The following is a 72089-nucleotide window of genomic DNA, read 5'->3' as shown; positions in this document are numbered from 1 at the left end:
ATATTTGGGAGACAAATAAGGTAAAAACATATAAATAGGGAAAATTCCTCCATATTGGGCCCCAGAATTTGAGAGACATTTTCCTGTGGACCCGTGCGTAATAAAGTGTAACTCCAAACTCTCCGAGCATTGCTTGATTTATTCTGGTTCTCTGTAACAATGATAGAAGTGAGAATTAGCTGAAATGGCCATTAAGGAAATTTGGGGGGGTGATGGAAATGTTGTAAAACTAGATTGTGTTGCTGATGGCACAACTCCAAATTTTATATAACTCCATCAAAGTGTACACATGAAATCAGTAGATTTTGTGGCAAATTACATATGTATAGAGTTTTTAAAAAATCTAGGCTTCTTCTATTGTCCTGCTACTACCTCATATATTGCTTGACTTTATTCATGATCAGAGTAGAACATTTTTCATATAGTGATCTTCTACTGAAAACTCACCCAAGTGTAACAGCTCTTTATATCCCCCTCCTTTTGTCTCCCTGGCTGCTCATTGACCCAGTCATTCAATTATTTAACAAAACTATATTGAACATCTACCAAGTGTCAAACCCTTCTAGGTGCTGAAAATGCAAGATGAATAAGTCATCTCCTAACGTTCTTTTTTTCTTCTCATTATAAATTTGATCTTCATTTTATTGCCATGCTTACCCTATTTTTCCTATTTTTACTTACTATCTTATTTAGGTTAGTGATTTTTAAGTTGGTTCAAGGCTTTACAGAAGTGCTATCTTGAAGTGTCAATCTTTTATATTTAACTAGAAGCCCAGTGCACGAAATTCGTGCACGGCAGGGGGTTGTCCCTCAGCCCAGCCTGTACCCTCTCCAATCTGGGACTCCTGGAGGGATGTCCGACTGCCCGTTTAGGCCCGATCCTCGTGGGATCGGGCCTAAACGGGCAGTCGGACATCCCTCTCACAATCCAGGACTGCTGGCTCCCAACTGCTTGCCTGCCTGCCTTCCTGATTGCCCCTAACCGCTTCTGCCTGCCAGCCTGATCACCCCCTAACCACTCTGCTGCCAGCCTGGTTGATGCTTAACTGCTCCCCTGCCAGCATGTTTGCCCCCAACTTCCCTCCTCTGCCAGCCTGGTCACCCCTAACTGCCCTCTCCGGCAGGGTTGATCACCTCCAACTGCCCTCCCTTGCAAGCCTGGTCCCTCGCAACTGCCCTCCCTTGCAAGCCTGGTCCCTCGCAACTGCCCTCCCTTGCAAGCCTGGTCCCTCACAACTGTCCTCCCTTGCAGGCCGGGTGCCTCCCAACTGCCCTCTCCTGCTGGCCATCTTGTGGTGGCCATCTTGTGTCCACATGGGGGCAGGATCTTTGACCACATGGGGGCAGCTATATTGTGTGTTGCAGTGATGATCAATCTGTATATTATTCTTTTACTAGAGGCCCAGCGCACGATTAAATCGTGCACGTGTAGGGTCCCCTAGGCCTAGCCTGCCATCAGGGCGTCTGCCACCCTGTGACGCCTTGCACGCTCCGTGAACGCTGCCATGCCCGGTGATGCTCCCAGCTCGCGCCCTTCCCCCACACGCCGCCTCCCCCTGCTGCCGGCCATGTGCACCCCACCCCTCCCCCCACCGCAAGAGCACCTTGGCTCGACACCTGGGGACCCACGCCAGGCTCCCCACCCCTGCCTGCCCTGCGCCCATCCCTGCGCCACGCCCTCTTCGCCTCACGCAGCTCCCCCGCCCCTCACCCCCCCCCCCTTCCGCACCAGCCCCGCGGGAGCCCCTCCTCGTCACGCGAGCCGTGAGTCCTGGCCTGCAAGAGGTGCTCCATGCACCTCCTGGTGACCGGTTGATTGGTCGTGTTCGTCACGACCACAGGCCTTTTATGATATAGATTAGATAGGATAGAGGCCTGGTGCACGGGTGGGGGCCAGCTGGTTTGCCCTGAAGGGTGTCACAGGTAAGGGTGGGGGTTCCCTTGGGGTGTGGGGCGGCCTGAGCGAGGGGCCTGTGGTGGTTTGCAGGCCGGCCACGCCCCCTGGCAACCCAAAGGGAGGCCCTGGTATCTGGAATTTATTTTCCTTCTACAATTGAAACTTTGTAGCCTGGAGCGGAGCCAAGCCTGGGGCTCCAGCAGCCATTTCTGTGGCAGTTAATTCACCTTCTACAATTGAAACTTTGTTGCTTTAAGCGGGTGGGCCCGGCCAGGGTGTGCAGAAAGCTTTGCTTCCCCTGTTGCCGCCGGCAACCCGGGCCTGCTCTCTCAAGCTCCATTCTGCCGCCATTTGTTTGAATTTGTTTACCTTCTATAATTGAAACTTTGTAGCTTGAGTGGAGGCTTAGGCCTGCAACGGCTATGGAAAGCTTGGCTTCCTCTGTTACCTGGGAAACCTTGTTCTCTGTGGCTGTAGCCATCTTGGATTGGGGTTAATTTGCATACTCACCCTGATTGGCTGGTGGGCGTGGCTTATGTAGCGGAGTGATGGTTAATTTGCATATTACCATTTTATAGAGAGGATGATTATACCTTTAAAACACTTAACCAATTCAAAACTTAGTAATCTATAAAAGTATTTCATCAATAGATTCTTCCAAAAAAAAAAAAAAAAACACCAAGAAACACTACTGGTTTAGGACAAAGACTTCTACTTTACTCAGCAATACCAACTTTATTGCCCCCATCATTCACAGCTAAGGCAATTCTGGGTTTGTGTGAAGGTTGCACTCCACTCTGAAAAACTGACTCCCAAGCCTGATTTGGAGATGTCCCTAAATCTAACCCTGGCATTTGGAATAGAATCTAATTTCCAAATTAAATACAGTGAACTTAAGCCGCATCCAGAAACTATTTATGATTAATTATATTTCCTAGATTTATTGATTCACTTTTCTACAAAAATTTGTTCCTAATAACTCTTGTGCGTTAAACATCAAGCTATACACTGGTGTGCACAATAAGTCTAGAGTTCACCCTCAAAGTGTTTACAAAGTAAAATGACAAAAGCAAGACAATAAAAGCATATACAGAGAATAAAAACTATATACATAGTATTACATACATAGAACTTTCTCTGAAATTGAGCTGATTTTCAAAAACCAGGTAGGATAGTCTTGCCAAGTAGCTCAGGTGGTTAGAGTGTCATTCCTGTAAACCAAGGTTGTAGGTTTGATGTCTGGTCAGGGCACATATAGGGGTCAACCAATGAATGAAAAAAATAAGTGAAACAACAAAGCGATGTTTCTGTCTCTCTCTCTCTCTCTTTCTCCTCCTTCTCCTCCTCCTCCTCTCCCCTCTCTCACTCTCCCTTTCTTTCTCTTTAAAATCAATAAATAAAAATTAAAATAAAAAAAAAACAGGTAGGAGTCTGGCACACATACAAAGAGTAAGATGGCAAGGCACCCCAGCTAAGAAAACAATGTACATGAAAGTCATGTTCAGGCAATTATATACAACACACAGAGAGTTGCAATGATTGTGTAAGTGTGCAAGTAACTTGACAAATCCAAACATTTATTTCTTCAAGAGTTTAATAATGAAAGAACTAGTCAAGATTACAGTTTATCTGGTAGATAATGAGTATCCACTGAAGGGTTTTAAGTAGGCAAGTAACATGAAATAGACCAATTTTATGGTAGTGTGCAGGATGGGTGATGACTGGTTTGGATATTTTAGGTGGTGAAGAAGAAATCTGGCAATTTCCTGGCTTTTCTAGAAGTGATAAAGACTTAGTTGGTAAGAAATAATTCTCCTACCACTTACACTAGGAAAGTAACTGTCATTCAGATTTTCATTATATAAAGCCTGGAAACCTCTGATAAATACTGGTATCCACCATAGCTGGTTTGGCTCAGTGTTGGGAAAGTAGGTCCACAGACTGAAGAGTCATGGGTTTGATTTCAGTCAAGGGCGTGTGCTTCGGTTGCAGGGTTGATCCCTGGCCCCGGTCGGAGCACCCAAGGGAGGTAACCAATTGATTTGTCTCTCTCACATTGATGTTTCTCTCTTTCTTCCCCTCCCTTCCACTCTCTGTAAAAAAAAAATCAATGGAGAAAATATCATCTGGTCAGGGTTAATAACAAAAAACAATATTGGTATGCCATCCTTAGGAGTCCAGATTATCAATTCAAATTTATTCCTTTATGCATATTTAGGTGATGTTTATCCATTTCTGATTTTATGCATGCTTATCAAGGCTGTGTCTTTCGTCAGTCTTCTATAGTATCATTTGCTGAAGGAATCACTTGATGACTAACCCTGCTATCAATATAAGCACAAGGATTAGATAGCTCTATTAATAAAAATAGTTCTCTCCCCCAATGTTCAATCAATGTTTTTCAATACTCTGATCCTTTTCATATAAAAAATATCTTAATTTAATAAAATTTAAAGTTTTTAAAAAATAAATTTTCATTAAATGCCTGATTGACGTGGCTCAATGGTTGAGCATCGACCTATGAACCAGGAGGTTACAGTTTGATTCCAAGTCAGGGCACAGGCCCAGGTTGTGGACTTGATCCCCATTGGGGAGCTTGCAGGAGGCAGCCAATTAATGATTCTCTCTCAGCATTGATGTTTCCATCTCTCTCCCCCTTTCCCTTCCTCTCTCTGAAATAAATAAATAAATAAATATATTTTAAAAATAAGTGAATAAATTTTCATTTATGCAGAGACTATGAACTTTGCTTCCTCTCCATCAATCCCAGCATTCTGAAGAACGAAGAAGAAACCTATGAGCAAAGGATGCATACTCCAAAAATTGGCACTTGAGAAGGATTCCCTGATGCATGCAACATGGTGCTTCCCATGTGAAAAGTAGGTTTTACGTGGACCATTTTTAATGCTTGTCCAACACTGTTTTTCAATGATGAAAGTGGAAATTGTGTTGATTTGAGAATAGTATAGCATCTAAAATTAATTCTCTTATAGTCATTTATAATAAATATTTTATCCTGTTATTGTTTAAAGACTTTTTGTTTCCCTGAAACTGCTCCTCACTCATCTCTTAGTATTATTCCTCTTTAGTGAGCAGTTTGACTTCTGACAGAGCTCATGCTATGTGTACATGGATGGTTTCATTTCATGTGGTACTCAGCCTTTGACCCTATCTTCAAACCTGGTCCAAAGCATGAATGCTAAGCTCTAGCTGGTTTGGCTCAGTGGATAGAGTATCAGCTCGTGGACTTAAGAGTCCTGGGTTCGATTCTGGTCAAGGGCTGCAGGCTCAATCCCTGACCCTGGTTGGGGTGCATTCGGGAGGCAACCAATCAACATTTTTCTCTCTGTGTCTCTTCCCCTCCTTTCCACTCTCTCTAAAAATCAATGGAAAAATAACCTCAGGTGAAGATTAACAACAACAACAACAAAAAAAAAAACAACAACAACCAAACAAAAAAACACCAAAGCAGGATTCTTATTCAGGGCTATTGGCGAAAGTAAAAGTCCTATATAAATCAGACTTACAGAAATAAAATAAAAAAGAGAGAAACTGTGAAATTTGGTGTCATCTGTGAAATTGTCTGTTTGGTTTGAATTTGTATGGAAATATCTTAAATTCAAGTTCTAGAATGATGTTTTGCTTCCATCAGCTTTAAAGCACCTGAAGCTACGGACCCTCAGAAAGATATCCATTAATAGGAAGGCTTCAGTGTCTGTTGCTGTGACCAAATATTTCATTTAAAAACAGTTCAAACATGTTATGTTCGAAATATATCTAAATGTAAGAAGAGCCCTAGCCAGATTGGCTCAGTGGATAGAGGGTCAACCTATGGAATGAAGGGTCCCAGGTTTGATTCTGGTCAAGGGCACGTGCCTGGGTTGTGGGCTTGATCCCCATGGGGGTCGTGCAAGAGGCAGCCAGTCAATGATTCTCTCTCATCATTAATGTTTCAATCTCTCTCTCCCTCTTCCTTTCTCTCTGAAATCAATAAAAATATATTAAAAAATAAATAAATGTAAGGAGAAACAATTTGGTTGTGCAAAGAACTCAGGTTTAAAAATAGGAGTGGGGTGAATAAAACCAGGCTTCTCTAAAAACATACAAGAAATACAATATCTAAGTTATTTTTTCTAAGCAATACTAATTAGTAGTTATTAACAAGGAAAAAAAGAAATGACATAAGTTATTAAAAATATATACTAGGAATTTCCCTCTTCATCAGCAATAACGTTGTGAAAATGGCCATCTTTTATTTATTTATTTAAAATATATTTTATTGATTTTTCACAGAGAGGAAGGGAGAGGGACAGAGAGCTAGAAACATCGATGAGAGAGAGACATCGACCAGCTGCCTCCTGCACCCCCCCACCCACCGGGGGATGTGCCCGCAACCAATGTACATGCCCTTGACCGGAATCGAACCTGGGACCTTCCAGTCCGCAGACTGACGCTCTCTCCACTGAGCCAAACCGGTTTTGGCGAAAATGGCCATCTTTTAAATGGGGGTAAGTTATCGCTGATAACTAGGGAAGAAAGAGCAGAAAGATGGTGCTTTGTCTATATTTCTATTCTGAGAAGGGAATGGGAAAGATAAGAATATAAGGTGATGTGGAAACACAGCAGGCACACGGAGCCTCGAGCTGAGCTGCCCTTTCCCAAGTACTAACTGGGTAGGAGACCAGGTAAGAGGTGTGTGGCTTTCCTCTAAAAAGGAGCTGAAAATAATAATGAGGTGATGCCTGAAGCAGAAGCTGCAGGAGCCAGGCTCTCCAGGTCACAGAAGTATTAGCATTTGTGAGCAGAGCAGCAAATAGGTTCAATGTAATGCAAAGAAGGACAATAGATCAATATTTCAGGTTTGACTGAAACAGACATTAAAAAATAGATCTAAAACATACTTGTATATAGGTATTGGTATTTCTTTCAATCTTGCCTCCAAAATCTAAGATATAAACTCTTATATGTAATTTGCAAAGTAGAAATTACATCCATGTTATCTAAATCAAAATTAAAATATTAGTGAAAGGTGACATTAAATATATATTTCTCATATATAAATATACATCTGTGTGTGTGTTTACAAAACTCATAATCTAGAATAGAAATGTAAATTTTTTTTATTCACACTAAAAAAACAATTCATTCAATCTGAGTTCTACAATCGATAATCTGTCTATTTAAGTTCAGCTTCCTACACTGCAGAAATTGTGCCTAGAAGAAATTGATCAGCCTTCATTGAAAACACCCTCATTTTTGTAATGACATTTATAAAATTACTGTCATTTTTGGAACTTAGAAGTAGGTTTTAAAAGTTTTAACATTTGTACACAAGGATTTTTTTTAAAAGGCCGTTTTAGCATAAGGCGGTGGGGAAAGTCTCTGTTAACAAGGGGGAAAGTCATTCAATAAATGTTCTTAATGTGAGTTTTCAAATTGGAAGTAACCCCCAGCCATACCACATGCTGTGAGAGGCAGCGAGACTTAGTCCAGATCTTCCTGGTACCCTTTGGTAACAGGCTCTGTTCAGAGGGATTGCCTCCCCTCCAGCTGCCTTAATTCACAACTACTCCCCAAAGTCCACATTTGACCTAGAGGCTTTTGGAACACATGTGGTTAGTAAGTTAAGTACATCATTCAAGCTGAGCAGCCCTTCCTGTCTATGATAGAATTTAACATATTACTTCTGGCTAAAAGAAGCATTTCTAGTAGACTACCTCTTCTCTCTCCACACTCTCTTCCCATATGCATTGGACTTTACTCTGCTCTTTATGCCTCTCCTTCTGGTACCATAAGCTCTAGCATAACCCCCTAATGCATGTGCTGGCAACACAACCTGAAACGCTGAGGGACTAAATGCTCTATGGAACACAATTTGAACAGTAAACAGAGGATCCAGGACATAAATTTATCTTTCACCTTCTCCATTTGCAGACAGTACAAGAAGCCAAGGTTCCATATGGTTCCTCAGGGCCATCTCACAACAAGAAGTAAATGTCTGTGTTTTCTTTGGATGCTGTGGCCATTTCAATAACACATCACAATATATTGGCTTTCCCTTTGTCCCTCACTTCTCTTTTTCCTTCATTCTTGCTGCCCCTCAATTGTACTCTAAAATAAATCATTAGCATATACATTTGCCTCAAGTTCATTCTGTTTTCAAAAGCTAGGTGATGATGTTTGGTAAATTTCATTATTTTAATTGAATGGCATCATGAGCAAAAATTATGTCCTCATGATAATATCCAATCAAAAGTCTGTAATCCATTTAAGATATTCCAGAACAAATGTATCCCTAACCTTTTTAGAAACAGAAAAAGGAAAGACGCACAAGCATACCATTTTCAGTGGGAGAGTTACAGATGGTACAGATGCTCTACTTTATCTTTAGGAAAGAACAAGAAGATTTTGACATATCTTGATCTGGGAAAACAGTCACTGCCCATTAATCCTATCTGTTTATGTGAGAAGGAAAAAAGTCATTACTTTGAGGTTCAGTAATATTAGGTTCCATAAGAGATTTCCCCAAAGGTCTCCTTTAATACTCCTACACATACATTTTGGATTTATCAAAGTTCTCCAAACACAGTACTAAAAAGCTCTCGGACTTCCATGTCTATGACAGGCTATTCATTTTGCCTGAATATCTCTCTTTCTCTCTCTCTCTCTCTCTCTCTCTCTCTCTCTCTCTCTCTCTCTTCTCTCTCTCTCTCTCTCTCTCTCTCTCTCTCTCTCTCTCTCTCTCTCTCACAGACACACTCACACACTCTTCACCTTGAATATTCATGATTCAGATAAAGGACTTCTTGTAAGCTTCCCTCCTTCTCATTGCAAAATTGCATTCCTGTCTTCACTTTTATAATCTCCAATTTATATTTCTATCTTTACATCTAGGTTTAGATAGCACCTATCTATCTTTCTATTTTTTAACTATATTGGGAATTCCCTAAATTTTAAAATTGCATTGCTTTTATTTTTATATTATCAATATGTCTTATGATCCCTGAGACATGATAAGGACTCAGTGAAAAGGAACAAAGGGAAAGAAGAGGTGACAAAAAACAAAGAGGAGAAGGAAAGAAGAACATGAGAATGTACATGATCCGGTCTCCTTCCCTTCTTTCTTTCTCCCCAAATTGTGTTTTTGAAGAAAAGAGTCCAAAGTTAAGAATGATGCTACATATTATTAAAAGTCCTAAAAATCATCCCAGTACTTCAATGCTCTATACCACAAAATATTTTAAGTCAAACTTCTGAAGATTTTGTTTTTCTGATTAAAATATTGCTTCAATGGTACCATAAAAAATCAATAAAGAAAAGTTTTGTTTTCCAGAAATTTGTTTTGAGGGAAATTGTCCTGAAACACTTTAAATATATAAACTAAGAGACATTTGTGTTTAAATCCTGAAATTTGAATGGGGAAAAGGTACTGTATGAATTAGAGTGGATCATTGGATAACTAATAATAAGCCTACTTATTCCAAAAGAGAGGTAGAAACTTGTAAATATAGTGTTTTCAACAACAAATTTAAGCACTAACAGACAAATCTCCTCCTGATCTTGAACCTCTAGGAAGGTGGACCCAGGTGCATTGAAATCCTTCCTAAGACAAATAGCTGTGCTACACCCGTGGCCTCAAACACCGTGGGATGAGCAGTTTTCTCCAGAATGGGGTTGTGGTACCCTGACATAGTCAAAAGCCTGAAGAGGCAATTCCTACTTTTTATTGTGTTCACCTGCCTATAATTATGTAATTTAGTAATTACCTACTAAAATTTAGGCAGAGCATTGCAAATCTAAATCATTAACTTTAACAATTGACAAGCTGCTTTGATTAGTATTTTCATAGTGTAAGATATACTTCCGTCAGCTTTCACATGATGAGGTATGACTGGGAATTTGTTTATACAAAGTGTTTCCATTGCCTGTTTGGAGAAACAGAGACGGAGATGAGGGCAGGGGAATCATGTGCGTCCCATGTGGTTGAAGTCAGGAATGTCAGTGATGAGAAAATACTAAGAGAGTACTCATTATCACTCCCCAAACGGCATATAATTTTAGTGTCAGGTTAGAAAGGTATCTAGAAAATGTGACTTGGGAGAATTGGGCTCTCGTTTTGCAAATTAGACTAACGAGGATGTGAGTGTACGTGGCATCAACCCAGACTGTCATGCACAACTCCAGACTTGACCAGGCAGTCCCTCTAATGGTATTGATCAGTGCAGCTGCTCTTCTATGAAAAACACATGTCAATATATCTGTTATTTACTTTCAGCGGAAACCCGGCAGCTGCAGCAATTTTTGAGAGAATTCTATGACACATCTCATTTCCTATCCGTCTTAGGTGCTATGACTGTACACACACATTCGTATTAGGCTAAGATCTCTGACTGCAGCTAGCTATTGGAATAGAAAATCCTTTATTTTCTTGGCCATGACAGTGCTGTATGATGCCAAATTTCAACTCCCCGAGCAAATTGCCTGGGTCCATTTGTTTGAAGTAAGCGATTACAAAAAGTGACTTAGAGAAATTTTTAAGTAAAATTAAAAATAAAGAGACTCCACTGGCTATAATGCATGTTCAGTTTTTTCCTCCTGAGGGAAAGTGTTTGCAGTGGAGATAAGAGTAATCAAAATGGGCTAACATAGGTGAGAGGTTCTAATTTGGAATGGGAAAAAGGTGTATGATCTGAGATCAGAAGGTGAGACCATCTTTCCAAAAGAATTTGTAGAGCAACATGGACCTTTAGCTCTCATTATTCTTGTCTTTATCTCTGCATTTTCATGATATCTTATAGTTAAAATCCCTAAAAAGGAATAGTTTCATACTACTGTCATTTATTGTCTCCCTATCTAAAAGAGAAACAACATGCTAAGTGTAGTTTATTTTTCAAGAGGAGAAGAGAATGCTCTACCAAATGAAACATTTTTTTCAGTTATCAGATTAGGAATGTCAGACTCCACAATCATAAAGTATTGATCTCTCAAAATCAGACATCTCAGTCGCGGTGTCTCACAGGCACGAACATCTGCTCCATCTTTCGCAATATGACTCTTCCCCACAATCAGACACGCAAGCTTAATTATACTCTTTTTAAAACTTCGTGACTGAGCACACATGTCCCAATACCACTCCCTCACTGAGACTTTAATCTTGTTTTTCCATGTCTCTGTAATTTAAATGTAAACTTTTAAAAATTGTATTTTATTGAATTTCTTGAGGTGACATTGGTTAATAAAATTATATAGGTTTCAGTTATACAATTCTACAATACACCCTATGTATATTGTATTGTGTGTTTACCAACCCATGTCAAGTCTCCTTCAACTTTTAACAATTTTAAATCACCAATCAGTCTTATCATTTTTATTCTATTTTTCACTAAGTCTACCTTTTTTTAAATTTCTTTATTGATTACGGTGTTACATATGTGTCCTTATTCCCTCATTACAACCCGCTACCCCCGCCATGCCCTCACCCCCCTGTTGTCTGTGTCCATTGGTTAGGCTTATATACATGCATACAAGTCTTTTGGTTGATCTCTCCCCATTTCCCCCACCCTCCCCTACCTTCCCTCTGAGGTTTAATGATCTGATCGATATTTCTCTGTCTCTGGATCTATTTTTGTTCATCAGTTTACGTTGTTCATTATATTCCATAAATGAGTGAGATCATGTGATATCTATCTTTCTCTGCCTGGCTTATTTCACTTAGCATAATGCTCTCTAGTTCCATCCATGCTGTTGCAAATGGTAAGAACTCCTTCTTTTTTACTGCAGCATAGTATTCCATTGTGTAGATGTACCACAGTTTTTTAATCCACTCATCTGCTATTGGGCACTTACGCTGTTTCCAAATCTTAGCTGTTGTAAATTGTGCTGCTATGAACGTAGGGGTGCATATGTCCTTTCTAATTGGTGTTTCTAGTTTCTTGAGATATATTCCTAGAAGTGGGATCACTGGGTCAAATGGGAGTTCCATTTTTAGTTTTTTGAGGAATCTCCATACTGTTCTCCACAGTGGCTGCACCAGTCTGCAGTCCCACCAGCAGTGCACAAGGGTTCCTTTTTCTCCGCATCCTCGCCAGCACTTGTCGTTTGTTGATTTGGTGATGATAGCTATTCTGACAGGTGTGAGATGATACCTCATTGTCATTTTGACTTGCAGCTCTCGGATAATTAGTGACTTGGAGCATGTTTTCATATGCCTCTTGGCCTTCCTTCTATGCTCAATTAATATTTGACAAAGGAGGCATGAACATACAATGGAGTCAAGACAGTCTCTTCAATAAATGGTGTTGGGAAAATTGGACAGATACATGCAAAAAAATGAAACTAGACCACCAACTTACACCATACACAAAAATAAACTCAAAATGGATAAAGGACTTAAACATAAGACAGGAAACCATAAAAATACTAGAGGAATCCACAGGCAGCAAAATCTCAGACATATGCCGAAGCAATTTTTTCACTGATACTCCTCCTAGGGCAATGGAAACTAAAGAGAAAATTAAAAAATGGGACTATATCAAAATAAAAAGCTTTTGCACAGCAAAAGAAACCATCAACAGAACAACAAGAAAGCCCACTGCATGGGAGAACATATTTGCCAATGTTATCACCGATAAGGGCTTAATCTCCAACATTTACAGGGAACTCATACAACTTAACAAAAGAAAGATAAACAACCCAATCAAAAAATGGGCAACAGACCTAAATAGATACTTTTTGAAAGTCTACCTCTTTTGACCATATCTCTAATAATTCTAACCAATTTCAGAAATATTTACCTTTCAGAAAATATGGAGACTGACTCCTACTCTACTTCTCTTCTTTGATAACATTATAAGCTATCTACTCTATTATTTTTTTTAAAAAAAGAATGTTGTGTGCTGCTTTACCATATTGTTTTACTTTCCAAATAAAACAATAACTCACAATTTTTATTAATTTTTATATATCCTTTTCATAGATATAAGTGCTTGCAGCAAATTTGGGGGCAGCAATGTGCATTACCTGTCAGAGGAGCCTATCCTATAATACAAAATGCCATGAAATAAAAGGAGTCAGAAGTCACCTGGGTATTGTAGGGAGAATGTGTTAAGGAATCCTCCTGCATGGGAACCTCATATTCAACGAGGCCATTTTATAGTCTAAAGAACCATTTGTTTTTTGTTTTTTAAACTATGACATATTTGAGTCCAATTCATCAGTTGAAATTCAAGTATGATATGATGCTTAGGATGGTGACAGGATGGGTTATGATGGGCATTTAGACTGGAGAGAGATTGGGAATATTATGAGGAATGATGTGAGGCTCGGCAAAGAAGAGAGCAATTGGGTAAACTCTAGGATGGTATACTAAGGAATGTCTTTGCACTATATATAAGCTGTAGTTATATTGTAACATGGCTGCTTGGGACATTAAGAAGATTGTGTTAAAACAAGTCAAATCAATAACCCAAGCTTTCTTTGTTGTGGATGGCGGTCCTGTGCAGTGTAAGATGTTTAGCAGCACCCATAACTTCTACCCACCAGACATCAGTAGCCTTTCACCAAGTTGTGACAACCAAAAAGTCTTCAGGCACAGCCAAATGTCCCCTACTGGGAAACAAAACTCCCACTTGAAAACCACTGCTCTAAACATCTTAAAATGCCTCACTTTATTCTTTTGACTTCACAAGCATCTTTAATATCGCCTGTTATATATTTTTCAGGATCCTTAGAGTTCAAACACTTCATATCTATAACCCATTAGTAGTGGTTAACTTGTGCTTAGTTAGCCACATGATAAGAAAAGGAGGTTGATGACCCAACCCTATCACAGATTTTTAAAGACCCAGTCACAGCTCTGTTCTCTACAATAGAATCTAGACTGTAAGCAAGCAAAGCAGGCCCAGTGTCTTCACATCTTCCTTTCAGGGCACTCTTACCACATGCACATGATACTCTTTACCTACAGGGTCATTTCTTTGTGCACTAACACTCCATTGACAAAAATATCAAGGATGGTTGATGTTGGAACCCTGAAAATGGAAGCCAGTCTTTTAAGATACACTCTTAGAGCCTGCTAATTTTTCTTACAGGACAACAAAGTAGACTTTGGTCTCTGGAAGAAAATAATATTATTTCCATTTTAGCTAATTCAAAGGTCCATGATAAGTTTCATCTTAATGTAAAACTTCCCACCATGAGCTCCTTCAGATTTCCACAATTTTTAATAGTATGGTTTTTGTTTAAAGGGTCCAAGCAAAATTGTATAAAGGTAGCAAAATCTAATAGAATTCTATTATAGTTTTACAGGCAGTAGACTTGTTTTAAATTTGGTATATGACTAAGTACCTTGTAGAAACAGTGATACCTTTTCTATAATTTTACATTTCCAAGGATTTCATGCCTTTCTCTTCCTGATCTCATAAACTTTTCTAAATTTCTTGGGAAATGAAAGATTCTAAAAATCATAAAAGTTCCTGTTATTTCCTAAACAGCATGCAAAGCTGTTGCATAATCTCAGAAAAGATAGACAGGACAGACCTTACAAATATATTTTAACGCTCTGAAATGTAGACAAGAATATGTAAATTGAAAGTAAATTTATTTTAGTGAACTGGCAAGAAGGAAAAAATATAAGGCCATATGTTACCATCAGTTTTGCTATGCATATTGGGGGGGGGAGAAGGGGATTCTTAAGCCAGGCATTTCAGTCCATAAAATGCCTTCCATAGGTAATCACAAGTTGGCAAAAGTAGTAGACAGTGTTGAAAGTTAGAAATGAGGACAATGTTTTGTTAGTGGCTAAGTAGAATTGGGAACATGGTCTAAGAGGGATGGAGATGAGGGTATAACAATTTTACTTAAGTAAAAATGGTATCATTGAATAAAAAAATTCTTACCTGGAAGCAGAGATTCTTTGTTTAATTATCTTTCTTCCTGTTGGTCTCCCTACTCAGAGGAGCAATTTTAAAAATAACCTACAATGTAAAGAATGCATATTGCAGCTCACCTAGATGTTCTAGGCATTAAATAATTTCTTTTCATGGTTTGTTTCAATAAAAAATATTATAGTATGTAGGAAATCAGTCTGCATTTTAGCAATGGGCACAAATAATAAATTATGTGGATTTTAATATAAGTAATATGCTACATGAAAACAAGGTTTTATCTGCTCTGACAATAATCTACAGTAACAAGGCCTGGCATGCAATAATGCTCAATAATTTTTAAATAAATGAATATTGTTAACAGTTATTTTATACATGACACCAGAAGCTTATATACTTAACATGAATAATTATTCTCCTATGTGTGTGTGTGAGAGAGAGAAAATATTTGGACTTTGTATATTTTCTTTTAAAATATATATATTTTTTTGATTTCAGAGAGGAAGAGAGAGGTAGAGAAAGATAGAAGCATCAATGATGAAAGAGAATCATTGATCAGCTGCCTCCTGCACACCCCACAACCCAGGCATGTACCCTGACTAGGAATTGAACCGTGACCTCCTGGTTCACAGGTCAATGCTCAACCATTGAACTACACCGGCCAGGCAGGACTTTGTACATTTTCTCAAAAGATTAAAGATTGCTCAATAATGACAAGATTTTATAAGTATGTACTCTTTTAGCATTTAATAAGCATTTTCCCATGGCTTGTAATAAATGAATTCAGAAGACAGAATTCCAACTACTTCAAAAGACAGAATTCTAGTTTCTAACTGAGACCATAGGCAGACTGAATCTCTAAATTTATATCTCTTAATCTATAAAGTCACAAGAAAACAGCTCTCATAGTGTTCCTGTGAGAATTAAACGGATTAATGTGCACAACATTCCTTGGAAGAATATAAAGTACTGGATAAATATAAGCATTACTGAAGCTATTCTCAGAGAACAAAGAACATGGGTGAATGTAAAGATCTTCACATATTAGCAATTATATGACCCCCCAGGACTCCAAGAGGTTGAAGTTTCATGACACCAAAGGAAGGTAAACAAGAGCCCTGGGTTCCAAGTCTAATTGTAATACTGACTTGCTGTGAAATTTGCTAGAATTCTTGAGCCTTTTGTGCCTCAGTAACATCATCTGCATAATGGGGCCCTCATAAAACTTGCTGAGGTTCCATTCTGCTATAATGATTTTGGTTAATTGACTGAAAAATATTAATGATACACCTAGAGCAGAATCAAAATGCAAAACTGGGTTTGAGGGAAATTTTAGGAAAAAAGAGGGGGACACATTGGTCACTTCTTTTGCCCAACCTACACCTTCTTGGCCCAGCTTTCATTGCTGTCATTACTGCAGCAACCAGCTTGCTTCAGTTGTTATCTCTCTCCACAATGTGGACTTCTCAGGAAACCCATCAGGCATTCACACATGTGCAGCCTGGGGATACAAGGAAGTTAAAGCCCAATGAGAAAAACTCCCATCCATGGAGGACAATATACAGGGGATCACCTCCCCTCTTCTTTCCCTCAAGCAGACAATTCTGAAGCAAGTCTACAAGGTTTCTCAGAGGGTCCTGGTAGGACAAAACCCTGGCTACCCTCAATGTGACCAATTTAAGTGTGGGAATCCCTTGTCACGTCCCGCGTGTTTCAGAGATCCCGTTCAGGTCCGGTTTCTGGAGAAGGCCGCAATCAAAATGAAGAGAAGCTAGAAAAGAATCAATTTGGGAAAATGGGGGCCAGGCAGGAGTCCACCTCTAGGGGGAGGATTGCCACAGCTCTGGCGTTGCCATCCCTTTTATTTGGGTTCTGAATTACATCCACATCCTTTAGGCAGGAAATTACAACAAAAGACAATCAGCAAAAATTTTACATATGATTAACAGGTGAGAGTTTCTTTAACTACCAATGTCTCAACTAAACTATGAGTGAATGGCTCTGACCATTGAGAGCTATTAAGGTTGACCAGCCTTCCGGATTCCCTTTTCACATTTAACTACAAAGTGTCAATGTTCGGTTTCCGGCATCTCCCCCCAATTCCTTCCTTTAAAAAATCATACATTTAAAGACCAGAAATAAACATATAAGAACAAAATATGTTTGAGTCCCAATTTCAATGTCCAAAAGTTCTGAGTCCAAAGTTTAAATGTCCAAAAGTTCTGAGTCCAAAGTATAAATGTCCAAAAGTTCCTCAGGTGTACATGTCAGCAACGATATCTGGATGGTGGACAAATGGTGGCGATGCAGGTCTGACCTCTGGTTTGGTCCTGGGCAACCTGCAGCGATGCACATCTGCTGACTGCTAGCATGGCAAGGCGTCGTCAGCGTCCTCCATCTCAGGACTATTTCTCCTCTTGTCTTCATGGCTGGATCATTCCTGTTAATTCCTCTCTATTACAGGAATCCACATGGTCTTGGAGTTGTTTTCTGAAAATATACAAACATATTCTCGACCAAAAGTTAATAAAGGAATCTTTTCTATAAATTTTTCTTGGGATCCTATTATTTTTTGCCCAAACAATTTTCCTTTGGCTTATTTTGACACCATGTATGTTTTTCATGGGTGTCCTGCTGTATGAAAATTAATTTTCAAAGTAAAATTTTTCAAGAAGTAATTTACTTACAGGATATTTTTTCCTTACATGGTACTTTTCCACTATCCCCCCTTCTTTTTTATTTAATTTTTTAGGAGGCTTTAGGAAAATTTTTATAATGCAGTCTTGATAACTTTACATTTTTGCACAAAAATATGACTGCTTTATGTTCATTGCATGTTAAGTAATTTTACCATGAAATGAACTACCAATAGAAATTTTGGTTAAGATTACATCATTTATTGGCTTCCTCTCTCCCCTGTTTCATGCTCCCTAATCCAGCACTCCTATTGCTTGGGATGACTTCCCAAAACGAACAACCTGAGCACAAGCACTTGTCTCAAACTATATATTTTTGGTAGATCAGACTAAAAAACAAGTGGTAAGCAGACCCTCAGAATGAGGTTTTGGAACTGGATTATTCACCAAACACACTGAGATAAAGACCCCACCATTGCAGTAGCAGATACCTGCTGGCAGGCTATATCATTACAATTATTGAGGCTAGCACCAGAGTTTTGTTGGGAGGCTATAAAAATCATAAGAATCCTAAGGAAGCATTCAGATAGGCTCTTGTCTCCTGCATCTGCTGAAATATAAGCCTGGGATTTCATTGTAAGGGCAGAATTATAAAAAAGATTGAACGCATGGGTTAAATAGCTTATCTAAACCAATGTCAAAGACATGATAGAAAAATCAATGGTATTCCAAGGCTGGAAAATAAAGGTTGCATATAGTATCAGGAATTGTGTCTAATACATAGTCATGTTATTAATAAATATAAATTTAAGTTATATAATAAATATACTCAATTGATCTATAATGGATAAAAGTACATCTTGTTGACTGAGCAAAATAGCAGGATCTGGTTCAAAATTGAGTTCCTGTCACAATAGTCCTGCCATTGACTCTGGAAACCTAGGCAGAATAGGGAAATCCATAATGGTAGTATTACATCAAATGCTTAAGACTTGTTTCAAAAGGGTATAAGTGTTCTAGAAACTTCTCCATGTGGCAGGAAATAAAGTTAAATACACTATGTAAGCCCAGGTGGACAGAGCAGTGAGGGAATCAACACCAACAAATGCTTTCAAAGTTTTAGAAAAAAATGATTGTAGAATCAGAAAGTTGGGCTGTGGAAACATCAATATTTCTCACTTTTTTTATTTTCTGCAATTTTGTGGGGATTTTTTGTTCACCTTTATTTCTTGAAGGTTCTGTTTTGTTAACCTTTGAAAAAATAGTATCATCATTTGAGCTGAAGTATAAATAAGACAGCAAATTACCCCCACCTCCAAGAACCAACTGGTGAAGGCAGCTCATCAAGGTGAGGCACCCCCAAAAGGAAGGTCAGTTTCAGGGTACACAGTGAGTACAGGTGCTGCTGCTATGTGTCTTGTATAAGGCCACACAGAGACCTCCCCAGAGAGATCTTAAGGCTTGGAGATTTCTGTGAGAGTTTATATGAAGGATGCCAATGTCTTTTTTGTTATTTTAATTTTTATTTTTTAAATAAAAATTATTTATTTATTTGTTTGTTTACTTATTTATTTATTTACTTATTTATTTTAAGGCCTTACGATGGTTCGGCATACATATACATAGTGAAATGATCCTTACATTCAATCCAGTTAACATATCTTCTCCTTACAGTGTTACCATTTTTGTGGGTGATAAGAGCACTTGAAATCTATTCTCTTAGCAAATGTCCAGCTTTTGATATAGTATTACCTATAGTCACCATGCTGTGCCTTAGATCTCTGGGCTTTCATCCTACGTAACTGAACTTTGTACACGTTAATCACTGTCTCTCCTTTTTCCCCCACCACCCTGCCCCTGATAACTACTGGTCTACTCTCTGCTTCTTCGTATTTGGCTCTTTTAGATTCCACATACCAGTGAGATAATGAAAAAGAAAAAACTTTTTCTGTCTGGCTAATTTCATTTGCATAACGTCCTCAAGGTTCATCCACATTATTGCAAATGGCAGGATCCAAAAGGAGATCAACTTAAAAAAAAAAAAGGCATCAGAATCAGGCATCTGTCATAGCTGTCATTTCTAACTGCCAAGGCCAAATATGAGTTAACACTTCCAAAATACATCAGAAATGTAAGGCTCCATGTCTACTCTATATTATCCCCAAAATGGCAGGGTATTTCATGCAAGAATCATCTCTAATATTCATCTTTTCATTCATCTTTGCATAAGTACTAACATTGGTATTAGCCTATGTCAGTGATGTGAAAAAAAAAATGAAGAGAAAGTATAAAAATGAAGTCAATCTTAAATTATCCTCCACAAATATTACCAGTTCTTTTAAGCAGTTTCTTGCTCTATATTTGTCCTTGACCTCACAGGAAACTCTCCCTAAGGTCCCTTTACTTATTCCTTATGGGCACCCTCATGTCTTTTCCTCCTTTACTATTAAGCTTATACTTCTTATTTCATCATTTAAACTTATATTGTCAAAATCTGCCAGTCCCTTTCTCCATTTCCTTCCAAGAGAGTAACAGCTAACAAAACCCTGGGCTCAGACAAATCCCACTGTCCATCTTTTCCAGTTCTATATGAGGACTGCTGAGCGCCACGGGGGTCACTCAACTCTGCAAGCTGCCCTTATGACAAACTTGAGGTCTCCAGTCTCTGCTGAGTCCTCAACGCTGCCTTTCCACCAAGTACATCAGGGGTTCACAAGCCTAGCTACAATTAGAATCCTGGGGAGCTTTCTAAAAACCCTGATACCTGGGTCCCATCCCAGACCAACAAAATTAAATTCTCTGGTGGGGGGATCTAGACATCTAGTACTTTTCAAAACTCTCCTGAATAACTCTAATGCACAGCCAGGGTTTAGGGCAGTGTTCTCAATCTTGGTAGCAAATAATAATCACCTGGAGCCCAGCCAGTATGGGTCAGTGGTTGAGCATCAACCTATGAACCAGGATGTCACTTTTCAATTACTAGTCAAAGCACATGCCCAGGTTTCAAGCTTGATCCCTACTAAGGGGTATGCAGGAGGCAGCCGATCAATGATTCTCTCTCATCATTGACATTTCTATCTCTCTTTCCCTTTCCCTTTCTCTCTGAAGTCAATAAAATATATATTTTAAACAAATAATAATAATCACCTGAAGACTTATTCAAAGTTCAGTTGGTCCTGGAACAGTGCCGGGGTTAGGGCTCCAAACTCCCATGCAGTCAAAAATCCACATGTAACTTTTGATTCTCCAAAAATGTAACTACTAATAGCCTATTGTTGACTGGAAGCCTTACTGATAAAATAAAGCCCACACTTAATTTGTATGTATGTATTGGGTAATGAAGTCTTACAAAAAGTAAGCCTGAGAAAAGAAGACTTTATTTAAAAAAATCACAAGGAGAGAAAATATCAATTCCATAATTTTATGTTGTCTGTTTACAATCTGAATCATCTGTCAGTACCTACATCAATATTATCTTATATGATACAAAACACTGTAGATGTTATGTGTGTTACTAACACTAGACATCCTAATATATAAAAACCCAGGGTCCGTAATGACCGAAGGCTCGACCAACTGGAAGTCAGTCCTCTAGTCGCAACCCAGCACTGACTGCCACTGCTGCAGGCGCAGCGACACAACACTGACTGCCGAGGGGGTTGAGGATCAGGCCCAGAGAGAGGCCTGGAGAAAGAAGCAGGGTCTGATTCGTAGCCTCCGTGGCAGCTGTTGATCAGCCCTTGCCTCTCTCTTTCTCTCTGAACCTGACCAGCAGCAGTGCCTCTTTTTCTCAAGTCCTCTGCAGGGGCTGCTGATCAGCCCCACCTCTCTGATCAGGCCTGGAGATAGCCCCAGAGATGCTGACTGGCATAGAAATAGACCAATCAGAACCAAATCTGGGTGAACTGTGAGGAGCCTATGGCTGCCTAGGAGGTGGAGCTTTTGACACTGACTGGCATAGAAACCAAACAATCAGAACCTAATCTGAGTGAACTGTGAAGGTAGAACCTAAGGTGGGGTTTTAAGGGCAATAGCTATTTGGTGTAAGGTGTAAGAAAGCGGTTCAATTTTTTAATGACCAGTTTGGCAGTATAGTGCATATGGCTGGCTATCAGTCCAGATATAGAGGTTATGTATTTTTTGTCTGCCAAGAGCATTTCCTCCTGATGAAAATGCCCCCCCCCCCATTTAAGCAATCCTATCCTATATAATCTATACTAATAAAAAGGTAATATGCTCATTAGACAGGATCGACTGGCCATCTTCCGGACATCCGACTTCCTTCCGGACAAAGCCATGGTGGTGGGGGCCAAGGCAGAGAGGGCAGTTGGGGGTGAGATTAAGCCAGCAGGGGAGGGCCATTGGGGGCAAGATCAGGCCTGCAGGGGAGGGAAGTTGGGGACGAGATCAGACCGGCAGGAGAGGGCAATTGGGGGTAACCAGGCAGGCAGGGGAGGGCAGTTAAGGGTGAGATCAGGCCAGCAGGGGAGGGCAGTCAGGGATGATCAGGCAGACAGGCAGAGGCAGTTAGGGGCGATCAGGCAGGCAGGCAGGTGAGCAGTTAGGAGTCAGCAGTCCCAGATTGCGAGAGGGATATCTGACAGCCAGTTTTGGCCGAATCCCTGTGGGATTGGGCCTAAACTGGCAGTTGGACATCCCCCCAGTGGTCCCCAATTGGAGAGGGTGCAGGCTGGGCTGAGGGAACACCCCCACCCCTGTGCACAAATTTCATGCACTGGGCCACTAGTAAAAAAGAAAAGATAATGTGAAAACAAAATTTATATGTATTTACTTTTATAATGAAGAAGCAGCAATATGATTGCCTTATGGTAGCCGAGTATAATCGATACACTAGAGGGGACTACAAAATTATTACAGTAGGACAGTATGTACTACAGTTAATTTTATGCAGTTATGACTTAATACTGTATCTTTGTTTACATTTCTTTTAACTGCACGGCATCGTATAAGGTCAGTAAGTGTTTGTGTGCATGAGTTTTGATAAACTAAATTTTTATAATAGATTTATGTATATTTTATTATAGTAAATAGTCAATGATAAAATAGACTAGTATCTATATATATCCTATACATTCATGACATACATAACTTTTTCTTGATTTTTTTATATTTTTAGGTTATGTAGCTCATCTGCAAGATTTTTAAATTGCTGCAAATCTCCAAAAATTGTTTCAATATATTTATTGGAAAAAAAATTCATGTGTAGGTGGACCCACACAGTTCTAATCCGTGTTGTTCAAGAGTCAAATACTGGTACATTGATTCTGGGCTCTGCCCTCACCTACTCTGATTAAATTTGCCTGAAACTTTTGCCAAATCTCCAGGTGATTCCAATGTGCAGTCAAGGTAAAACCCACTAGTTAGAGCCACTGTTCTTTCTGCAGGCATCTGACCTTCCCCTCCCAACTCACAGCAAATGGTGGCCTTGCCTCCTTCTTCACAGAGAAAATAGAGTCTATCAGAAAAGACTCTCTTCTTCCTTTCTGTCACCAAAGTTATAGACAGACCTTCTCCTACCTATATTCGTCTCTTCACTTCTTTTCTGGCCACATTCCCACATTCTCTGTGATTTTACTCCACCAATTACTCCCATCCTTTCCCTCTGTCTGTTTCCATCTATAAGGTGTCCCAAAAAATGTATACACACTTTAACCGCTGATAGCTCAATTTTGAAAATGAAATGTATTTTAATAAACACTGCCTTTATAATTATTCAAAGTGTATGTATACATTTTTGGGGACACCCTATGTACTTAACACGCTCCACTCTCACTCATTCCAAAGGAAACCTTTCCTTCTCCCCTCATCTGCTTCCAATTACCTTCCTATCTCTGTCACCTGTTCAGGAGCAAACATCTTGAAACTGTTGTGCACCCCAGCTGTCACCTCTTCTTCACTAACTTGTCACTCCTTTATATGTGCCATCTCTTCATTCCCCCAAAACTTCAAAGAAACCAGTGACCTTGTCACTAAGTCCAGCATGCAGTCCTCAACCTTTATCTTTATTAACTTCTCAGAAATGTTTGATCTGGTTGACCTCACCCCAATTTCTTGATATCCTCTGCCCGTCCTTGGTTTATATAACCCCTTACTTTTGAGGTGTTCCCCTTAGCTCAATGGGTGCTCTTCCAGCTGCTCTGCTTCCTCTGTCCTTTTAAATGCTGGTGTCTCCCAGGCTTCCATCATTGGCATCCACGATTTCTCACGTCACAAGTTCACTGGCTCTGACGGCTTCCGCTTCACATTATTTACTATCACTCTTTAGTGGGTATGAAACTCAGTTCACAAATGCAGATAGTTAAGAACTGGGACTCATTTCAAACTCTGTCTCAGAGATGTTATTCTATAGACTGATAGAAGCAAACTTTAATCCTTCTAGCAATCCCCGGGAGTAATGCCACTGCCCTGGAGGGACAGATATTAGGGCTGGGATGGGGAGCTAAGTAGCACATCCTGTATCTCAAAGGTTTCTAAAACAATCTCCCGATGCCTAGCCTATGTTTTATGTTCAGAGTCCATAGCTTGTTTGCGGTTTCTGTATTACACTCAGGGCACAAGGACTGGGGTCCTCCTACACAGGGTACACACTTCCACTAGCGCACCTCTCTTCCTCTCCTTTGCCCCACCTGTTTCTCTGCCACCTTTGATTCCATTTCTCACCTAGCTGATTTCTCATTGTGTTCCTGTAGGAAATTTTTCTAACCCCCTTCAAATGTTTCTTCAAGTTAAGTCACTATATTACAGCTAATAATGATGCAATTAGGGAAATTATCCCTTATAATAAACTTTGACTCTAACTTTAATAAAACCATACATTGAATTAGTCAATAATATTTGTAAAGAATGTATCACAGTGATAAACTTATAAGAAGCACTTAATAAATGATAGCTATTCATATTTCACTGTTTAAAATAATTGGAGATACCATATTAAAAATAAATGATTTAAAAGAAAGTTTTGAAGCAAATACTAAAATGTGAATGCCAAGTAGTGGGTTTTATTATTTAATGTTTGGCATAAGGATTTCATGCCTAATAACAGTTCAAATGGACCAAAGATTCAGACAGGAAAATCATTCAACTTCTATCAGTGTTTTGTAATAAAAGAGAACATTAGTGAGAGAGTCAGGTGATTTTGTGTGACTACATGAAAAGCACTTAGAAATTCTGAGCCTGGTGTGTTCGTGAATAAAATGAGAAACCAGGTTTGTTTATTTCAAAGGTCCTTTCCATCTCTAAAAGCATTTGATTTCTATGTTACAAAATCTGCCCACTCATGAAACCTATATGTTCATGTTGACCAATGTCAGTCCAACCAATTTAATAAATAAAATTTAAAAAATAATTTTAAAAAATTTTGATGCTACAATCATAATTTCAAATTGCCACCACCCAGCTTAAGACAGAGAACATTACTAATAACACTGAACCTCTGCCATGTGCCTCATAGACTACACTTCCCTCCCTTCCACACAGAGGTATACTCAGTTCTAAATGTTTCCATGTTCCTAAGCGTAGATTGTTGACTGGTCTGTGTTTTGAACTTACTAAAATTATATCAAGATGTGTAATATTGCTGAGTTCCTTTTTTAGTTATGCTTATGAGATTCATATGTTTAGATATATACTAGTGATGGGAATTTAATATCTATATTCATGAGTGAGATAGGTCTATATTTTCTATATATTTTTTTACCTGGTTTGGGTACTAAAGCTTATACTATGTATATACAAATATATATATTTACATATATATATGACATACATTTATCATTTTTTATGTGTTTATATAGAATAAGATGGCAAGTGTTTGTCATTTGATATTTCCTAAAAACCTTTTTATGTATTTGGCATAATTATATCTCTAAATACTTGGCAGAAATCACCTAAAAATCAGTTTGACTTGTTGTTTGCTTGGTAGAAAGATTTTAAAAACCTGATTTAATTTTTAGACTACTTAGAGTTATTTGGTATTACTGTTCATGAGTCACATTTAGTATGTTATATTTTTCTAGTTATTTTTATCTAAGTTTTCTTATTTATTATCATTCACATTGTTCATCTTGTTCCTTTATCATTTATTAATTTATTATTTTAACTGTAACTACAATTAAGTTCCTTTTTATGCTTAACATATTATGCCTTCTTTTTTTTCTTGATCCATTTTGCCAATGGTTTGTATATATTACTAAATTTTTTAACAAGTTACTTTTAACATGTAGTATTCCATGTGTATTCCTTCTTCTATTTTCTTTCGGTTTATTCTATTGACTTTCTTCTAATTTATGGTGAATACAGAGCTCATTACCTTTAAGCTTTTATTCTAAGGTAAGTACTTATTCCCACACATTTTCCTCAAAATATTATTACTTTATTCCAGAAAGGTTGGTGTGTATGTTTTATACTATCTTGGCCATGGAGGTGCACTACTCTGATCTCCTTAAAAAAAATGAGCTGTGGGGACATAATTGACTGACAGGTCCACTGTGGCATTCTCCAAAACCACACTTCCCCAGGCTGCTCAGAGCCAGTGACTGAGCACAGCAAGTGTGCCAGGGCAGGGCAATTTTGCTGGATGTGGAACTCCTCTAATGGACAGCCCAGGACTGTGCAATTGTCTGAAGTTCTTCCTCTGAAATCCTCCTTCCATTTTTTTTTTTCCTTTTTTCACAGATGTCAGCTTTGCATCAGAGTCTGAAGGTTCCATGGCCTACTCCTGCTCCCTCCCTCTTTATCCTTCAAAGACATTTCCCCAGAGTAGCTCCTGTACATCTAATTCTGCATTAGTGTCTACTTCTTAGGGGATGCAAACTGACAAACTCACACAAGTACTTTTGTTATTATCCAGTTCTAAGTATTTTCAAATTTATATTAAGATCCCTTCTTTGACTTACGTGCTATATATAAGTAGTTTTTTTCTCTAAATATTTGGGAGGTCTTTTACTTTCTAACTTAAATTTGTTGTCTTGTGTCCATAAATTGTATTCTTTGAAATCTGTATTTTCACTTGAAGAAGAATGTCTGTTCTATAATTATTGAGTGCGGAGTTCTTTGTAAGTTCACTAAAATAATTTGTTGAGTGTGTTATTCAGATTAAATATTATCACATAATGTGATAAATGTTTAAATATCTCATTCTAATAGTGGATTTGTTCCTTTCTCCTTATAGTTCTATCAAGTTTTGCCTTATAGATTCAAGGTTATTTCATCAGGTATATACAGATTTAGAAACTGTATACAATTTCTATATAGTTATCCTGTATAGAATAACAGGATAACTATACAAAGTGTGAGTTAAGATTAATTTCAAACTCTGTCTCAGAGATGTTATTCTATAGACTGATAGAATCAAACTTTAATCCTTCTAGCAATCCCTGGGAGTAATGCCACTGCCCTGGGGTGACAGATATTAGGGCTGTGAAGTGAATTTGCATCATTGTCTATGGAGTTTCCTCCTTCTTGACATTGCTTTTGACCTAAGTCTAAAAATACTATTCTTATCTACATTTTTAGGCTAGTATTTGCCTTTTTCCCCATCTTTTATACTAAAACTAGAGGCCCAGTGCACAAATTCATGCACAGGTGGGGTCCGGCCGGCCCAGCCCCAATTGGGATGGATCAGGGCTGGGCCTGTTGGGAGGAGGAGATAGTGGGAGGTTGGTTGGCTGGCCCATCCCAATCGGGGCCTGATCAGGGCCTGGCCAGCTGGGGGAAGGGGCCATGGGCAATTGGCTGGTGGGCCCCACCCCGATTGGGGTTGGGGGCCCGATTTGGGGTGGGGCCAGGTGGGGGAGGGGCTGCAAGAGGTTGGCGGGCTGGACTCACCCCCTATTGGGGTGGGAGGGTGATCAGGGGTGGGGCCAGCTAGGGGGAGGGGCTGTGGGCCGATCAGGGTGGTGGGGGCCAATCAGGGATGTGTCCAGCTGGGGGAAAGGGCTGCAGGAGGTTGCCGGGCTGGCCTCACCCCCTATTGGGATAGGGGGGTGATCAGGGACGTGTCCAGCTGGGGGGAGGGGCTGCAGGAAGTTGGCCAGCCAGCCCCGCCCCCTATTGGAGTGGGGGGGTGCGATCATGGGTGGGCCTGCCGGGGGAGGGGATGCGGGGCTATTGTGGTGGGGCAGGCTGATCAGGGGTGGGGCTGACTGGGGGAAAAGGAGGGGGCATTTGGCCAGTAGCCCATTCTTGATCAGGATGGGAGAGTCCGATCAGGGTCAGGCTAGCAGCGGGGAGGGGCCACGAGGTTGGCCGGCTGGCCCCACCCCCTGATCAGGCAGTTCGCTGGCCACAGTGAGCATCATAGCAACCAGTCATTATGGTCATTATGGCCTTTAGGGTCGCTGGTTTTTATATACAGTATATAGATATTTGTTTGCCTTTACATTTTAGGTGGTGTGTCCTTGGCAAACAGCTTTTGTTGGATGTGGACATTTTATGCATTTTAGAAATATCAGTATTTTAATTGGTGAGTTTAATAGTTTGTTCACTTACATTTATTGTGACTGCTAATACATTTTTTTCTACTTCCTTATTTTGTATTTTCTATCTGTCCTACTTCTTATGCTACCTTTTTTCTCATTTCTTCTTTCTTCTGTGTTGATTGCATTGATTTTTTTAGAATCTCATTTCACCATTTGGCTCTATATATCAGTAATATATTTTTGGTGGTTAGTTTTAAAAATTCACCTTGCATTCTTAATATTTTTAAAAATCCCTTTATTATTCCCCCTGCTAAACAATATAAAGATCTTAGAATATTTCAACTTTAAAACTTTAACTCTAAATATCTCCATCCAAAATTACTTTATATTATTGTCTATTATTTTAGTTTTCTCTTGCTTTCTATTTAATATTAACTCAACTTTGCATAGTGTCATTACTTTTTATACAGTGTGTGTCTATATTTGTTGACATGCTTAACAGTATATTTGCACACCATTATTTATTGCACTTCAAACCTATGAAATTTGTCTTTATCATATATACATATACAAACACATAAGGTATCCCAAAAAATGTATACACGCTTTAACAGCCAATAAGCAGATAGCTCAAATATTGAAAATGAAATGTATTTTAATAAATACTGCCTTTATAATTTTTCAAAGTGTGTATATACATTTTAGGGGAATATATATATATATATGTATATGCTTTAGAAGTTCTTTTAAAATTTAGAACGAAGTTTCTCATTACTAGTATACTGTCCACATATTTTAAATATATTTTCTAGATTTAAAATTTTTAAGAAGGATAATTCCTGAAGGTTTAAAAATTTTTCTGTGAGTTCATCAATACATTTAAAAGTATGCTTATTTAACATCTAAATTGATTTACATTGAAAGGCTTTTAGAATAATCTAGTCTGCTACAATCTGGAAGTAGCCATCTAATTCTATCATTTTACCAATACTAGTAAACGTAATTCATTGCATGAATGCTAAGGTCACAAGCCATTTTTAGAACATGAGGTCCTGAAGAAAGAGAAGTATCTGCCTACCCTAGATAGGAGCTGATAAGATGCCTCCATGCATGCATTTGTTGTTTAAAATATCTATAATAATAAAAATGTAATATGCTAATTAGACCAGATAGCCGAACAACCTTCTGTACATCATTCTGGGTGTCCTTGCTAATGAAGCTGTGGCAGTGGGGACAGAGGCAGAGGGGTAAGGGGTAATCAGGCAGGCAGGCAAGTGGTTAGGGGCAATCAGGCAGGCAGGCAGAGTGATTAGGGGCTATCAGGCAGGCAGGCAAGTGGTTAGGGGTGATGAGGCAGGCAGAGTGATTAGGGGTGATTAGGCAGGCAGACAGGCAAATGGTTAGGTGCCAGTGTTCCAGGATTATGAGAGGGATGTCTGACTGCTGACTTAAAACAGCAGTAGGACATCACCCAAGGGGTCCAAGATTGTGAGAGGGTGTAGGCCAGGCTGAGGGAGCCCCCTCCCCTGTGCACAAATGTTGTGCACTGGGCCTCTAGTCTATAATAATAAAAGGGTAATATGCTAATTAGACCAGACGTCTTCCAGACTTTCTTCCTGATGAAGCCAGTGATGGAGGAAAGCCAGCCCGGGTCCCAGGTGCCTGTGGGTGGAGGGCGGAGGGAAACCCAGGTCCTGGGTGCCTGCCAGCAGCTGGAGGAGGGAAGCCCGGGTCCCGGGTGCCGGAGGAAAGCTGGTGCTGGCAGCCCAGGGGAAGGAAGGCCTACTCTTGCATGAATTTTTGTGCAGTGGGCCTCTAGTCTATATAATAAAAGCCTAAGTGACCATTATAGCATAACGACCAGTCACTATGATGTGCACTGACCACTAGGGCGCAGATGCTCAATGCAGGAGCTGCCCTCCGGTGGTCAGTGTGCTCCCACAGGAGGAGTGCCGCTCATCCAGAAGCCAGGCAGCCAGAAGCCGGGCTCATGGATGGCAAGCGCAGCGGCAGTGGTGGGAGCCTCTCCTGATTCTGCAGCAGCACTATGGAGCAGCAATCCAAGCAGTAAGGAGCAGCGAGCAGGCAGGTGATAAGGAGTGAGGGATCCCGGACTGCAAGAGGGCGTAGGCTGGGCTGAGGGACCTCCCCCCCAGTGCATGAATTTCATGCACCGGGCCTTTAGTTGATATATATATTACAGTCAAATAGGTCAATTAACCCTTTGAACTCACTTGCTTTTTTCTCGATTCCTTTATTCTACTCGGGATTTAATTTTTTAAATACCCCAGATTTTACAAAGCACGGCAGTAGAATAAAAAACTGGAGTTTCTTGTCATACAAACTTATTTATTTGGATTTTTTTATATTTCAAATTATTGATACATTCAAAGAGTAATTTTAATCTCGACATCCGAGTGCAAAAGGTTAAGTCACTTCAGAGAAGAGGAACCAAGATGGCGGCATAGGTAAACACCTGAACTTGCTGCCTTGCACAACCACATCAAAACTACAACTAAAAGACATAATGGATATTATCCAGAACCACAGGAAAGCTGGCTGAGTGGAAGTGATACAACTAGAAGGAAAGAGAAAAGTGCACTGAGACTGGGAGGAGGTGTGGAGGAGCAGAAGTATGGAGGTACAGAGGTGCATGTGGAAATGGGCAGGCAACTGGGTATGCTGTTGTCTTTTTCAATCAGGAGGAAGATACAAGCTCCCGAGTGCTCTGAACTTCAGTCCTGGGTGAGACTTTGGGGACCCAGACTCATACAGGGAGAAACTGGACTCTCTAACATCGGGCCGAAACACAAGGGCGACTTTCTCTCAGAGGTGCTTGCAATGATCATTGTTCCTGCACGGTGCTGCGGGACACAGAGACCCGGGGACCTCTTAGGGTAGGGCTGATGAGCAGCCATTGCTGTTTGCTCTGCCCTGATGATTCCCTGAGACCCCACCCCACCCAATTTACAACCCCACCCAAGCTGTGCGCAGAGACTTTTGCATATGAATGGCCTGGCCTTTTGCAATCTAAAATCTAACAAGCTGCAGCTGGGCCAGAGAGCCCCAGAGCTTCCAAAAGAAGGCCCAAGGCTCCACAGCAGCTTGCATTGCTTGAGAACTGGGCCTCCATCTGGGCACCTCCAAACCCCAAACAAAGAAGAGGAATCTGCAGATCTCTCTGTAGTTCCTGCTGGCAGTGGCTGACTTTGCACCTCCTTGGAGATCCAAGAGCCAGTGTACCCAGTGGTCAGAGTGAGACCATCCAGATTACAACTCTTCACATCCATAAGAGACACATTCAGAGGGCAGACTCAGTGAGTGCCAAAGCCCCACTGAAGCAAGTCCTGCCCCAGAAGGGTGTCTCCAGCACAGAAGTTCTCCCATTGTAGACACAACTGATGCTCATAGCCAATTGGCCTGGAGGTCAATTCCTCTCTGTGATACCAACAGCAATCAAGGCTTAACTACAACAAGACTGTGCACACAACCCACAAAGGGGTGCACCAAGAGTGTCTACCTCCGGTAATTAGGGAGGCTGAGCCATTGGGCCCTATAGGATAGCTAGCACACAAAGCCACGCTAACAACAAAGAGAAGCAGCCAAAATGCGGAGACAAAGAAACAGGTCACAAATGAAAGAAATGGAAGAAAGCAAACCACTGGATATAGAGTTCAAAACCACAATTATAAGGTTACTCAAGAATCTTCTAGAAACCTCCAAGAAATTTAGAAAGATCCTCAAGGATATGAAAAAGGACCAATTAGAAATTAAGCATACACTGACTGAAATAAAGAATAATATACAGAGATCCAATAGCAGACTAGAAGATCCCAAGAATCAAGTCAAAGATTTGAAATATGAAGAAGCAAAAAACACCCAACCGGAAATGCAAAAAGAAAAAAGAATCCAAAGATATGAAGATAGTGTAAGGAGCCTCTGGGACAACTTCAAGCATACCAACATCCGAATTATGGGGGTGTCAGAAGAAGAGAGAGAGCAAGATATTGAAAACCTATTTGAAGAAAAATTGACAGAAAACTTCCCCTACCTGGTGAAAGAAATAGACTTACAAGTCCAGGAAGTGCACATAACCGCAAACAAAAGGAATCCAAAGAGGACCACCCCAATACACATCATAATTAAAATGCCAAGGGCAAAAGACAAAGAGAGAATCTTAAAAGCAGCAAGAGAAAAACAGTTAGTTACCTACAAGAGAGTACTCATATGACTGTCAGCTGATTTCTCAACAGAAACTATGCAGGCCAGAAGGGAGTGGCACGAAATATTCAAAGTGATGAATAGCAAGAACCTACAACCAAGATTACTCTACCCAGCAAAGCTATCATTTAGAATTGAAGGTCAGATAAAGAGCTTCACAGATAAGAAAAAGCTAAAGGAGTTCATCACCGCCAAACCAATATTATATAAAATGCTGAAGGGTATTCTTAAGAAGAGGAAGAAGAAGAAAAGGTAAAGATAAAAATTATGAACAACCAAGTGACAACAAATACATATCTATCAACAAGTGAATCTAAAAATCAAGTGAACAAAAAATCTGACAAACAGAATAAACAGGTGAATATAATAAAATCAGGGGCATAGAAGGGAGTGGACTGACAATTTTTGGGGTGAAGGGGTTGTGGGGCGTGCGGGAAGAGACTGGACAAAAATTGTACAGCTATGGATGAGGACAATGGGGGGAGGTAAAGGCAGGGAGTGGGGTGGGAACTGGGTGGAGGGGAGCTATGGGGGGGGAAAGAGGAACAACTCTAATAATCTGAACAATAAAGAATTATTTTTAAAAAAAAAAGTCATTTCAGAGATTGTATTATCTAGTTCTAATGAAGCAAACCTCAGACAAGAAACCAAAACTTTAAAAAGGTATCTGTAAAAAATATATAAAAAATAAAAATTAAAAGGTGTCTGTAGAAAAATTACAGGTGGATAGGATAGTAACACAAACAATAGTAGCATAGAAAAAAATCTAAAGGAGCACAGCTAACAACTCTCCTGTTTCTAGTTCAAGTGCTTCATTGCCCCCGGTACGAGGTAAAAATAATGACAGTTTAATCAGATGTGACAAGACGTCAGCCAAGAACCTTAACATTATTGAGCAGATGATTTGATATAAAGAGTAACAATTATCATTGTTAAATATAAAACTGGCCTGATTAATTATTGTGGTTTTCATTAATAAGCAAAGGATATATGAAGCAATGAGCAAAATATTTTAAAAGTAAGATTTCTTTCACTTTTGTCTCATCCACTTAAATTTATTGCATTTCTTTTGAATTGGTATATTTTTACATCTATATCAATTACTGTACTTTTACTAGGTCAAAATATTTTTTCCAACAAGGATATGCAATTTGAAATCATTGGGGGCACCAATTTAACAGCAAGTAAGCAACTTGAGGGCCTGAGCCATTTGGGATTTATCTTTTCCTTCCTGGAGACTAACTTTAAATTTTATATATTGTAGAAAACTAATAACTATTTGTAGAATTAGTATTATGTTCCTCTCACACATTTTAAAAGCTTCTCTTCCCATCATGTCTATCTTTGTACATGGTAGGGATTTTGAAAAGCATTCCCTCTTGAATTATCTAATCCATACCCAGAATGTTGGTAGAATTGATTTTTATTATTCCTAACTTGTTCCTGATGGGTGAGTGTCAAGTGTTACTTTGAATATTATTAGCAAAGGTGAATTCATTATTTCTCTTGACAATTTGCACAGTCGCTTAATTGTTCTCATAGTTAAAAAGTTTTCTTATATTTAACTTAAATTTCCCAGCTGCAGTTTAAGCCCATTATCTCCTGTTCTGTTTTCACTGACTAATAAGAATTGGTCCATATCTTCCTGGTATTATTCTTTAACATATCTTCAGAAGCTACCATGTCTCCCTTTGGCCTTCTATTCTCCAAATTGGAAAATTCCCAGCTCTACTCACCTTTTATCATATACCCTTTCTTTCCTGAATTCCTCATATTTTGTAGTTTTCCTCTGAACTGTATCAATTTGTCTATAAAGAGAAAAATGCATTCAAAATTTGGTAATTTCCTTAAAATGAGAAAAAAATAAATAGTGTTATGTACAATTTACCTAGTTTGTTAGAAAGCAAGCACAAACTTCTTTGGGGGAATTAGGTTTGCTTAAAGTTAATTCTTATTCACAGTTTCATAAAAGACCATGTAAGATTATTCTTTTGTTTCTGCCTTTATTGGAGAAAGAGATTTCAAGGGTCTGAAATTTTATGCAAGCTTGTAAATGTGCACCCATATGCATAAGATTACAGCTGCAAAGTGCATTTTTCTGGAAAAAGCATTAATAGCTTTCATAATGGAGCTCTGCCTCCCCCAAAAGGGTAAAATCTGACTGGATTCTATTCCTGGGGATAAAACTAAAGTAAATAGAAAACTAAATTATCTTTAACTTTTCCATTACTCAATTTTCCTTTCTGAAAATGAGGTAATCATATACAATATACTTTAAATAAATTGATATCTATATCTGAGTGTTTTAAAAGGAATTTGAAATAAATATTGACCCATGAACCAGGATTTGTTTCATAGCATTATTTTCAGCATATTTTTATCCTCCTCAAAAAATTCTGCATATCTTCACAGGGGCGCTGACTCCAAGCATCTTATTTCTGTCCGTTATAATGGTGGCAGCTACACTACTAGCTGCTCCTGCCACTCCCAAGTGTGTCATATACAGCCCTCACATTCATGAATGAGCCTTGTAACAAGGCAGAAATTCTCCATAAAGATTACTCCCAAGAAAGCAATCAAAGGAGAGAAGAATTGTACTTGCAAGCATTCCTTACATTCTTTCCTCTACAGGTATGGACCACACGCCTCTCCATCCATCTTAGAATGTTCTCCAGGCATCAGTCTTTGTTAGCGGAAATCCCATCAGCCACATCCAATGGGGAAATAAGTCTACTAAGTAGGACGTCCTCCGCAGTGCAGAGAGTATGCTCACAAAGTCTCACATTCAGCAGGGTATGTTCAGATGCCATATGTTTGCAGAAGGAAATGAAGACCTTTTGTATCAGACACACTTCTCCTCAGATCTTCTTGGCATCCTTGTTCCAGCTCTCCATGTGTTCTCAGCAAATTTACCAGATGCAACCGGATGATGCCACATCTTCCACCCCATCCATGTATCTCTGGCTTCCCATCCCAGGTCTGCCATTCTGACAATAGCACAGGATTCTGCTCAACTCCCAAACCCTGCATGCAAGACCTGTAAGCATGGGGAACTATTATGTCAAGGGCAGATGGATAAATTGTTTCTGCTTTCTCTCTTCCCTCCCCAGGAATGGTCCAGAGATGCAATTTATAGGCATCTCCAGAGTGTGGTACTGCAGTCAGTTCAATACCACAGCCCCATTTGGCTCCACTTCTTCTGTGAATTACTCCTTTAGTTCCTCACTCCTCCTCCTTGGAATTGTCCTCCATATAAAATAATAGCACCATCGTAGCCCTTTGCTGTGGCTCTGCTTTCTGGGAATCAGGCTAAGAGACTCTCTCAGCTCTTTTGACCAGTGATACATAATTGAAAAAGTCACCGCTTTACTATATTTTTTCTCATATAATAGCTATTTGATGTGAACCCATCTTTCAAATTAAAGACAACGCATCCCTATCCTGATCAGTAAAGATAACACAGTGAATATGGTGAAAATATCTAATCACAATTCAACAAATATTACTGAGTTCCTATCATATCTCAGATACTATGCTATAATCTGACTTTCTATCCTCAAGCTGAGGATTGGAAAATTTTCATATAACACAAAATATTAGCTAATTAATCATAAGAACTTCCCCTTCCACACTTCCATAACAATGGTTTTTTCTAACCAGCAGGTGGAATGAGGTTACTGATTTGTATAATAGAACCAATAAGAGTAAAATGTAACTAAACATTAACTCTGAATCCAAATAATCTTGTTAAGGAGGCAGTACCCTTAGAAAATCGTCAGACCCTACATTGCAATAAAACTAGAATTAACACAAAGAGAAGTTCTAATCCATTAAAACAAATTCATTAAAAAACAAACAAAAACAAAACACACACACAAAAAAAAACAAATAGGAACACGAGCAGAATCAAAGTTCCTCAGAGAGTAATGCATAGAGAAGGAAAATTGGCCCTGGCTGGAGTGGCTCATTTGGTTGGAGTGTCATCCTGTGCTCTGAAGGGTTACAGGTTCCATTCCTGGTCAGGGCACATACCCAGGTTGCAGCTTCTATCTCCAGTCAGGGCTGGAAGCAACCAGTCAATATTTCTCTCTCACATTGATGTTTCTCTCTCTGTGTCTCCCTCTCCCTTCCTCTCTCTCTAAAATCTGTGGAAGCTTATCCTTAGGTGAGGATTTTTTAAAAGAAGAAAAATTGGCTGTCTGCAAAGAAATTAAAAACAAGTGATGACTATATTTCTGATCTTTTTATATGATTAGTAGGAAAAAAAAGGTATTAGAACAAGGCTATAGCTGTTTCTCAACACTTTTAACTACAATCATGTGTGTTGAGTATAGTATGGAAAAACTGCTTTGACTTATTATTTGCTTTATTCGAGCCAATGGATATAAAGTCTATAAGACATGAGAATGATAGTCACTGTGTAAGTGTGGGTAACCGAAGTTTTCAAGGAATAATCAAGGTTGTCTCCCAGGGAACTAGATTACATGGTGGTTGTCAAAGGATTTGCAAGAGCAGTGAGGTGAGGCTGAGGGCAAGGAGTACTAACGAAATGAGGATTGATGGAATCTACTTTGGATTATAAACAGAAGGATGGGAAAGGTGGCTGGAAGGTGGAGGCACATAAAAAGGAGAAGCAGAAGGGAGACAGAACAGAAGCCTGAGGTGGTTCCTCTCAAAATTTTCATTATGAATTCTCCATTTGCTTAATATAAGAAGAGGAGTCAAGCATACAAGGTGAATGAGAGTTGACGCTAGAAAAAATCACGCTTATAGAAATGACCCAGGTGTGGGTCTTTGAAAATACTGTGCATGATCACGGAACGTCCTCTTCCATATGAGTTCCCCTTCAGACATTAAGAAACTACTTTAGCCCTGGCTGGTGTGGCTCAGTTGGTTGAGTGTCATCCCATCCACCAAAAGGTCGCTTATTTGATTCCCAGTCAGGGCACGTGCCATGGTTGCGGCTCAATCCCTAGTGTGGGGACTGCAGGAGACAGTTTGTCGATGTTTCTCACTCTCCCTCTCTCTTCCTCTATCTCTAAAATCAATAGCAACATATTTGAAAAGGAAGAAACTACTTTAATAAAAGGTGGGGAAGAGCTATTAGTAGGAAAGAAGTGCTGCTACTTTGGCAGCTAAGACACTGGTACAGGGTGATGGTGCATCCTGAAAATGGAAGTAAAGAGAGAGGAAGAGTGATTTCCCAGGAGATGTATCAAAGAAGTGTGACCAACTCACTGATGGGACCTGGAGCTCTATGACAAAGATGCTCTCTCTAACACTGTTCTGCAGAGGCTCTACATTGCCAGCACACCTACGCGGAAACTTACTTATTGGCCCTCCAGTAATCCCCAGCTCATACTACTAACTGGGCCCACAGCCTCCCAAGCAAAGTCCCCTGGTCTCCTCTGCATCACTCCTGATATCATAAGAGACAAATTGTTTTCACTCATGTTCATTCAGTTTATTGAAATCGAACTTCTAATCTGAAGAACATTGACAAGCTTAGCCTGCTCACAATTTTTAAAGTATATATTTTAAAAATATATGTTTACTTTAATAAAGTCAGATTTTGATTATTTCATATGAATGAGCCATATCTATAGTAGTCAGGGCCCACATCCAACCATAATGGTAAAAGGCCCTTATGCATTACTGGGATGAAATAGAGAAAAGACAGGTCTGAACACTTTAGTCTACTTGAATTCCTTATTTTAGATTTGTAAGAGTTTTATAAAAACAACTTTAGGTATCATTATAATAATATAAACCCACTTTAAGTGAACAATGTTAGTAAATTTTGACAAATGTATATGCTGAAATAACCATCAAAACAATAATAATGTAAAATCTTTTTCTTGACTCAAAAAATTTCCCTAGTATTCTTTGTAGTGAGGTCCCCACTCCCATCTTGGCCACAAATAATCATTGATCTATTTTCCATCATAATAGGATATATTTGTCTTTCTGTTTTATAAAATGAAATAATAAAATATGTACTATTTTGAACCAGTTCTGTGACTCAGCATAATGTTTTTGAACTTCATCCCTGGTATTGGGTATACTGGTATTCCATTCCTTTCTATACTGGTAGTTAAACTAGGGGCCCAGTGCACGGATTCATGCATCTTGAAAGGAACTGTGGTCCGAGAGGCTGCAGTAGGCACAGGAGCGGGTCTTGGCCCATCCTCCGCATGCTTGCCTGGCCCCTCCTGCCACGGCCCCCGGTCCCCTGTCTGCAGTCCCACCACTCCCACGCGCTGACGGTGCCGGGCACTGCTCGCACCCGCTGACGGCACAGAGCTATTGGGGCCAGCACCAACAGCGGGTGCGAGTGGCAGCTGCTGACCTGATTGTCCCTCAGGAGCAATGGGAAGTGGAGAAGCCCTCAGGGGCAATCAGGCTGGCAGCCGCCACTTGCACCCTCTGATGGCACCAAGTGATTGGGAGCCGTGGCAGGCACCAGCAGCAGGTGTGAGTAGTGGCTCCAGCGCTGGCTGCAGGTGTGAGCAGGGCCGGCACCAGCAGCGGGGTGGGGGGGGGGGGGGGCGGGACTGTGGCACGCAGGAGCAATGAATTTTTAGTTACCACAAGAGGCTCGCCCCAATGACAGCGACCAGTGCCCTGCCTTGGTCTGGAGCCCCCGTTCACCTGCTCCACCATCCCGCCACAGCCAATACCTGCCATGTTCAGCACATGTCCCCTGGTGGTCAGCGCATGTCATAGCGACTGGTTGTTCATTTGTCCGGTTGTTCCGCCTGTTCCGCCATTCGGTCTATTTGCATATTAGCCTTTTATTATATAAGATGATACAAATAGTTATAGTATAACACCTATTAATAGTGTAAAATAGTATCCCATTATATGAATAAAACACAATTTTTCTATTTACCTGCTGACATACATTTGGGTTCCATCCAGTTTTGGGCTATTATGAATAAAGCTGCTAAGGACATTAGCATGGATATATGTTTTCATTTCTCTTGGGTGAATTTCTATTGTTTATCAAAGTAGTTGTAACATTTTGGTTACCTACAAGCAATGTGTACAAGTCCTAGTTGTATCACATTCTTGACAAAATTTGGCATTGTTAGTCTTGTTAATTTTAGCCATTCTAATGGATATATTGGGGCAATTCATTGTTAGTTATCATTAAATTGCATTTTCTTGATATTAATGATGTTTTGTATCTTTTCATGGGCTTTATGGCCATTGCATATTCTCTATATTGGATTATTTTTCTTCTTAATATTGAACTGTAAGTGTTCTTTACATATTGTAGATGTAGCACTCTCTAGCCAGGTTTGTTACAAATATTTTCTCCCAATCTGTAACTTGTTTTTTCAGAAGTTTTTAATTTTCCTGGAGTCCAATTTATTATTTTTTCTTTATGATTCATCCTTTCTGTTTCATACCTAAGAAATCTTTTCATTTCCCAAGGTCACTACCATAACTAATCAAGTTAAGATGAGGTCATTAGGGACGGCCTGGATACAATATGAGTGGTGTCCTTATAAGAAGAGGGAAATTTTGACCAGACACATGAGAAAAATGCCATGTGATAATAGAGGCTGAAATTGAAGCATTCCAGCTGAAAACCAAGGAATATCTGGAGCTACCAGAAGTTGGAAGAGTCGAGGGAGGATTCTTCCCTTGAGAGTTTGGAGAGAGCATGGCTCTGCCAACACATTGACTTGAAATTTCTAACTTCCATCATTGTGAAAGAATAAATGCCGGTTGTTTTAAACCAATAAGTCTGGTATTTTGTTATGGCAGCCCTGGAAAATTAATACAATGTCTTTGTGTGATTTGAAAGCTAGAGTAATGCTTGCCACATAAAATAATTAGGGAAGGTATCCTTTTGTGGGGAAATGGCATTGATTCTTCATAATGTATTCTTTATGTTACAACTGCTAGTAAAACCAGCTGGGTCTGGAGGATTTTTGTGGGAGAAGATAATTACAAAAATTTTTCTTTAAGTGATATATAACTATTTGGAATTTCAAATTTTTTAAAAATCAGCTTTGATCATTTGTGTCTTTCATAGAATTTTTTCCATTTTGTCTAAGTTTTCAAATTTATTGTCGCAACATTGCTTGTATTATTCAGTTATTATACCTACTAGAGGCCCAGTGCATGATTAAATCATGCACGTGTAGGGTCCCCTAGGCCTAACCTGCCATCCAGGCCATATCCACTGCCCCGCAAAGCCTAGCATGCTCCACGGACACTGCTAGCAGCCTGCTCCCCGCTTTTGATGGCAGGGGGGTCCGCTGGTGCCGGAGCGGACACACAGCTCCCCGCTTTCAAATGCGGGGGAGCTGGGTGCCTGTCCGCTGGTGCACCAGGCCTTTCAGAAGGCTCCTGCGTGGCGGAGGCTTCTGAAAGGCCTGGTGCGGGGTCAGACAAGCACCCAGCTCCCACGCTTTCGTTTTCGATCACAGGGGAGCTGGGTGCCTGTCCGCTGGTGCACCAGGCCTTTCAGAAGGCTCCTGCGTGGCGGAGGCTTCTGAAAGGCCTGGTGCCGGAGCGGACAGGCACCCAGCTCCCCCACTTTTGATGGTCCGCGGCAGGACGTGGACTCACTGCCCCAGAGGCCCCTTCTGTGCCACAGCACAGCTATGGTGCAGATGATGATCTCGCGGTGCCGCTGACACGTGAGCTCAGTGTCCCGCCAGCCCAATCGGCCACCCCGGCCACCCCGAGTCCCGCCCCTCCACGCCTCCTGGCCAATCGTGGGCATAGCGAAGGTACGGTCAATTTGCATATTTGTCTGTTATTAGGTAGGATAATGTCTGTAGGATATTTGGGATGCTTATAGAACACAAAGAGGTATACCAAATACCATGCTTCACTTTTTGGTGTAAGAGCATGCAAGATACAGAAATTTGTCTTCTATTTTGGAGTGGACTTCACTGTACCCTGACCACTAGACCTTTAAATTTTTCACTGAAGAAGCAGGTCCCTGAAACTAGAAAATATTTTTTTCTTAATCTTTGGTGCATATGTCTTTCCAAGGTCTCCAGTTCACTCGCCACATCTTACTCATCCTATCTTATCGGTAAGATGCCATGAATTTAATGAACCAGTATGAAGATTGGTGGGATGGTCAAGCAGTCCAGATCTTTTCAGACTATAATATAATGGAGAGGAGAGTGTTAAAATGGCCTAGAAGCAAAACTAAAAATGAAAATTGTTGTGTACCCTACATTAATGCAAATTATTCCAGATATTTTTAACTTGGAGTGAAAAATAATAAATTTGACAAATCAATGGCTACATAACATGTACCTGGAACATTATTAATCTTCTCTGGTTGATATTGATCTAATCTATAGTCATTTGCCAGGATCATTCAATATCTTCAGGGGCAAGAGTAGAAATTAAATAGATATGATAGGAAGGGACCTCCTCCTGCCTTTCGGTATTTAATGGTGTGATTAATCTCTGCTATTCCATCAAGTGTTACATTATTTTTTAATTGACTATCTTAACTGGGGTATTGGGAAAGCAACAGCAAAGACATTACAGAAGCTCTCACCTGGTGTCCCCACTATGGTAGTCCACAGGCAAGTGAGTGTTGCTCCAACTACCAACTATAGCAATTCTCCATGGATTGATAGGGGAAACGACTGTTGGGTGATCTGTGGACACACAGAGTCTACCATGAGCCGATTTTATCCAGAACTGCATTTATTACCTGGCCTCTCTAAACTCCCATTCTAAGAAAAGAAAACAATGATGATTCTTTGAGCCTTTATGTATCAATATCAACTCAGACCGTGTATTCAAAGGTCCTCAAAAGTCTGGGTATTTCTCTCTGGAAAGCAGAATGGACCCCCAAAGATACCCATGCCCTAATACCTAGAACCTGTGAATATATAGGGTGTCCCCCAAAATACATTTTTTTTAAACAACGGATAGCCAATTTATTAAAAAGCCTGATTTAAGCATCTTGCAATGGTGACTTCAACCTCCACTCCTGGCTCTATGCTGATGTAAGTAATCTGCTTGACAATCTCAGAAGGGCTGTGTAAGTCGATGAGCCGCTTGTGGATCCTCATCTGAAACTGATCCCAAGTCTTAGAACCCTCCCCACAGGGAGTCTTCCTTGTAGTGATTCTCAGAGTCTTGGTTGGCATCTGGACTGGCCCCTTTCACTTTGAGATTCTTTTCCTTTGTGCCTCTGATCAAGTCAGCACACACCTTCTCCAAGGACTTGACATTGCGGCTGGTTAGTGTGATTCTAATTCGGTGAATCGCCCCCTCTGGTTCCACAGGTGTCTTCCCAGTATCTTTAACCTTTTGCACTCGGATGTCGAGTGTGACTCGACAGGATTAGCATTAGAATAAAGGAATCGAGAAAAAAAGCAAGCGAGTGCAAAGGGTTAAAAGCCATGGCTGCAGAGCGGCTTCCTGACCAACTTGTTCCTGGGGAGAGCTAACAGCAGTGAGTCAGGAGTGGGAGGGATGGAGCTGCCCTACAGCAACCACGTCTTCCTCAAAGAGCCAAAACTACATTTTTTGATAGCTCAATTGATGTTTCTTTCTTTTAAGATTTAACCCATTGGAATGAATAATTATTCTAAGTATGTATACATTTTTGGAGGCACCCTGTATTTCATTATATGGCAAAAGGGACTTTGCAGATGTATGAGGTTAAGGGTAGGGAGAGAAGCCCGGTTTACCAGGTGGGCCCAACTAATCATAAGTGCCCTCAATAGCAGAGGGTTTTCTAGCTGGAGTCAGAGCGACTGGGAAGAAGTAAGAGAGATTTTAAGTGTGAGAAGGATTCAGTGCAGTATTTCTGGCTTGAGGATGGAGAGGGCAACATGACAAGAAGTAAATATTTCCTGAAAGAGCTAAGAGAATCTCTTGTCTGACAGCCATAAAAAAAAAGAGGACCTGGGCATTGCAACTATAAAGAAATGAATTCTGCTAAAAAGCCTTAGTGAGATGGAAGCATATTCTTTTCCAGAAAGAATCCTCCAGAAAGGAATGCAACACTACTGAACCTTTGAGTTTGGCCTTATCAGACCTTAAAAAAAAAATCATCTGAGTCACATACTAGTAGTGTTGAACATCTGAGCCTACCGAGCTGCTAAATCATAAATTAGTGTCCTTTTTAGCTAAGTTTGTTGTGATGTGTTATGGGAAACACAAGACAACAACTAAAAGTAACTAACATATCTCTCTTCCCAAATGTGCAGTCAACCCAAGCAAATGGCTTTAGGTCCCTTTGGGGAAGCAATGTGAGAATATGAGAATACTACAGCATACATATGCTGTGGAGTTAGAATATTTCCTCCTGTGGACTCAGCCTCTTTTCAGTCAATGGGTTCTTGGTCTGAAAACTGACTCAGGTCCAGAAACTGAGCAAGGAGTAGTCACTTCTCATTGGCTTGATCCTCCTCAATCTAACTGCTCCTCCATTCTTGCTTTTTTTTTTTTAATAGATGTTAATTAGGTAGCATGCTTCTTTTTTTTAATATAAACAATAATTTTAATAACTATAATAATAAGTATTTATTGAGCCCAAAATGTCTTTGATTTTTATGGATGTAAGATGACCATTAAAAATATAGCTTTTCAATTGGCAGTTCCATTAAATTGGATACATTCACACCTTACCATACTGGCTGAACATTGCTAGAGACACATACCAAGGACATAGCATGCTTCTTGATTGCCAAATTATTTTGCCCCAAAGGATACCATATTCTATTAACCATCTCCATAATTTCCTGAGGGACAAGTCCCCTTGGCTGCCCCTTTGATCTTGATAGTAATTAAGGTAATGCAGCCTCCTCATTTTTCATGATTAAGTGCCACCTCCTGGCCTCCATTATTTCAGGGCCCCAACATCCTTGTGTAAATTAACCCAGACCTGTGACTCCCTCTCCTATCTCCACCCATGTCCTGCAAAGAAAAACCAGCACAGGACCTAGTGATGCCAGTGTCTCACCCATTAGCACATTTCTAAGAACTTACTGAATATGTCCTCTGTTTTCTCCTGTTGGATGGGTCTTCTGGTTTTACACATCCAATCCAGCAACCTCACTTCCTCAGCATCTTTACCTCTTCCTCTAAGTATGCCAGGACGATTCTGACATTTCCACTTCACTCAGTGTCCACCATCGGTTTTCTTAAGGGCAACCCCACCAGTGAGTTTCCTCCTTCCCCTAGGGTCCTTCCAAAGATAATAAATCCCACTTATTAAGAAACTACCTCCAATTATTTATTTTTATGTATTTAATCTTTCATTCTAGCCCTCACGATCAAGTACCTATCAGCATGGCAGGCAAGAGAGAAGCTAGGGCAGCTCCTTATGGAAGCACCTTATGGTAAAACCTTCAACAATCATGCCTTGGGCATCTTGTGCCAGAGACTATTCATGCCCAACCTGTTACTCAGGATAGATCCCATCTTGTCTGCCCTTCAGTAAATAAGCCAGTCCCAAATCTCGATTTAACACTGTTCATTTGCACAATCCCTAATTTGTGTTAGTTTGTGTCTACTGAAAAGTAAATGCCATGATGGAATTTAGGTATGTAAGAGATTAATGGTGGAGCGGGCAATGGAAGGTATAAAGAGCTTTTAGACCATGATTCAGATCTGATATCTGTAAAAGAGAAATATATTTAAGGTAGAAAAATCTTGAATTGCAATGTATTTCCAAAAAAAGGTTCAACAAGGTCAATGCGGAGAGCTTCAGCCAAAGTTACCTATTAGAAGGGTCCCAGAGCTTGCTGGAATAACCACATTGGTGCCTTCTCCAGGCTCAGGCTTGGGTCGTGAGCAGCCTGAGGGCAGTGTGCCCTCAGCACAAAAATAAAATTGATCCCAGAATGCCAGCATGCTCCCTGCTGCAAGATAAATGAGCAGTACATTTCATGTCCTTCATACTTAATTTTTTTCCTGACTATGGTGTTTATTTTCTGCTTATTTGAATGTCTAGTAGTTTTTATTGGATATTGGACATTATGAATTTTATATTTTTGAAAACTGGATTTTGTTTTATTCCTTAAAGAGTGTTGAATTTTCTGGCAAAGAGTTAAGTTCCTTTTGGGTTCCTTTTCAGCATTGTTCCATAATCTCAAGTTCTTTGTCCCATGAATTCTAGTCAACTCAATCTCCCTTCATACCAGTCTCTGTCTTCTCAGTTTATGAGATCACCAGACCAAGCTTGTGTTCTTTCTTCCTGTGCCACACTCTAGAAATGACTTTAAGTTATACACTGAGTGGCCAGATTATTATGATCTCTGAATGCATAATAATCTGTCCACTCAATGTATATTCTATATAATAAAAGGCTAATATGCAAATTGTCCCCTTAACCAGGAGTTCGACCAGCAGGCAGGCCGACCAACTGCCCATGTCGCCTCCCCTTGGCCAGGCTGGCCGGACCCCACCCATGCACGAATTCATGCACCAGGCCTCTAATATATATATATATATAATGAGTGGCCAGATTATTATGCGTTCAGAGATCATAATAATCTGGCCACTCAGTGTAAAACCCGAGTAGTTATAAATTTCATTTGTTTCCCTTTTCTTAATTTTGTGCTTCCTGTTGTTCAATTCCTGAAATATTTGTTTCTTAAATTTTGGTACAGTGTTTTAATTGTTTGTAGCAGGAGATTCATTTTATAATATCTTACTCCCTCATGGCCAGATTAGATGTCTGAGATTCTGAAGATTTTTAAAGTAGTGTTATATTTTTAATTTTATGTAAATATGTGCTCAGTATTATCATTCAAATTATTTTACCTGATTGAATTTTATTTCCTTCTCAGTATAGGGAACACTTTCCCTCTGTTCCTTGCCTCTCTTCCTCTTACTTCTTGTGTGTTCTTGCCTGTCACACAGTTAGGATTTCAGTGCAGACATCTCTATGAGTGTATGCCTGATGAAGGGGATCCCCAAAAGTGAATTTGGGTAAATTACAGGGGGAAAAAGCAGAATAAAGTAAAATCTCTTTATTGAACTATAACTCTAGGTTCTCTAAACACTTTTAAGATTAGTATTTTAGATTTCTTATAAGCACACACAAGAAGGCATGAAAGAGTTAAATAGCCATACCACAGTGACAGAAAATGAATAGTGTTTAACCTTAGCTACCAAAAGCAGTGAGGAAATTGATAATATCACACAGGAAGTAAACATCATGTAAAGATATTTTAAAAATGCAGGCAAAGATTCCTGATAACATCAGTGTTAGAGGTATGTTGTTTCCCTCTAAAAGCAATGGGCTCTTACAGACTCTCTCTCTATATATATAGCAACAAAGAAGAAGCATTTACAAAATTTTGCAGTAGGCAGGTTTGCAGAATGTGAAGATAGTAGAATCATTGACAACCTCAAGGATATGCATAAAAGCAAGTAAAAAACTAGAAATAGCTCCACTGAGATTAAATCCTTTGAAGTCAGGAACTATCTTATTAATTTTGTGTACCTTTTAAATATGCCAAACAAACTTGGAACTCAATAAATATTAGTTGAATTAAATTGCATTGACCTAATTTGGGAAATTTTTTGAAGTTATACATGTTTTTTTTTTATTATTATTACAGATAGTTTCATAAAGTACTTGAAATTTTAATGGAAATAATGGTTAGATTGTAAATTTCCAAGAACAGGAGAAAAATAAATAGAGAAATAAATCAATAGCACTAGTTTGTCGCAATGACTGGCTTCCTTTTTTCTCTCCCAATAGATGGAAGCAATTGCCATAGAGTTTCCTGAAGGAGATATTTTGTTCCCAGAATTTTGAAAGATAATTGAAAAGGTTTCTTCCCCTAATTTGCAATTCAATGGGAAGTCTGACAAATATAATTGGGAAAGAATGTTCCTATAAGATGGACAATTTGCAAAATCTCAAATTAGAAAATATCAACATATCCAAAAGGAGAGCCAATATTTTATTTATGCTATTTTTATCTTGGAATACTTGTCATTTTTAATACTTATTATTTAATAATAAATTGAAAAAATACTTTTTGCACAAAATAAAGCCACTAAAAGTAGTTATCAGATGAGGGAAAGAATGAACTGTCATTCAGTACCATTTAATAGGGTTGCCAACTGCAAAGTGTGAGAGTATTCCCAGTTATCCCCAAGATGGTATTCTCTATCTCCAAAATGCTTACATGACATTCCCATCTAAAATACGAATGAATAAATTGGGGAAACTATAATAAAATGTCTTATTAGGATCATTAGATGCTTATTTATCAACTTCTTAGTTTTCTGAGGTTTTCTTGGTTTATTAACATCACTATCACTTGTAAACGAGTTCGTGTCCTTGAATTTATTTTTACTATTATAGAATTGTTCAGTAGTGAAGTCTGACTTTTCAAATTGTACTTAAAAAAATTGTTATTAAGACACAAAGGTTGTCTTAATCTAAAAAGTTTATATGTTCTAGTGGAAAAATTAGAACCCTAATAAATTAATTTTTAACTGCTATTCCCTGATTTATATAGTCTGTTGGATCATTTGCTATTTATTACATATTTGTATAAACATATACACCCAGTATTTATTCATTTTCTTTTTCAGGGGAAGTCTATAAAGGGAATGTGGACAACTGCAACTAAGTATGGCTAGTCTTGAAGGCTTTATGTAAGAAATGAATATGGAACTTGGCATTTAAGGTCAAGCATTTACGCTACCTGTAAAGCACGTGCAAGCATATTTTATAGCTATTTTCTTTGAGAAAGCACTTTTAACTGGATATTTTAAAAATCATTGTTTGTGTCTATATCTCTTTTCTCATGTTTTTTATGTGTTGACAGTGGATGAGAAAAGGGCCCATGACGACTCAGTTCACCTGTGATCAAAACTGGAAATTGTTATATTGGTTGTCCCAAATAGTTGTATCTTTACCAGAAATTTTTGCTTGAGAGTTATATTACTGAGCCATTGCAGAAGTGCTATTGTGGAAATCTATTTCCTGGAAAATTTTGCTATACTCTAGCCTATGTCAAGATGTGAAATAGTTGCTAAAGAAACTCAGGCCATATTTTATGTGAACTACTGATTGGGGATTATGTCAGAGTGGGGACCCTGTCAGAGTACACCGGATGCTCAAGGCCAATTGGAGTGACCCTGTTCAGAGTACACTGGATGTTCAAAGCCACTCTGAGCGTGGGAATCCTAATCAAAGTGTTCAAGGTTGAGTTGCTATATGCAGGTGCAAAGCAAGGACACAGTAATCGTACTGTACACTGTGCAAGCGTGCCCTTCTATGACCCAGATAGTGAGGTCACTATTTGGAAAGAAGCCTCTTTCGTCTAAATAGTATAAAGTATGTTACTGACCAGCAGGCTGCTGCTGTGGGGACAGAGGTTGCTGCTGTTGCTGTGTGGGAAAGATGTATTGTTAACCAGCCAGTGTACGGCCACTGAGTGAGATTTTACTTTGAAGAACTGCTTTGTCTAATGGCTCCTTGTTGGCAATGGCTACATGGTCACTGGCTTCTACAATAAAGACTCTCTTACAAACCCATAACTTCTCATGGCTTTTCCATATTCCAATACCCGGTGTCCCAGAAGGTCCAGTCCCTGGCAGAGGGGCTTGGACTCGACAGTGGGCATAATGAAGCAGGATGAAGGAACTGAGTTCCAACAATTGGCCTAGTCAGTAGGATAAAGGATCTAGGTTTCAAGAAGTAAGTACTCCAACAGTCAGGAACTGACAAATTATTCATCAAACCCATTTTCCTTTCTTCCTGATACACAGCAAAATTTTCTGGTTTCCCTTGAAGTTAGATGTAATTATATGTTATGCTCTGGCCTATGGAATGTGATGGCCTATAAAAATCTCCTGCATAAATCTCTGTCTCTCAGTTCTACCATCTGTAGTCCATATGACAGCGTCTAGGTCAATTTTGGAGTCTATATATTGAAAATGGTAAAGTTTCCTGAAATATCTCTATCCATATGATTGCCCTCTTCACTCCTACATAAGTCCTCACTCTTCACCATCAACTGGACTTTTGATAAGCAAAAATTAAATTTCTGCTATGTTCAGTCACTGAGTTATCAGGATAACTAATATAGTGGCAGCACAACATAACTAATATAGTGGCAGAAATTTAAAAGACCCTATATGTTGATTGCCACCCTCCTTCTTTCTCTACTAATATTGCTTTTATGTGGATGACTAGTTCATTTTTTAAGGCAGGAGTGGGAAATGTCCTGCCCACAGGCCATATAAGGCTCATGAAATCATTTGGTCTGGCCCTACCAAGGCATTAGGGGTGAGTTAATTAAATGTGTGACCAAATATAGCAACTAATTTTTAAGTTGATAATTTTGTATGGCCCGCAAATGATGTTATAAATATCCAAATGGCCCTTGGCAGACAAAAGGTCCCCACCACTTTTTAAGAGTTACTACCAACAGAATTTTTTAATAAAATTTACCTCTTACACAAGGATGTTATAGGGATTATTGCAATATTTTCATAAATCTTTCAGGGGTCCTTGGAATAAAGGCTCTACATAAAGCAAAATAATGATGCTAATTTTATTGTACACTATAATTTTAATAAATAATACTGCATAATATAAATACAAAAGCACTATTTGCAGAAACAATTGTTTCTCTGAAGTAAATACTGTTTGAGAATATATCAGAATAATTTCATGGGACAAATTAAGAAACCACTTGCTTCAATCAATCCATTTTGTTCTCTTCCATTTTCATAGTTATGAAGCATTTTAGCTTAGAAAAGACTAATGATTATTTCTAGTAACAGAGAAATCTAATCTTTTTGTTTTTAATTCAACCAGTTTCATTTCTTATAAAACATCAGAAAATTTCTCATTCTGATTTTCACCTTCTGTTCTTCCTTTAAAAGTAGATAACTTCCTGCTCTGACCCTCTCTTCTAGGTTCAAAATTGCTTTCTATTACTGGAATATATTCTCCAAGGCTAAATAGACTCCCTTGCTGAAGATTTCCATTGTCATCATAATGCATGGCCACCATGGCATGTATCATGGTAAGGTCTATCCATTGAAGAGCTTTGAAAAGTGCAAAGTGTATAATCTACACAACCAGAGCACTTTCTTGCTTTTAGGTCTTTGTTGCTGATGGTCTCTCCATTTGTAAAGTATTTATCCCTTTCTGTGAATTGAAATATTCCTTGTATCTCAAGGTACCACTCCTGTATACTGTAAAACCTGTCTTAGATGCATTCCATTTCTCTTTCTGCTCCCTCCAGAGAGCCTCCAATCACACAGTGACCAGACTTCCCACCTAGCTAACTAGAAGAACAATATGGCAATACCTGGCAAGGTCATGTGTGAACACAAAAAGTCCACATAAACAACATCCAGTTTGGGGCACCATGGTGGCCACATTGGTGTGCAATGCATACTAGTACATTCAGTGAGCAGCATCCACACATTATGATGTAGACTAGAGCAGTGTAGTGTGCAATTGTATATTGGTGGCCCTTCTAGTACCATATTCTTAATTCTTTCATTTTCTGAGTTCCAGTGCCCTTCACCCAATCCATGTCTATAATCTAAACCTTTTTCTGTCATGTAGAAGTACTACACCTCTGAAAATATCTCCAACAATCCACTCTTTGACTACAATTCTTGTTGGTGGGTGTTTTTTCCCCCCTAGTTTTCTTATTCCTCTGACACTAAATCTGTTCTTTAACCTCTCAACTTCTATTCCCTTGTTCCTTTCATCTGTATCCCTTTTTAGTAGACCCCTTCCTGGCCTCACTTTCTTTCCTACCCATATTAGACTCCTTAGTCAGTCACCTCAGGAACATTGGCACAGGACTTTACAACTCACTATAAACCTGGATCAAGTTTCTCCTACAACAGCCAGCTTGGTTCAGTTCTGTTTAACACACATTCTACTGAATGCCTACCATAAACTAGGCACATATACATGATTTTCGTACTGTGCCTACGTGAGTGTCAGGAACAAGATAAGCACAGGGTACTCACTGAAATAATAGGAAAGAAGAACTCAAGTGACCTATAAAGTCATCAAAGATGGTAAGTGCAGGTAGGAAAAATCCAGCAGCCATGAATATTGATGCCAATACATATGTATGGGCTCCAGACTCCTCTGAGCTCTCAGTGAAATTAACTACCTTGCTGGCTCTTGGGAACTCTTGTTGCACTACCCTCATCATTACTCCAAACCAATGCACTCTCCTCATTATTAACCCCTCTCAACAGGCATCATTACTTCTCACTTCGCAGAGAAAATAGAGGTAGTTACTCATGAACTCCCTCAATTCAGCACTCCGAACCCGATCCATTTTTTGTGCCATTCTGTCTTGTTTTCAGTTTCAGAGAAAGCTTTGTCCTTCCTAACCTCTCAAATCATGCTTTGTTCTTAACCTCTCCTATCTCCCTCAGAGACCTGCTTCATTAACTATCACCTCTTTTATTATACCACCATCTATTCTTCTCTATTAGCATTTTTTTTCTGCTGAAAATCTAGCCAGATATTAAAAGGAAAAAAAAAGTCTAAATCCTTTGTCTGCCTTTAATACACTCTTCTGTCTCAATCAACTTCATTTTTTTTATATATATATAAAAAAAAGGCCTCTGCTTTGTGACCCACTTCTCTTCTTAAGCCATGGTAACTAATCTCATATAAACTCTAGTCCTGGACTGTTTGTTGTCCACTCGGCACACTACCACTTCTACTAAGACTGAAAACTCACTTCCTAGAACCTCCTACTCTGCATGATTCTAGGTTAAAGTTTATCAGTGTGAGAAACTCAGGTAAGAATTAGGCTGAGGTAAAATGGAAGCTGCTATTCCCTGGAAGCAGTTGACATATGAGAGAGATGTAGAGACATGAGCATGTTATCAGGGCTTTTAGGGAAGCTTAAGATCCATCTGCTTCCCCTCACAGACAGACAGTTTCTGGGGGCTTTCTACAGGTTGTTGAGACATGTAATAGCTTCTGGCAAGCTTTTGAAAAAGACTTACTTTAATGTTTCGGACTGAGATCAATTTCTCTGACCTTTGGGCAATATCTTTCTTATCCTCAGTGGCAGCGTCCCTGAGCTTTTCTCCTTCAATTTTTCCAAGTTCTGTAAACTCTTAATCTTATATCAGACCCTCTATGAACAGAATGCAGTGAATGACATTTTACCTGAGTGAATGCTGATGAATACACCCAAACATCCCTGCCCCAAATCTATACTAGCAAATATCACCAATAATCTTCAAACTTCCCAGATGCAGCATATTTTCATCTTAATTCAATGTCTCTGAAACTGTTGCCAATGTGGCAACTGCTTTCTTGGAACTTACTATCCTTAAGGAACTTAGAGACTAGTAGAAGTGATATTTACAGATATAATATTACATATAATAAGATGTGCTATAAAAAGGAACAAACTTCTATGAATGCAAAGAGGACAAAGTAACTGGATATGTCTTGGGAAATTATCTTGAAAGATTTCCTCTGAAATCCCCTGACTACATTAAATTCTTCTGGGAGCTCTAAGCAGTACATGGGGCACCTAGGGCACTATTTAATGACTATTAACATATTCAATAACCTTTGTTCTTTTCTCTCTTTTTCTTTTAACCTCTAAGGCATAACTCAACTATGCTTGTAAATAGATGTTCTTGATTTTTTTATTCTTCACATTTTTTTTATGTTTCTGAGGCCATAAGCAAGGAACAAAGGGAAAAAAGAGCAAAAGAGATTTTATATTAGTAAAGAACATCCATTTACCAAAATTTTTTGTCCAGAGTTAATAGGCTAAAAAGGTTAGATTTGTTCAAAAAATATCTGATCTAAATCCAATACCAAAGATCTTGAGTTTTCCACCATTAGAGCCCTTTAGAAAGCAATGCCAGTATATAAATATTCTGTATACAATTATACAGAATACACATTTACAATTACTACTTAAAAGGAAAAGTGATTAAGTCAAAATTTTTATATACATACAAAAGCAGTCTTATTAGATTATGTACTGTAGGAAATCAAGGGCAAGTTCCTCAACTACTACATAATATTAATAGATATAACAGTAACAATCAATGCAGTGTGTGAAATCCACTTTCCTGTAATATTTTGAGTATAGTGATATTCTATAAGCTGCTAGTATGGATAGAAAATTTCCATAATTTTATAACATCTAGGTTAACATCATAGAGATATGCTCCACATAATCTAGCTAGCCTATTTGGTCGATATCTTAACTCCAGCAGAAATTTGAATTCCCTAGTACTGTGAAATCAAAGAAGAATTTCTAAAATAAAATAAATTGAAAAATGTCCTACAATTCTAAGTTAAATGCAATGAGAAAAATCTGTGTGTACAATAGATTTAAATAAGGAAAGCTGCAGATGAAATAAGAATGTGGGCATCATAGTCATTTTAGTTGATTACATCACGGCCTGGATTTAGAAAATCTATGATGTGCTATGGAAACTATTTTTGTTTAAATGTAGTTAGATACCTTCTTTAAGAACAAATTAAATTAATTAAAGGCAGGGGTACAATGTTGGAAACATAGAAGTTTAGAGAATAATTTATTCTACTTACCTAGAAGTAATAGAGTGATAAAAAAAAAGAATACATAAACTAGTCTCCTAAAATGAGCAAATCATACAGAAAAGTGTTAAAGTAAATTGTATATACTTAAAATAAAATGAATTCCAAATACCATCCAATCCAACTTTAATGCGATGTTTAGAATCCAATGGCAGTAAAACCATAAACTCTCTGATGCTTGTTTTTAGTTTTTAAAGTGAAGGTGGAAGAACTAATCTTCCTAGAGTTTACCTGGTATATAGGGGACACTTAATCTGTATTTGTTGCCTACATGGATAAATGGAGGAAATAGCCTAGAATGGGACAATGCTACAGCAATGCTGGGACTCAATGAGACCCAGTAGATTGTACACTCCATTTATTTTTCTCCTGAACCAGTTAAAAAACAAGAAAGATAGAAAAGCAAATGGAAGCTGCTTGGTACTAAAAATGTGTCTCCACAAAATTCATATGTTAAACCCCTATATGATGATCCTTGAAAGCGGGGCCTTTTGGAGGTGTTTAGGTTTAGATGAGGTCAGGAGGATGGTGCCTCTACGATGGGATTAGTGCTCTTGTATTAAGAGGACAATACCAGAGCCCTCTTCCTCTTTCTCCGCCATGTGAAGATACAGCAAGAAGGAAGCCACCTGAAAACCAGGAAGACAGCTCTCACCAGTTACCAAGTCTGCTGGCACCTCGATCTTCAACTTCCCAGCCTCCAGAACTGTGAGAAATACATGTCTGTTGTTTAAGCCACCTAGTCTATGGTATTTTATTATGGCAGCTGGAGCAGACTGACAGAAAACTTACTACAACTACCTCCTTTAGTACTGAACAGTCTAATAAAAAAGAATGAAGCTTATATCTGCAACAAGTATGTTTCCTAATTGTTAACCCAGATTTTAACAGACACCAACATGGGTGCAGCAGCATAAAGACACTATAAACCTTCCCAGGTGGTAGTCTGCATTTGTAGATCTCACACATAGAGAAGCACACTTTCTGTGAACTAGTTTGGACCCAAAGAGAGAAATAAAAGGAAATAACTGGACCTAGCTGGTTTGGCTGAGTGGATAGAGCATCCGCCTGTGGACTGAAGGGTTCCAGGTTTGATTCCCGCCAAAGGCACATGCCTAGGTTGTGGGCTCGATCCTCAGTAGGGAGAGTGCAGGAGGTAGCCAGTCAATGATTCTCTCTCATCATTAATTTTTCTATATCTCTCTCCATCTCCTTTCCTTTCTGAAATCAATAAAAATATCTTTAAATAAAAGAAATAACTGAGCTGGAATACTCAACTTATTCTCCCAAAAGTTATGTCACATAACCTACACTGCCCCATCCCCAAAGAAGTGTGTGAGGAGACAGAACTCAATTGTTATATGAATGATATAACAATTGTTGCAGATATAAGCTTCATTCTTTTTTATTAAACTGTTCAGTATTAAAGGAGATATTTGTAATAACTTTTCTGTCAGTCTCTTTACACATGAAATGAATCATTAGAGGTATAAAAAGTGTCCTTTAGATACCAATTATGAGGAGATTTATATTATCTGAAAATCACTAAGCATTGGAGAGGGTTAATTATCTCTTATCAAATTAAATAATTTAAATCAGGGCACTTTCAATCATTTATTTAACACAAATTCATTGATACCTAATAGGTCCAGACCTTCTTGTAGGTATTGAGGTTATGAGGAATAATAAGATCAACATAGTTTCCATCCTTATGAAGTTTATAACTTACAAGGCAGGCATCAATTGAATAAGCAATTATCATTCAGAATGGTATCATCACAGAGGAAGTATAGAGTGTTCCAGAAACTCACAGCTGAGATATTTAACCTTGTGAGACTGAGGAATTCTACTTCACTCAACTTTGAAGCAGAGAGCCAAAGATTGGTAAGCAGTAACCAGGCAAAGACATTGAGAAAGTATTTCTAAGGCAAACAGGTAGTATGTTCAAGGGCCTAGAGCAAAGAATGAGAATGTGATGTAGTTAGCAAACCTAAAGAAATTTTGGAACTAATGTAATGTGAAGATGACGGAAGAGACAGATTCTGCTAAAGAAGCAAACAGGTAATAGTAATGCTCAGGTTCATGTTTTAGAAAAATCATTTTGGTTTTAAAGGGGAGTAAAAGATAAAATATAAAGTTAAGGACACAGTAAAAGTTTTTCAGTATTTTAAGTAAAAGAAATTGGTGGCTTGAACAAGGAGACTAGACATAAAAATAAAGAGAAATAAATGTCCTTTAGAAATATCTTGTAGGTAGAATAACCAAGATTTGGTGATATTGAGTAGATACCCAATATGAGGATGAAAGAAAGGGAGATGAATGCATTTCTACCATAGATAAGTGAGGAAATTCTTGTGTCATTGAATAAAATAGGAGCCCAGGTGAAGATGGTTTGGAAATGGGAGGACTAAATAACAAGTACGCTTTGATACATGTAGACTCAGGTCTCTGTAAAATATCCAAATAGAAATGTCCAGTAAGCACTTAGATATGGATCTGCAGTTTAGGAAAATGAGGTGGATTAGAAAGAGAAAGTAGGAATCACTGGCATATAATGTTTCCTGAAGCAAATACCATTTTATTAAGTGGCTTGAACTTGGTGGTATACAGTCAGCAAAAAGCATTATTATTATTATTTAACCACCACTTCCTTCAGATGTACTTTGTAAGAGTTCCCTTGTTTTTGTTTGTTGGTTGGTTGGTTGGTTGGTTGGCTGGCTGGCTGGTTTTGTTTTTTTACAACATCCAACATTTTAGCTAGGTCCTGCAGCTTGTAATCACTTTTATCTATGTGAGGAATTATATTCCTTTAAGACACATGTATAAACTCTACATTCATGGAGATTTCTTTTTGTAACACCTCAAATCTATAGTATAGATGTGAACCCAACTTAATATTATATTTCTGGTGACAAATGAGGCTGAAGAAAGGAAATTGTTGGAAAACTATTGAGGTCATCTGTCCCAAATATTGAAAAACCAGAAGGAAAAGGAATAATTTAGCTATTTTATTTAATAATTGCAGAAAATATCTTAAGGTAATTAAGAGAAAAATAGCACCAATATCTTGATTTTTTTCTATCCTCTAGATGTGATTCTTCAAACAATAACTTTAAAATAATAAATCACTTGATTTCAAAGGAAAAATTGATGAAGACCTATCCAAAAATGTTTGAAATGAACATTTATTGCAAAAATTATTTTCAGCAAAGCTTGAAACACCAACAGTAAAAGAGAAAAAAAGCATTTTGTGAAATGTCTCCAGCTGTTATCACACTCGTTTAATATTGATGAAATGTCCATAGTGTATAAAGTGTTAAACTTGACACACCCAAAGCAGTTCTTGATCTATAGAACTTTCATTTTACTATGTATATAAATAAACAAGTATAATATTTATATAAATTGACTATTTGAATCTAATATTATATTTTGGTCTTATTTCCAAACCATATTTTGGTTTTGTTTGACAGACCAACAATATCTGAAGAACTACAATATTAACTTTGTCCATTATATTTTCTGAAATAGATTTTTTTCAGAGGGCATATTTTGAACAAAAGCAGTCCCATCCCAAATTTCATCAAGTATGGACTCCTAACCCATCCAAAGGAAAATATTTCAAAAAATAGATAGAAATCTATGACTCACAAACCCACACACACAACTGTCTTCAGAAACTAAGCTGAAAAATTAAAATAGAATAAGGTACTAAGAAACAAAGCAGAAAAAATATATAAAAAGAAACTCTGAGTGCAGGCCATAAGGGATCCTAAAAGCCAGAGTTTTAGTAAATCATATAGTTAGAAGAAGCTATAATAGTATTTTTGTTCTTTTTGTTTGTTTGTTTGTTTTTAATATACACAGAGAAGGAGCTTATTGGTAACAGGGAGTAGAAACAGATGCCATGAGCAAGATAACATTAGGAGGGCCACTGAGTCATGCTGTAGGAAAGATACCTAGTAATTTCTTCAACTAGGATCTCAGTGCTACAGTGGATTTAGAACTAGCTTAGTTATGTAAGGTTCTGGGATTTCTGTGAGGTTTTGTTTATCTTGTGTAGTGTCACAGTGAATGTTTGTAAGAGCTGTGCTTTCACAAAAGTGTCAAGCCTAAGATGGAAGACTACAGAGATCCCCAACCTACATTCAGAACTGTGGTGACCTGGACAAAGAAATACTTCGTAGGATTCATACACATTGCCCTTGCCACCAAAAGTAAACGTTAAAATAACCTTCCCCTTTACTGATTGAATCTGGTTTTTGAAGTAAAAATAACCCAATTTAAATAGTAAGCTACTTTCTTTTCCTCATGGGCATGAAGGAGTATACTCTGGCATGAAATCACTTCACACCTGTTAGAATGGCTATTATCAAAAAGACAAGAAATTACAAGTGTTAGTGAGGATTTGGAGAAAAGGAAACCTGACTACTATTGGTAGAAAAATAAACTGGTGCAACCACTATGGAAAACAGTATGGAAGTTCCTCAAAAAATAAAAACAGTACTACCATATGATCCAGCAATTCCACTTCTGGGAATGTATGCAAAGGAAATGAAAACATCAATTTGAAAAGCTGCCTTTTGTTTATTGAAGCATAATTTATAATAGCCAACACATGGAAACAACTTAAGTATTCATATATATATATATATATATATATATATATATATATATATATATATATATAATTCAGCCATAAAAATAAAAAAAGGAAATCCTGTCATTTGCAACAACTTGCATGGACCATGAGGGTATTATGTTAAGTGAAACCAGTCAGACAGAGTAAGACAAATACCATTTGATTTCACTTTTATGTGGGATCTGGAAAAAAAATGCTCAGAGATAGAGAACACATTGGTAGTTGCCAGAGGAAGAGTTAGAATAGAGAGTGAGCAAAACGTGTGAAGAGGGTCAAAAGGTACAAACTTCCAGTTATAAAATAAAAAAGTCCTGGGCATGTAATGACAGCATGGTGACCATCCTATATAATAAAAGCCTAATATGTGTGGGGAAGCATGGGACTTGGTTGGAATGTCTGTAAGGAGGATTCTCCAAAATGTCAGGGGCCTCTGGGGACCTTGCTGAAGGCGGCTGCTCCTACTTTGACTTTTCCAAACAAGTCCAATTCCTGGGGTGTTTTTTTTTTTAAAAATATATTTTATTGATTTTTACAGAGAGGAAGAGAGAGAGATAGAGAGTTAGAAACATCGATGAGAGAGAAACATCGATCAGCTGCCTCCTGCACACCCCCCACTGGGGATGTGCCCGCAACCAAGGTACATGCCCTTGACCGGAATCGAACCTGGGACCCTTGAGTCCGAAGGCCGACGCTCTATCCACTGAGCCAAACCGGTTTTGGCCAATTCCTGGGGTGTTTTGCTAGAATCTCTATGTTTAGTCTTTTAGACATGACCTTATAGAAGCATATACTTTCTGAAGGATACTTACCCTGCTGATTGTACCTAGAAGTTAATTTTAGTTCAAGCTGTTATGACAATAAAAGTCAAAGAAGGCAGGTGAACAGGGCTACTTGGTGGTGATAGCCAAGTAGTGCCTTAGCCCTCTTTTTCACAGAAGCCTGTGTTAGAGTAATCTGTTCATCTGTCGCTCAGGGGCTGCTGGTCAGCCCCAGCAAAGTGGTCCTCCCATGTGAGGACCAAAGAATGCAATGAAACTCAATGGAACCCTCAAAAACCAAGAGTAAGAAAATGAAAGTGACTGCACAGTAAATCATTGGAGCCTGCTTGGGATTTCCAAGTTTGAGGAGATTGTTTCTCAGCTAAGGAATTCACTATCTCTGTTATGCTTCTTAGGAATGTCAATACGTTTTTCATTAGAAAAATAAGCCTATTTCTAAAAGTAAGGAAAAAAAAGGTTTTTCTGTATTTGCCTAGGAAGCAAAGGTTTAATATATATTACTAAAACTAGCGTTCCCGTTGCAGGAAAAATCCTGCAATAGGGTTTCCTGCTGCACTCTACCCCACCCTGCCTGCTCTCCTCCCTTGTCCCCCGCCCCGTGATCTCCGCCAGCCCCCCTGCTTTTGTAACTTCTCTGCCAGCCTGCTCTCCTTCCTTCTTCCCTGGCCCCGCCTCCGCTCCTCCCTTCTCCCCCGGCCCACCTTCTCTGCCAGCCCGCCTGCTTTTCCCTTCTCCCCCGCCCGCCTCCGCTCCTCCCTTCTCCCCCGGCCCCGCCTCCGCTCCTCCCTTCTCCCCCGCCCCGCCTTCTCTGCCAGCCCGCCTGTTTTTCCCTTCTCCCCTGGCCCCGCCTCCGCTTTTCCCTTCTCCCCGGCCCCGCCTCCGCTCCTCCCTTCTCCCCCGGCCCGCCTTCTCTGCCAGCCCGCCTGTTTTTCCCTTCTCCCCTGGCCCCGCCTCTGCTCCTCCCTTCTCCCCCGGCCCCGCCCCTTCTCCCCCGGCCCCGCCTGCTCAACTTCCTTCTCCCCCGGCCCCGCCTCTGCTCCTCCCTTCTCCTCCCCCCCCCCCCGGCTTGCTTGCTTCTCTGCAGCTTTGCTCCCTTCTGCAGCTCTTGGCTTCTTTCTACGCTGTCGCGACATGCAAATTAGCCGCCATCTTTGTTTTGATAATTTGCATATTCGTCCTGATTGGTTGGTGGGCGTGGCTTGGTTGGTGGGCGTGGCTTGGGTGTAGCGAAGGTGCGGTCAATTTGCATATTTGTCTATTATTAGATTAGATAATTGTTATATTAATCAGGAAGTCAGTTACTTTAAATGAATAGATTACTTAATAATAATAATCTACACTAATAAAAAGAAAGATGCAAATTGACTGTACCTTTGCGACGCCCACCAGCCAATCAGGAGTGAGTATGCAAATTAACCCAACAAAGATGGTGGGTTAATTTGCATACACAGGTGCTGGGCAGCCAGGGGTGGGAGGCAGGCGTTCCGCACCTCCCCAGCCACTCCAGGCCTCTTGGCAGTGTGGGAAGGTGGAAAGGTGGCTCCAGCCAGAGCAAAGCCTGTGCCAGCAGCCAGGGGAAGGAAGGCCCATTCTTGCACGAATCTTTATGCATCAGGCCTCTAGTAATAATAATAATCCTATTTAATAAAAGAGTAATATGCAAATCAACCATCACTCCACTATACCCACCAGCCACGCCCACCAGCCACGCCTACCAGCCAATCAAGAGCGAGTATGCAAATAAACCTCAACCAAGATGGCTGCGGCCAATGAGCAAGCAGGAGGGAGGCTTGGGTTTCCCTGGCGATGGAGGAAGCCAAGCTTTCCGCACATCCTGGCTGGCTGAGGCCTCCACTCAAGGCTACAAAGTTTCAATTATAGAAGATAAATCCCAACAGAAATGGTAGCAGCCACTGAGCTAGAGAGAGCGGGAAGCTAGGGTTGCCCCCGGCGATGGAGGAAGCCAAGCTTTCCACACACCCTGGCCGGCCCAGGCCTCCCCTTAAGGCTACAAAGTTTCAATTATAGAAGATAAATAAATAGCAACAGCAAGCAGGAGGCTTGGCTTCACTCCAGGCTACAAAGTTTCAATTGTAGAAGATAAATAAATTCCAGATACCAGGACCTCCGCTTGAGTCGCTGGGGGGGTGGCCAGCCTGCAAACCACCACAGGCCCCCCGTCCAGGCTGCCGCATGCCCCAAGGGAACCCCCACCCTGATCTGGGACACCTTTCAGGGCAATCCAGCCGGCCCCCACCCATCCACCAGGCCTCTATCCTATCTAATAAAAGAGTAATATGCAAATTGACCATCACTCTAACCCACAAGATGGCTGCCCCCATGTGGTCAAAGATCCTGCCCCCATGTGGACCCAAGATGGCCACCACAAGATGGCCACCAGGGGAGGGCAGTTGGGAGGGATGAGGCCTGCAAGGGAGGGCAGTTGTGGGTGAGCAGGCCAGCAGGGGAGGGCAATTAGGAGGGACCAGGCCTGCAAGGGAGGGCAGTTATGGGCGATCAAGCCTGCAGGGGAGGGCAGTTAGGGGTGACCAGGCCGAAGTTGGGGGCAACCGGGCCTGCAGGGAAGGGCAGTTGTGGGGGACCCAGGCCTGCAGCAGAGGGAAGTTAGGGGTGACCAGGCCTTCAGGGGAGGACAGTTAGGGGCAAACAGGCTGGCAGGAAGGCAGTTAAGCATCAATCAGGCTAGCAGGGGAGTGGTTAGGGGGTGATCTGGCTGGCAGGCAGAAGCGGTTAGGGGCAATCAGGAAGGCAGGCAGGCGAGCAGTTGGGAGCCAGCAGTCCTGGATTGTGAGAGGGATGTCCGACTGCCCTACCAGGATCGGGCCTAAACGGGCAGTTGGACACGCCTCGAGGGGTCCCAGATTGGAGAGGGTGCAGGCTGGGCTGAGGGACACCCCCCGCCCCCCGTGCACGAATTTCATGCACCGGGCCTCTAGTATATAATAATATAATATATTTGACTACCTTCCCAGGGTTTGAATTTTAAGATTTGATTTCTCTCCTTATAATGGAAAATTTTATACTTAAGGTATATGGGAAGCTCTGTCAAATAAAGAAATAACAATTATATTCTATTAATATATACATATTAAATATATTCTAATATGTTTTCATTTATAACTAATTTTTATAAGTTATAATATTGTGAAATATTGTATTTTGCAAAAAGGACAAGATTCCATGTCATTTATATTACTCTATAAAGTATCTAGATTTATAGAAATACTAGCAAGAAAAGTCAGGAGAAAAAGAATTTGATTATAGGACTAAATGAACTAAAAATAATTATAGTTTTGTTAATTATTGTTCTCATGGCAATGTATTTGTTTGCATAAATCCAATAAGAATGTGATTTCTTCATAAAAGGACATAAGTCAGTTTCCAATTGTAGTTTTATTAACCAAAACTTTGCTGGAATATCATGTCTGAAAGAGAAACATGCCAGGACTCTGGATGTCACCAGAAAGCTCTAAGGAATAAAGATTGACTTTGAAGCTGATAAGCCCCTTGGATAAATAGCGTGGTACCTTGCTTGGTCACGTAATTCATGACAGTCTTTCCAGGTATGGAACAAAGGTTGCTTTCCTGAAAAATGGCATGAAAGAAATCTCAAGACACCTAGAGGGACCTCAACTTGAGGAATGCAGCCCAGTTCTGTAGGTATTGCAAGCAAAGCCTGATAGCAACTGTGTGACTTGGCTTCTTTGCCCTGGGAATAAACTTTCTCATGAGATTCCAGCAAAGCATATTTTTAAAAAATAGCCTATGTAATCAACTGTTATTCTTGTTGTGTTCATACAAACAATCAGGCCAAATTATAACTAGACTTAATACAATAAGTAAATTAGTCTTTAATAAAAATAAGGGTAATTTTAGGGAAAAATTATTTCAACAGGATATTATTAGAAACTGTTCTAACTTTTGCCCAATAATAATAAATTGTATAATACAATCACAGTTTGTCTCCACCAGATTACAAGCCCTACTTACACCTAGAGAATAATACCACCTCTAAGGACCATTGCCACCTCTGTCTGCGCCTAGGACTCATTGTCCCTCTGACAGAGAGCAAGGATCTCTTGGCTCTGAGAGAAACCTCTGACCTGCTTCAGCAAGAAGTAATTACAGAAGAAATCTGGTGTCCTCTTTCCCTAAAAGAATTCAGAGCCAAGATCCTTGAGGGGAATATAGTAGGCAATTAGACAGATATGAGCAGAGCAAGGATGATAGGCCAACTAAAGAAGAGCTAGACTCTGAGACATACTTCTCACCACTTCAACTACTCTAAAGCTAGGAATAGAGGAACCTATATAGAACTAACCTTTAATCATAACTAATTAGAAGGAATTTATAGTTTTTATATAAAAGAAGGTATAGAGATAAAGGAAAAAAAGTGAAGTAGACAAACTAAAAGGGTATGTGTAAGTTACAGAAAGTATGTGTAAGTTATAGAAGATATATATAAATTACAGAAGGTATATATGAATTGCAGAAGATATGTATAAGTTACAAAGGGTCTTTAAGGTAAAGAAGAACTAGAGTTAAGGAAGTAAAAATTGTGAGATGGAATATAAAGAAAGAAATATAACAGGAAGAAAAGAAATTAGAATAGGAATACTTTATAAAAGTTATAAGAATATTTATTGTGAAAGTTATAAAAATGTTTATAAAGGTCATAGAAGGTTTATAAAAAGAAATCTTAAAAGGAATTAGAAGTATACTGAATAATAAATCTAATAGATAGAGCACCTGAATTAATCTGAAAAGTAATCCTATGATTTTAAATCTTAGAACACATATTCTTATATGTGAATAGGGGGTTAAGTTTTTCTGAAAGTTTTCTTTTCAAGGCCTGTGTGAAGTAATTAAGGAGATGAGTCAGCTGTGAATCCAGCAAGCAGAACAGATAAGCATGGTCAGACCAACCCACCCGAAATCAACATCATCTCTTCAATATCATCTCATCGCCTGACAATAGCTAATGTCAACAGACCCCAGGCCTGCACGTAGCTACATTCCTCACCCTACCCCTTCCCCTTTATGATCCTACTAGAGGCCCAATGCATGAAATTCGTGCAAGAGTAGGCCTTCCTTCCTCCGGCTGCCAACACCGGCTTCCCTCTGGCAGCCAGCAGGCACCCGGGACCCAGGCTTCCCTCACAGCCCTGGCTTTGTCCAGAAAGACGTCCGGTCGAATTAGCATATCACGCTTTTATTATCATAGATCCCCTACACCTTGCTAGAAGGCAAGATTTACTACTTGTAAGTACCCTGTCTTCTTAATTATACTAACCATTACTGTCATTGTAATTCCCTTTGTTTTTCTTATAGTCTACAAAATCAAAACTTGAGCAGTAAACATGCTTCACAGACCCCGACCTTCCAAAGCAGAAAGTTTGCTGCCTCCCTCTGTCTTCTACAGCCAACAAAACAAAAAGGGGGGAGATGTGGGGAAGAACAGGACTTGGTTGGAATGTTGTAAGGAGGATTCTCTGAAAGGTTGGGGGCCTCTGGGAGGACCTTGCTCAAGGTGGCAGCCCCTACCTTGACTTTTCCAAACAAGTCTGATCCCTGGGGTGTTTTTCTAGAATCTCTATGTTTAGTCTTTTAGACCCGACCTTATAGAAGCATATACTTTCTGAAGGATACTGACCCGCTAATTGTATCTAGAGGTTGATTTTAGTTCAAGCTGTTATGACAATAAAAGCCAAAGGAGGCAGATGAACAGGGCTACTTGGTGGTGATAGCCAAGTAGTGCCTTAGCCTTTCACAGAAACGGGTATTAGAGTAATCTGTTCATCTGTCACTAAGGGTCTGCTGGTCAACCCTGGCAAATATGCAAATCGACTGAATGGCAGAACCAGTCACTGTGATGCTCAATGACCAGGAGGGGGCAGACGCTTAAAGCAGGAGCTGCCCCCAGCCCGCAGGCCACAGGCCAGCCAAGGCGGCTGCCAGTGGGGCCCCCATTCGCCCCACCAGTTGCCCCACAGATTGGCCCTGATCTCAAGCCAGGCCCAGGGACCTTACCCATGCATGAATTTAGTGCACTGGGCCTCTAGTAGTTAATAATACCATACTGTATGTTTGAAAATTGCTAAGATCTTAAAAGTTCTAATCACAAGGGCAAGAAAATTTGTAACAATGTATGGTGATGAATGTTAAGTAGACATTGTGGTGATAATGTCACAATATATACACACATTGAGTCATAATATTGTATACCTGAGACTAATACGTATAGTGTTATTAGGGACCCGGTGCACGAAATTGTTGCACTCGAGGGAGCAGGCCTAAGCCGGCAGTTGGACATCCTTAGCACTGCCGCAGAGGTGGGAGAGGCTCCCACCACTGATGCTGCACTCACCAGTCGTGAGCCCAGCTTCTGGCTGAGCAGCACTCCCCCTGTGGGAGCACATTGACCACTAGGGGGCAGCTCCTGCACTGAACGTCTGCCCCCTGGTGGTCAGTGTGTGTTATAGTGACTGATCATTCCACCGTTTGGTCAATTTGCATATTAGCCTTTTATTATATAGGATATGTCAATTATGTCTCAATTTTCAAAAGAACATAGAGAAAAGGGGGAGAAAATACTCTATAGTAGTTTGTCTCTTACTAGTGGATTCTTTAAAGTGCTATTACATATTATTTCCTTTAATTTAGTGTAGTGATTTTCAGAATTTAGACCTTTTGATCTCACTCTTTTTTTATATAGTGACTTAAACCTGTGTGAATCTGTTCATTGCAAGATGCATTAGATTTCTATATTCAGATTTTAGACTTATTTTAATTGTATCCTTTATATATATATATATATATATATATATATATATATATATATATATATAATTTTAGACAAAGGTTTATCATTCTCTGATGTATAATAGCACAAAGACAAAATGTTTAGTCTCTTTCTTTAAATTGCATGTAATCCAAGAAGATGACTAAAAAAATAAATAATTATAATAAAACGAAGGTGTTGCCAGAGATAAGCACACATAATGAAAAGCATTTAGGATAGGTAACAAGCCCAAATTTAGGATTAGGAACCAAGAAAAAAGTTTCTGAAAAAAATAACATATAAGTTAAATTTTATAGAAGAGAAGACAGCCAGTTAAAGGGAAAATCAGAAAGGCATCCTAAGCAAGAGAACAGATATGAAAAAAAATAATTATTTAAAAAGAGCAGAGACTTACAGCAGTGGTGTTCAATAATTTTCTAAATTATAGTTCACTTGAGTGGAGTCCAAGACCTACAGCCTTCTGAAGACAACTAGTATCACTCAGTAGAGGAAAAAGTGATTTAAAAATTAAAGCGACATGAGATAATGAGATAAATGAATTTAAGTAAACTTTTGATATTAACACATATGAATTATTCTCATCAATAAGATAAAAGTAACTGACTTGAATCTCAGAGGGAAGGCAGGGGTGGGAAGAGATCAACCAAAGAACTTGTATGCATATATGCATAACCTATGGACACAGACAATGGAGTGGTGAAGGCTGGGGCAGGGGAAGGCTAGAAGGAGTCAAGGAGGGAAGGGGGAAAGTGGACATCTGTAATACTTACAACAATAAAGATTTTTTAAAAATAAGGTAAAAGTAATATGTATATGTAATTATATATTTAAATAATAATCTACACATTTTATATTAACTATGTAAATCATTGCATTTAGTTTAGCAATATAATGATCTTTAGATTTTTTTATTTTGCTTTTTTGTATGGGTAATATATGCACATGATTAAAAAAAGGATATATAATAAAATTTATGTTTTACTCCCTATCTCCCAAAGTTTTTACAGAGGTTACAAATATTGATAGTTTTTATTGTGTCCTTTCAAAGATATATATATATATATATATATATATATATATATATATATACATATATATACACCTACATATATATGTATATATACACACACATATATATATATACACACACACACACACCGAGTGGCCAGATTATTATGTTCTCTGAATGCATAATAATCTGGCCACTCAGTGTATATCTTATATAATAAAAGGCTAATATGCAAATTGTCCCCTCGACCAGGAGTTCAACCAGCAGGCAGGCCGGCTACCTGCCCATGTCTCCTCCCTTGGCCAGGCTGGCCGGACCCCACCCATGCACGAATTCATGCACTGGGCCTCTAATACACACACACACACACACACACACACACACACACACACACACACACACTGAGTGGCCAGATTATTATGCATTCAGAGATCATAATAATCTAGCCACTCAGTGTACATATATTAGTGCCCTGGTGCACGGATTCATGCACATTGAAAGAAAATTAATTAGAAGGTGGCCGCAGGGTGGGACTGGGCAAGATGGGCCAGACACGCCCTGGTGCCAACCTCCCATGATCCCTTCCCAGGCCGGCTACACCTGGGGCGGTGTCTGTGGAGTGAGTGGGATCCCTCCCACAGGTGGGTCCCTCAGCCTGGCCTGCAGGGATTGGGCTGAAACCGGCTCTCTGACATCCCCCAAAGGGGTCCCAGATTGCAAGAGGGTGGTTCTCAGGTGATGCACCCCAGAATCGGGCTTCCTCCTCTCTGGTTCCAGGGTGCATCACCACAGAATCACAGCTACCAAGTGACTGCACCTCAGCAGCTCCTGTGTTGAGCATCTGCCCCCTAGTGATCAGTGTGCATCATAGATATCAGTTGGAGCATCTGCCCCCTGGTGGTCATTGTACATCATGGCTACCGGTCAGATGGTCAGATGGTCACTTAGCCTTTTATATATATAGTTATGTATATATGAATGTATATATATATATATATATATATATATATATATATATATATATATTCACAAACACATGTATTTCCATACACATACACAATTTGTAAACACAATTTTTAAATTTCTTTCATAAATTTAAAAATATATCTGGAGAGCTTTCCAGACTACTTCAATGTATTTTTCTCTTTTTAATTCAATATTTTAACTGTTTATTTTGAACTAATTTTAGACCTATAGGAAAGTTGCAAAAATATGTTTTCTTCTATTTCTTACTATGCTTTCCATTATGTTAACATCTTACATAACTATAGTGTAATTATAAAAAATAAGAAAACATTTGTTATAACATTATCACTTAAATCATAGACCTTATTCTAATTTCAGCAAATCTTTCACTAATGTCCTTTCTTTGTTCCATGATTCTATCTAGGATTTCACATTTTATTTAGCTGTCATTTTTCCTTGGTCTTCCTGTCCTGTAAGAATTTCTGTCTTTCCTCATCTTACATGACTTGGATACTTGAATAGTACCAGCCAATTATTTTGTAGAATTTCCCTTAATGTAGTTTTATCTAATGTTTTCTCATAATTAAAATGACATTATGCAATGCCCCTAAGGGTGCTTCAATATATATGTATTTGTGAAACCTCTTCAAGAAGTGGCTGATTCCAGGGCTGGGAGAGGGAAAATACAAATCTGGACTCTCTGGTGGTGTAGGAAGGTAAGATAATGCTCAAAAAGATGGGGCTTTTTGAATTAACACAGGAGACAACAGGATTTATGACTTAATAATCAAATGGTCATACTGAACAAAGTTGGATCAATTTGAGTAACAAAATAAATAACAATTATATTGGATTTTAGCCTATAGAATAAATTAAATACTTATAAGTATGTAGTGATATAAATAATTGAGTAAATACCTGGGAGAAATAGCTCTTAAAATAAAATTCCATTTAGTGAATTAGGAGGAGAAATAGAGAATCAACATTAGGCAAACATCTCACAACAATTATGGCAGACTTGGTCCACCAACGGATGCTAAAATTAGTGAGCAGAAGTTGAGGAGAAACAAAATTGCCTAGTCTCAAAGCCTCTCCCACTAGAAACTATTAACTGCAAAAGAAAAAATAACTTTGAAGTGGAGAAATTTGATACACACCAACTTAATCTCATGATAAATTTACCCACCATTTTACTATGATGTGAGCTATTTGATGCAATGCAAGGAAAAAGACACAATATTGTAATTTAATTTTTACATTTTAAATTCTTCATAATATTGAAAAATTTTTAAATATCATAAATGTTATCTACTTTAAAAGAATGAAGTGAAAGTTTCTACACTTATTTAATGGCCTATTTTATGCATTATTTCAAGCATGTGTATGTCTAGAATAAATTTTCAGACTTGAAATTACGAGATTAAAAATGTTTAAGTAATCTGTCATTTTAATATATATAAACAAATTGCCCTCCATACAGGTTTTGCCAACAAATGTTATGGAAGATACATTGTGTTTCTGTTTTGTTTTGATTTATATATGTATTAATGTATGCTTTTGAGCCAGGTATACCTTCCTTATCTGTGAATAGATTTTTTCATATCCTTTGTCCATTTTTTTCATTGGAACAGTCAGTCTTTCTTCTTTTATTAATTTCAGCGCTCTCTTTATATATAAGGCAGATAAATCAGTAATATGGCTTGCAAATATTTTACCACGTAGGAAATTGCTTAAATAGCACACATTTTGAGAAGCAGGTTCTATTATCGTGTCATCAATGTAGTGAGTTAATAATGGTTTTCCAACTACTTCTATTCTCACAGTGAGAACTAATGTAAGTTACTTTGTGTCTTCAAATAAAATGTCAAAATTTCAAAAATTAACTGTTTTCATTTCTTCTAAATTATTTCTTCTAGTACATTTCGGTTTTAGGCATAAAACTGAAGTTTTGTTTTATATTTATTGGTCAAAAAAAGCTGTCTAAATCAGGACTGCATGAAATAAGTTTTACAGGATTTCTGTTCTAGCATATTATTTTTAAGAGCTAGCGTTTTTAAAAGCTAAATGTGAAACTAGAAATTTTGCAGAAAAATACAGCTATCATCTTTCCTACAACCTTAAAATTGCTGAGTTTATTTGACTCAATGTCAGGTTGTCCTAGAATGCCCACTATATCAATCAAATGAGAAACCACTGATAAGCAGCAGAAATTTGAATCCCAACTTATTACAGTAATTCTGGTGCAATGTCATCTAAACATGATCCCCATAACCACATTCTTAGCCAGTAAGGAATGAGTTAGTCTCTGACCCCAGCATACCTACAATGGAGAGTCTTAGACCACACTGTCATTGTTTCTTCCTTTAGTTTTCCTTTTATTGCTAAAAGGAATTTTTAAAAATGTATTGGGTATTTTCTATGGCTCTCTAAAGCAATGGTCTCCCACATTGATTGCATACCCACATCAGGAAAAAGTTTTGAGTTTGTATCTTCAACATGTGTTTTATAAAATTATAAATTATATACACTCTACCTCATTATCAAATGCTAATAAAATATATTATTACCTTTCCTCAGTTTGTGATAAATAAGCAGAAGTTCTAATATTTTTCTCATCCCTAATAAATCCTGTTCATTATACTCTAGAGCAGTGGTTCTCAACCTTTCTAATGCCACGACCCTTTAATACAGTTCTTCATGTTGTGGTGACCCCTAACCATAAAATTATTTTCGTTGCTACTTCATAACTGTAATTTTGCTACTCTTATGAACCGTAATGTAAATATCTGTGTTTTCCGATGGTCTTAGGCTCTACAGCAGCAGTTCTCAACCTGTGGGTCACGACTGTAGAGCCTAAGACCATCGGAAAACACAGATATTTACATTATGATTCATAACAGTAGCAAAATTACAGTTATGAAGTAGCAACGAAAATAATTTTATGGTTGGGGGTCACCACAACATGAGGAACCGTATTAAAGGGTCGCGGCATTAAAAAGGTTGAGAGCCACTGGTCTAGAGGATAAACATTACTATACTTTGGAGATAGTTGTAATAGAGAACCTAGAATGGTCTATAACAGTAGCAACATATAATCTATTTGGAACTCATAAACGAAACAAAAAATAGCATCTAATAAGTAAAAGATCAAATTGTTTCTTAAGACTAACAATATTATAATGGTGGGAATGCAGACTGGTGCAGCCACTGTGGAGAACAGTATGGAATTTCCTCAAAATAAAACTAAAAATGGAACTCCCATTTGACCCAGTGATCCCACTTCTAAGAATATATCCAAAGAAACTAGAAACACCAATCAGAAAAGATATATGCACCCCTATGTTCATAGCAGCACAATTTACAATAGCTAAGATTTGGAAACAGCCTAAGTGCCCATCAGCAGATGAATGGATTAAAAAATTGTGGTACATCTACACAATGGAATACTATGCTGCGGTAAAAAAGAAGGAGTTCTTACCATTTGCAACAGCATGGACGGAACTGGAGAGCATTATGCTAAGTGAAATAAGCCAGTCAGAGAAAAATAAATATCACATGATCTCACTCATTTATGGAATATAATGAACAACATAAACTGATGAACAAAAACAGATCCAGAGACAGAGAAACATTGATCAGACCGTCAAACCTCAGAGGGAAGGTAGAGGAGGGTGGGGGTAAGGAGGAGAGATCAACCAAAGGACTTTTATGCATGCATATAAGCCTAACCAATGGACACAGACAACAGCGGGGTGAGGGCATGAGTGGCAGGGATGGAGGGTAATGGGGGGGTAAGGACACATATGCAATACCTTAATCAATAAAGAAATCCTATCTAATAAAAGAGTAATATGCAAATTAACCATCACTTTGTGACAAAAATGGCGGCACCCATGGCCACAAGATGGTGGTGCCCAGTCCTCTTAGCCCCGGCGGAGTTCGCTCAGCAGCGGCAGTCCAGGGTGTCCAGCTGGGAGGCACCAGCGCCCAGTGTGATCCTTGGCAAGTGGCGGCAGCTTGGGCTGGGGTCTCAGACCGGCAGGGCCCCACACCCAAGCCGCAGGATCCCCTGGCCGTGAGGACAGCTTGGGCTGGGGTCTCAGACCTGCAGAGCCTGGCACCCAAGCCTCACGATCCCCTGGCCGCGGCGGCTGCCTGGGCTGGGATCACATGCCTGCAGGGCCAGGCATACCCACTGCATGATCACTCAGCCAGCGGCAGCAGCCTGGGC

The 72089-nt window shown here is 39.2% G+C and overlaps 1 pseudogene across 1 annotated transcript; it reads right to left on the bottom strand.

Moving 5' to 3' along the window:
• Nucleotides 1–42009: 42009 nt before the first annotated feature.
• LOC307102812 lies at nt 42010–50084 on the bottom strand (annotated as a pseudogene). Its single transcript has 3 exons — nt 49964–50084; nt 48499–48714; nt 42010–42405 (listed from the first exon to the last, which is right to left on the bottom strand). The product of its transcript is annotated as an uncharacterized misc_RNA (transcript).
• Between the last annotated feature and the right edge of the window lie 22005 nt (nt 50085–72089).

Source organism: Cnephaeus nilssonii (assembly GCF_951640355.1).
Source record: "Cnephaeus nilssonii genome assembly, chromosome: 1".
NCBI classification, from domain to species: domain Eukaryota; kingdom Metazoa; phylum Chordata; class Mammalia; order Chiroptera; family Vespertilionidae; genus Cnephaeus; species Cnephaeus nilssonii.
Note: the sequence above shows the minus strand (reverse complement) of the source record. Positions and strands in the feature narration are given on the sequence as shown.